Source organism: Rhinatrema bivittatum, chromosome 10, assembly GCF_901001135.1.
Source record: "Rhinatrema bivittatum chromosome 10, aRhiBiv1.1, whole genome shotgun sequence".
In the NCBI taxonomy this organism is placed as follows: domain Eukaryota; kingdom Metazoa; phylum Chordata; class Amphibia; order Gymnophiona; family Rhinatrematidae; genus Rhinatrema; species Rhinatrema bivittatum.
The window spans coordinates 107143623-107215711 of record NC_042624.1 but is presented as its reverse complement, the minus strand read 5'-3'; the positions used below and the strand labels follow the sequence as shown (position 1 = coordinate 107215711).

Below are 72089 nucleotides of genomic sequence, written 5' to 3'. Positions count from 1 at the left end.
ACTCAGAACTCTCTTCAGCCAGCCTGCCGCACTGCTCAGCAATGCACAATGTCAAAATGGTGCCGAGGCTCCACTGTGCTTTTTTTGCATGCACGGTTCTCTCTCTCTCTGTGGATTACGTTTCCGGCGGTTCCCAAGGAAATTAAACGCTTGGGCAAAAGATGTGCTATTTTGAAACTGTACCAGCAAGCTGACTTGCGGGTTTTTTTGTCTGAGTCTTACAAGGGAAATATTCAGGCTGACCATTCTGAGGCAAAGGCCACGTGTGCTTTTTACTCATAGAAGATGCACCAAGTTTCAAAGGAAGTGCGCATTTTCCATTTGAAATTTGCCGCGGATGCTAGGGATGTGCATTCATTTAAAATGAATGGATAATCTGAACAGAAATGGCCCATTTTCATTTTGGTTCATTTTATCCAAAACAAACGCACAGGCCCTAAGAAAACCCCCAAATTTCCGTGTGTTTTTCATTTCAGCAAATAGTACGCTATGGACTGGATTTTAAAAGCTCTATGCGCAAAATCGGCTTACGCGCGCCGGGCCTATTTTATAAAGGCCCGGCGACGAGCGTAAAGCCCCGGGACGCGTGTAAGTCCTGGGGTTTGCAAAAAGGGGCGGGGAGGGGCTGTCCGGGAGGGGGGGCGGGGTCAGAGGCCATTTGCTGCTGAGCCGGGGATTGCGCGCCGGCAGTCGGCCGGCGTGCGCGACTTACTTCAGCACCAGGGCTGAAGTAAGTTTTAGAACGAAAGAAAAAAAAAAAAAGAAAAAGGTAGGGGGGAAAGGGCACCCCCTTGCGCGCGCCGACCCCTGATGCACACGCATGTTATAAAATCGCACGTCCATGTGTGCGCACCAGGTAGTGTGCGCACATGGACGTGCTCGCACGAGTTTGAAAATCTACCCCGATATTAGCAAACAGCATGCACTATTTGCTGAGATTTTTTTTTTTTTTTTATGTGGCCCTGCCATCAAGCTGGGGCTAAGGCCTACCCAGCTGGCCTGAGCCAAGCTCTGCCAGATCCTCTCTGTGCCATGATGATGGGGCCTAGGCCCACCTTGCTGTGCGAAGCCAAACTCAACCTGAGCCCCTCTCATCCCAGAGAAATCATCTGAGGATTTCCCCAGCCTCCACTTACCCCTTCCATGGGATCTTGGAAGGGGTAAGTGGAGCCTGGTGTCAACATGAGTCAAAATGGTGCTAGTCTCAGGGCCAGTGACATATTCTTGCTCAGTGTTATGTTGTATGGTCCTATACAAGAAAATGCAACTGGTGGGCCCCAAGTCTGGCGCCATTTTGACATCACTTTGTTGCCAGTCTCAAGGACGGTCATCATTTTTAAATAGTTGCAATGGGGCAGAAATGTGTGGTAATCACTCCTGCTCTCATCTTCTACCGAGACTCCCATGGAATGGGTAAGTTGGGTTGATGAAGTCCCTGGCTCCAGCTGAATTCTCTGAGGCAGGTGGGGGATCGGAGTGACCCGGGGAAGACCCTGGCTGCATTTGACTCCTCCCAGTCAGGTAGTCCTGCACCACAGCATCTAGTCCAGGGGTGTGAGGTTGTAACAACCTGGGAAGGCCCCAGAAATGCCATGAAAGCTGCAATGGGAGCCTGGGGAGGCTCTGTGTCAGTTTTGTTTTTTGGATTTTTGTTGTGTTTATTTTGATTAGGAAAACATCCAAACAAAAAATAAACATTAAAACAAATTTAAAAAAATAACAAAAGAAAAGAAAAAAAAATTAGGACTGCACCTCACTAGTGGGTACAAAGTTATCAGAGGCTTTTGTACCTGCTTTTAGCGTGGGCAGATTTGGTGAGGAAAATACCGCCCATACGCTTGAAAATACTATCTCCATGCATTGTTTTCCAATCCCAATCAAAACACGTTCCCCTAAATGCAGCTGAAAGCACGAGTGTTGTGGAATGAGAAAGGGCATTTTTCAGACAGGCATGCAGTTTATGCATGTAAGTGCCTTTGAAAATTATCCTCAGAATCTGACCCTATCTTTTCAGCAGAATCCCCCCCTCTGATTGGACTTTGCTCTATGGAAATCCTCACCTGTAGCCCAACCAGCATGTGCTCCAAAATAACTACAGGATACGTTTTTATTTTGCGGTTAAAGCGTGCCAAATCATAGTGGAAGGTGCACATTTTTTATTCCACAAAATCACAAATTGTAAGAAATAGTACACTGTATACTGAGTCAAGAAAAAAGAGATGATAAGAATACAGGAAAGGCAGAAAAACCATCCGAGCAAATAGTACAGTTAAGAAAGAGAAATGCTGATATTTTCAAGAATCTACAGTAACTGCCAATGCTGCTTTACGAACTGCAATATTTATGCTCAAAGCAAAGATTTCTGTGGAGGATAATGAGTGTGCACTAATTGTGCATTATCTGTTCAACTTTATAATGCCTTGGAAATACCTTAAGCAATATATTGGAATATTTTGAGAGTGTTTGTCTTGCCTCTTTATCTCTTTTTTGTGATTAAAAATTATTTTTTACAACATTTTGCTAATATATGATGCTGATTTATAGCATCCATTAGCAAGGCATACTGTGCGATGGAATCTTCTTCTCCTGGGAATAACAATCTGCTGTGCATTTAGTTTTATGATCACTACAAAAGTTAACCAATTTTGAAATGAAAAGATGATTATTTAAGCCACTCAGAGGTACAGTATATAACAGCCTCATTTAGACTTCATTATTGTTAATCAGAGTACATAAAATAGCAGCATCTTGTAGAAATATACAGTGCAATGCCTATAACTTGTGCCTGATTATCATATAAACATGTGTTTTATGTGCAAGTTGATACATAGTTATATGCCCTTACAGTGACCTGGAATAGCAGCAGAACCTTGCATGTCAGGTCCAGCAGATACTTAGTAAGTACTGAGGAGTGATAAGAAATAAGAATTCACAATTTCTCTTTGGGCATTTCTGACCATGATCTGTTTGTTACCTGTTAAACATCAGTCTGCCTTGTATGGCTTTCTTGCTTAACTGTGGAAAACATCATTGATTATTTGGTTGTGACGAAGCTTTTCTATTAAAATAGAATCCAACCAACCAAATCCTTGGGGATGACTAATTACAATTCTCAAAGACATTTTTACACACAACAATACCCTCTCTCAATACAACAGAGGGTTTCTGAAACTTGCATGCTTTTAACTGCATGTAGGGGAAGGATTCCTGAAGGTGTTTTTTGGGCAGGATTGGAAAACAAAGCTTGGCGATTGTGTCTTCAAATCTATGAGTGGGATTTCCCTCACAAAATATAATCACACAAAAAGCAGGTGCCAGAGTCCCATCCCCCCCACACACACCTTTGCCTCACAGCAAGTTTGAAAGGATATCCATAATGAATATGCAAGAGGTATCTTTGCATGCCTTGCCTCTCTCATGCGCAAATCTATCTCATGCATATTCATTGTGGATATCCTGAAAACCAGACAGGTTGGGGGGGGGGGGAGGGAAATTCCCCAAGGACCGAGTTGATGATCACTGCTCTATTAATTCAATTTCTATGTGACTCCTGCAACTCATTGGTTTTTGATGATTCTTCTTGCTGGTATTTTAAACTGCCTGTCAATTCCAGAATGCAGTGATGGATTACAGTAGGAAATGATTCAGGGAAAAGACTGTCACATCTCATCTTAGTCCTTGATGGCTGTGAAACATGCCCTTAGGCAGTGTATGCATAGCAATTGCTCATTATTACCTAAAACCCTCATTTGATGATTGTAAGCCTCCAGGGGACAGGGAAAAATCTACTGTAGCCGAAGACCTTTGACACCATTCCACCATAGGCAATTTATAAACAAACTGAGTGCCCTTGGAATGGGCCCAAAAGTGACTGACAGGGTTAGAAACTGGTTGAGTTGGAGGCAACAAAGGGTAGAGGTGAAAAAAAAAGTTCACTCTGAAAGAGGGGTTACCAATCACAGGTCCCAGGGTTCGGTACTCGATCTGGTTTTGTTTTACGTTTTTGTATGCCTCGTCACGGAAGGGCTACAGGAAAAGTCTGCCATTTTTGCCGATGATATTAAAATCTGCAAAAGGGTCGACAACTTGAAAGGTGTGGAAAACTCGAGGAATGGTCTAGAGTCCAGCAGCTAAGATGTAAAGCCAAAACAAAAGCTGGAAATAAAGTTCTATGCACAAAACAGGAGCGGGATTTGGTGGCCATCATATCTGATGATCTTAAGGTGGCCAAACAAGTAGATAAGGTGATGGAAAAACCAGAAGGATGCTTTGTTGCACTGGGAGGCAGCCAGCAGAAATGGGGAGGTGCCTTTGTATACGTTTTTGGTTGACCTCATTCAGACTGCTGTGTACAATTCTAGAGACCACACCTTCAAAAGGATATAAACTGAACAGAACTGGCCCAACTACTAAAATGGCCAGCGGTCTTCATCATAAAGCATATGTGGACGGAAAGGAGGGAAAAGGGAGATATGATAAAGACATTTACGTACCTAAAGCAGAAGCTTTTTTTTTTTTCTAGAAAAAGTTGTTGATATTCAGATGCAGAGTCATTCATGGGGCGGGGGGCGGAGGGTTTGAATTGGGGTCACTGCCCAAGACCCCACCTCCCGGAGCACCCCACCCGCAGCAACCTGCCTCAAAGCTTAGGAAACGGCAGCATTGAAAATATTACACTGGTCCCTAGAAGAGAAGCAACATACCACATAGGAAAAACAAAGTTAAGTTGGATCCTTGCACAGAAATGATATGCTAGCAGAATACTTCACCTTGATCGCAGACGGAAAGCACAAAACACAGACAGACCCTCATCGAATACAGGAAAATGCCCAATAGAAACATGCAAACAAAAACTGGGAACCCCAGGAAGGCAGAATCTGCAGTATAAAACTGGAAAAATAAAAACCACGACTTCCTAACAGAACTCCAGAGGGCACGGGAGAAGCACAAAGGATCTCTGAGGGAGAGGAAGAGACGGTAAAGCTGAGCAGGAGATGTGGATGGTATTTACCTGCCATCATGTTCTATGTTTTTAGGGTTCTATGAATGTAACTCCCCTTGAGGTACCAATAAAAAGGTGTGAGCTCAAAACCTAAAACCAAATAAGAAATTTAAAACGTGCTACAATACATTAGAAGTAAATAAGGAAACCCGATAGAGATCAGGATAGAACCATAAAGGATTCATTCTCATGGAAGAAATGTTTACAGTTTCAGGTTGAAAATGTCAACAACTCTACCACATTGATTCGCTGCAACAGTCATTTCAAAACCATAGCCTAGTATTACGTTAATGGATAATTTCCTTCTTTTAAATGAATATGGTGCTTACTGCTTGAGATTCAGAAACATTAAAGACTGTGATACAGTAAACTTAAACCATATAAAAATATGGGCTTGAGAATAAAAGAACATAAGAAGTTGCCATACTGGGTCAGACCGAGGGTCCATCAAGCCCAACTTCCTAATTCCAGCAGTGGCCAATCCAGGTTACAAGTACCTGACAAGTACCCAAACATTAAGTAGATCCCATGCTACTGATGCCAGTAATAGCAGAGGCCATTCCCTATTGATTAATAGCAGTTTATGGACTTCTCCTCCAGGAATGAATCAAAACTTTTTTTAAACCCAACTACTCTGCCCTAACCACATCCTCCGACAATGAATTCCAGAGATTAATTGTGCATTGAGTGAAAAAGTTGACATCTGGAAAACCTTAATATTAATTTTGAGGTTGATATCAGCATCACTTTGCCAGATGTTTTAAAATGTAATAGAAAATTTAACGATAGATATTAATGCCTGTCCATGAATACCACCCCTGTAACCAATCTTTGTTTGTTTGTTGAGTTATAACTATGAATGTCACTTTGTAAATCGTTGGAACGACAGTATATAAAATGTGCAAATAAATAAATAAATAAATAAATAAAAATTTTCTCAATTATTTTAAATGTGCCACTTGCTAACTTCATGGAGTGCCACCAGTCTTTCTATTACACTTGAGAACACAATTTTTGTTGAGTTAGATCTGACACTTGTTTTTGACTAACTTTTGACATCTGAATCCAAAAATTACCCCAGTTTTTCTCTATCACGTCAACTTTTTAAGGTACGAGATACCTTCCCTTTGTCCTAAAAATCATACAAAATGTACATACAAAGGAAATAAAAGAAAAACTTACCTGAATAAATATACTGTTTATTTAGAGTTATTTTATTCATACAAAGGCTATATATTGTTACTGTAAGTCAAATTGTATACAAGTAGCAAAGTTCTGCTACCAAACATACATATTAAGGTAAACATTTACGCTTATAGCTTTTCCGGCAGTGTTCAATCTGTGGACAATCTCGCCTGATGCTTCAACAATAGCCAGCCATCATATGTACATCCCATCTACCCTGATACCGTGCTTCCATGACCTTCAAATCTTGGTGGAATCATTCACCTTGCTCATCACTGACTGCATCAAGGTTTTTCGAGAAGTCAGCAAGATGGCTATGCAGAAAATGCACCTTGATGCTCATGTTGCAATGAAGCATTTTGAAGCTTTCCAAGAGTTTCTGGACATTTTTGGTGTAATTTTGGCTCGTGTACTTCCAAGAAAGTCCTTGACAAGAATTTTGAATGACAACCAAGCATTCTTTTGGAGTTCTGACATTGTCCAGATGAAATGTTCATCTTTTATGAGCTGCCGAATATGTGGACCGTCAAACACACCGGCCTTTATCTTTTCAAACGACAGGCTAGGAACTTCATGAGATCCAGTTTTATGTGCAGAGGTGGGAATATAATGTTCTTTCTGTCAACAAGTGGCTCATGTAGAATGTTTGGTTCATCAGGTTTGAGATCAGATCTTGGAGGCCAATTCGACTGCACCCAATGCTTCTTACGAGCTCTGCTGTCCCACATGCACAGAAAACAGGGATACTTGGTGTATCCGCGTTGCTAACCAAGGAAGCAGATCATTTTAAGATCAACACAGATGATCCAACTATGCTTGTGATCCCACTTTGCGATAAACAGCCTATTACCATAAAACACGCCCCTTTTCCTATCGCATGCGATATTTAGTGCATTTTGATAAATCCAGCCCTAAGATAGGCTGTAGAGAAAAAACTTGACATGATAGAAGAAATCTAACTGCAGTTTTGAAATCAGCATGCCTATTTAAGTCTAAAACAGCTGAAAAATCGAACTCAACAGGAATTATGTTAAAAATTGTTCCCCAGTGTTATCTGAAAGAGTGAATAACCGATTCACATTTATCTGTTCTAGTCTTCTCATGATTTTATAGACCTCTATCATATTGCCCCTTAGCCATCTCTTCTCCATGCTGAACAGCCCTAACCTCTTTAGCCTTACTTCATAGGGAAGCTGTTCCATGCCCCTTATCATTTTGGTAGCCCTTCTCTGTACCTTCTCCATTGCAATTATATCTTTTTTTGAGATGCGGTGATCAGAATTGAACACAGTACTCCAGGTGTAGTCTCACCATGGAGTGATACAGAGGCATTATGACATTTTCCGTTTTATTCACCATTCCCTTTCTAATAATTCCTAACATTCTGTTTGCTTATTTGACTGCTGCAGCACACTGAGACAACAATTTCAATGTATTATCCACTATGATGCCTAGATCTCTTTCCTGGGTGGTAGCTCTAGCTCCTAATATGGAGCCTAACATTGTATAACTACAGCAAGGGTTATTTTCCCTATATGCATCACCTTGCATTTGTTCACATTAAATTTTATCTGCCATTGGATGACCAATCTTCCAGTCTCGCAATGTCCTCCTGCGATTTATCACAATCTACATGTGTTTTAACTACTCTGCATAATTTTGTGTCATCTGCAAATTTGATTACCTCACTCGTCATACTCCTTTCCAGATCATTTATAAATATATTGAAAAGCACCAGGCCAAGTACAGATCCCTGAGGCACTTCACTGTTTACCTTTTTCCACTGTGAACATTGACCATTTAATCCTACTCTCTGTTTCCTGTATTTTAACTAATTTGCAATCCACAAAAGGACATTGCCTCCTAATGTTGAATATATGGACTAAATGCCCATGACTTTAGTTTTCTTAGAAGCCTCTCTTGAAGGACTTTGTCAAATGCTTTCTGAAAATCCAAATACACTTGAAATCTTCTGATAGAATTAGAGCCCAGCTGGCCTAAGGAGGCCCCGCGTCTCTATGAGAAGGCAGCTCCTAAAGATATTTCTGACCTAAGACTGGAAGCAATCATGCTGGAGGGAAGCAGTGTCACTAGGAGAAGGCAGCTCCTATACACATTTCTGCCCTGACTAGAAAGTAGCAACTCTACTTTGATTGCTGAGAAGTATGAATAAAGTGTATATTCTGTCTCCAGCCTAAGAAAGTTGCTCAGTCATCCCACAACCTGCTTAAAGCATTAAAGGCTTTAAAATGCAAACGTAGAGTGCTTTTATTTCATAATAAATGATCCCCATGGGTACAAAGTAAGGATATCAGCTGTGCAAGTGTCACAGTTTCACCGGCTCTCAATGCCCTGGTTGAGCCTGTTGTGCAGCCTTCCCTCCACCCGGGGTCCTCAGCGAGCTTCACCTCCAGCCTTGCCAAGCTCCTCCTCACTGCTCACACCATATCCAAGCTCCAGCCCCCACTTAACCCTGCCTTGCCAGAGCCTCAGTACTTCTTCATTTATTTATTGATTGATTGATTGATGTATTTATTTGTTTATTTGCTGTCCGTTATTTCTAACCCACCCAATTACCTGCCATTTGTTCTGGGCGGTTTACAAGTTTACAAACCAATTACAAGACAAGCAGCACATTAAAACCAATAAAACCACAGCACTAAGTCACCTAGCCGCTCTTTCTTTGCTCCATGCCGTGTGGCCTCCAGGCCTGCTGTTACCTTAGATCTTGCTCTGTGGCCTCCAGGGGCCTATGGGCCTTCTGTTCTTCTGCCTTTGATCCATGTTGTCCTTGTCCTTTCCTTTCCTGTCCTTGTCTGGTCTTGTTGTGCCCTGCCCAGTCCAGTCCCCAGTATCCATCCCCTGCTTTGCCTCTGCCTTGCCTTGCCGCAGCCTCTATCTAAGTCCCAGTCCCTGTTCTGTCCCCAAGCCTGTGATCGGATCCAGTCCCAGTCCCTGTTGTTTAGTCCTCTGCCCAGTCTAGACTTTCACAACAGTTTTTGTGCTTTTTGTTATCCCTGCTGTTCTGTTGTGAGATAATCTGCATTCCAAGTCCTGGAGTTCACAAGTCCATGCAAACTTACCACCCCCTTTGCACTGCTCTCCATAAAGCTTCAGTCTTCCAGTTAATGTAGGTTGAATTTGTCAAATTAGCACCAATTTTGCTTCATTTCTTGAACTTTTTTCCTAAATACTGGAATGAATAACCAAAAAACAATACCCACAGGTTCATAAAATTGGAGAAAGGGCCGTGCTCTTTACCAATATCACTAGCAAGGTATGGTTTAATGGGACACAGCCAGCATGGATTTATCCAAGGGAAGTCTTGCCTCACAAATCTCCTACAAATCTCCTACATTTTTTTTTTGAAGGGGTTAATAAACATGTGGATAAAGGTGAACTAATAGATGTGGTGTCTTTGGATTTTCAGAAGGCGTTTGACAAAGACCCGCAGGAGAGGCTTCAAAGGAAACTAAAAAGTCATGGGATAGGAGGCGATGTCCTTTTGAGTACTGCAAACTGGTTAAAAGACAGGAAACAGACAGGCCGATGCAATATCGGTGCGCGTTACATGGACGCTCATGATTGAGCACCCGCTTTCTTAACGCCCGCTGATCCACCCCTCCTGGATGCCTGATTTAATATTTAAATTGGCTGCCATGGTACAAAGGAGGCACTACGGAAAATTTTGCATCCCTAGCGCCTCCGTCCTCAGCAGCGGGCGCCCAGAAGAGGTGGCTGTCAGTGCGGGTTAGGAAAATGGACGCTTGTTTATTGGGGCAGGCGTTCATTTTTGAGAGTATAAATGTGCACGCCAGCTGAACATTTTTTTTTCCATGGGGGGGGGGGGGGGAATAGCTAATAGCCTCATGAACATGAATTTTACATGCGATGAGCGCTATTGGCTTTGCACTGGTTTGGACCTGCGTTTTGGACCTGCTAATACCCTTATTGCATGAGGGATTTTTGCATGCATGTCCAAAACGTGCTTCCAAGCACCTGTAAAGCTGTGCACTCAGCCGAGCGCACTATATTGCATCGGCCTGAGAAAGTAGGATTAAATGATTCATTTTCTCAATGGAAAAAAAAGAGGTAAACAGTGGAGTGCCTCAGGGATCTGTACTTGGACCAGTGCTTTTCAATATATTTATAAATGATCTGGAAAGGGATAAGACAAGTGAGGTAATCAAATTGGCAGATGACACAAAATTATTCAGAGGAGTTAAATCCCATGTGGACTGTGAAAAATTGCAGGAAATCCTTGTGAGACTGGAAGATTGGTCATCCATATGGCAGATGAAATATAATATTGACAAGTGCAAGGTGATGCATATAGGGAAAAATAATCCATGCTGTAATTACATCATGTTAGTTCAATATTAGGAGATACCACCCAGGAAAAAGATCTATGTGGCATAATGGATAATACATTGAAATTGTCGGAACAGTGGGCTACAGAAAAGAAAACAGAATGTTAGGAATTGTTAGGGAGGGAATGGTGAATAAAACAGAGAACGTCATAATGCCTTTGTATCGCTCCATTATGAGATCGCACCTTGAGTACTGTATGCAATTCTGATCGCCGCATCTAAAAAAAATATATAGTTGCATTAGAGAAAGTACAGAGAAGGACGACCAAAATGATAAAGGGGATGCAACAGCTCTCCAATGAGGAAACACTAAAGAGGTTAGGGCTGGAGAAGAGATGGCTGAGAGAGGATATGATAGAGGTCTGCAAAATCATAAAAGGACTTGAACGGATAAAAATGAATTGGTAATTTTATCTTTCGGATACTAGAAGGACTAGGCAGCACTCCATGAAGTTAGCAAGGAGCACCTTTAAAACAAACCGGAGAAAATTATTTTTCATTCAATGCACAATTAAGCTCTGGAATTCACTGCCAGAGGATGTGGTTAGTGCAATTAGTGTAGCTGGGTTTAAAAAAGGTTTGGGTAAGTTCCTGGAGGAGAATTCCATAAACTGCTATTAATAAAGTTGACTTAGGGGTCGATTTTCAATGCATTGTGCAGTCGTCCATATGCACGCGGTTCCTGGAAAGCGCACATAGACGCACGGATTTTATAACATGCACACACATATTATAAAATGTGACGGATGCTCGTACATGCACACCAGATTTTAAAATCCAGACACGCATGTGCGGGCGGCGTGCACTGAGGGGGGGGGGGCCGAATTTTTCATTAATATGTGCGGTGATGCAATTGGACCTCCCCCAGTTCCCTCCCAGTCCGCTCCAATTAAGGACAGCAGCTAATGGCTGCTGACCAGCCGGCCTCTGCCTGCCCCGGCCCGCCCCTTTGGAGAGGCCCAGCACTTCTGCATGTAGCAGGGGTTACACGCGCATCACGCACAAGGCCCGGGCAGTGCCTCAGGGATCTGTACTTGGACCGATGCTTTTCAATATATTTATAAATGATCTGGAAAGGAATAAAACAAGTGAGGTAATCAAATTTGCAGATGACACAACATTTTTCAGAGGAGTTAAATCCCATGCGGACTGTAACAAATTGCAGGAAATCCCTGCGAGACTGAAAGATTGGGTGCCCTTATGGCAGATGAAATAATATTGACAAGTGCAAGGTGATGCATATAGGGAAAATAATTCATGCTGTAATTACGTCATGTTAGTTCAATATTAGGAAATTCCACCCAGGAAAAAGATGTAGATGTCATAATGGATAATACACACACGTAACTCCTGTTTTTATGCACGCGGGCCTTTGAAAATTTGGGATTTAGGGAATAACTGCTATTGCTGGCATTAGTAATATGGGATCTAGTCACTGTTTGGGTACTTGCCAAGTGATTGTATCTGGATTGGTCACTGTTGGAAACAGGATGCTGGGCTTGATGAACCCTTGGTCTAACCCAATATGGCAACTTCTTATGGTCACGTGTAAATAGGATAAAGCTTATTAAAGACCATTTACCGAATGGAAACTGAATAGAAATGAGAAGATCATGATACACAGCTACCATCATTAAATAAAAATAAAGAAGCTAAATGGAATTTTCTGTCCAGTTGAAGCATCTGGGGAGTCCCTAGGAGTAGGAGGTTGATAAATTCCCTTGGAGTCACTTTCAGTTCTTTACTTTTCCTTCCTGCCACTCGTATCATCGTTATTTCCTTCCTGTGATCAATGCAAGCTCCTCCCTGTACTGACCCGTCATCCTTCCATTTCTTATTGCTGTAGACAATCCCAGAATCATCTTCCAGAACTAGGGCCTCGGATGCTGCGGCTTCCTCCCCCTCCTTTATCCCAGCTCTTTCAGCTCCTCCGCAGGCTCTTCAATGCCCTCTGGTGACTGCCCTTCCCAGGATCCTTCTAGTTCCTCCGCTTCCTTGCACTTTGCTCTGACAACATTTCTGTTAGCCCCATGTGTTTCCTCATCTCATCTTTACAAGCAACAGTAAATATCACAAAATAAAATAGTGGGCATAATTCATTTTTGAAATGATTTTCTTCTTTAGCAGTGAGTTACCTCAAAGTAAATATTATTATTATTTACTTGCAAACCACAGGAATACATTTATTTATTTAATTGCAAATTTATAGACCTCCTACTCCACAGTTCTAGGCACATAAAACATTCATGATAAAACACGGACTAATCAAAACAAAACACATAAGTCATATAATAAACTCCAACTTTCTGATCAGCCAAAGATTATATCAGGTCCATTAGTTATTCTCGTTCAGCAAATGCCCGGTGAAATAGAAATGTTTTCAACATTTTCTTAAACCTTTTTTACACTGGTAGTGAGACACAACACATTTGGCAAGCAGTTCCATAGGATTAGTCCAGCCATTGAAAAGACCTTTTCACAGGTTTCAGCTAGACAAGCAGAACGAGCTGAAGGAACATCTAGAAGCCCCCTTTGTGATGATCTCAAGGACGTGTAGGATTATAAATGCAGAGAAGAGAATTCACCTATGGGAATGAATCTGCACTCAGCATTTTATGAACAAACATAGCAATCTTAAATTTCACCTGCTACTCAATAGGTAAACAATGCAAGTCCTTCAGAACAGGGGCAATATGGGCTTTTCCTTAAGCCTTGATATCAGGTATTCAACCGAGTTGTGAAGATTCTGGAGAGCCCCTAGAGCAGATGCGGGTAAACCAATGAACACCAGATTGCAATAGTCTAGGCTCGATAAAATGAATGCCTGTACCATGGATCGAAATTCTGAGAAACCAAGCAAGGGTTTTAAAGGTCGCAATAAATACAAGTGGTAATAGCCAGCTTTAGCTACGCAGCTGCAGGTTCTTATCAAGGATAACCCCTAGACTTTTTGAGTGCATAACTACAGAAATATCCAGATTCTCAAAAAGAGAATTAAATAAACAATGTCTCTTGTTTCTGTAATACAACCACTTCAGTTTTTGTCAGATTTAAAGCCAACCTATTATATGCTATACACCACAGTGGAAAGACAGATGGACACCACGCCAGCTGTTCAGCAATTGCCATGGGTGACCAAAATGATAAAGGGGATGGAACAATTCCCCTATGAGGAAAGCCTAAAGAGGTTAGGACTCTTCAGCTTGGAGAGGAGACGGCTGAGAGAAGTTATGATAGAAGTCTCCCTGGGTGATTATTTGTTTCTCCCCCTTCCTGAAGAATTATGTTACCCCCTTCTCTTAAAAAATGTTGTATTGTCCCGTTCTCTCCTTCTCATTTGTCTGTGTATGTTTATATTGTACCCCACTCTGAATGTAGGAAGGGTGGGTAATAAATGTTTTTAAATAAATAAGTCTATAAAAATAACGAGTGGAATGGAATGAGTAAACCTTAATCAATTGTTTACTCTTTCAAAAAGTGCAAAGACAAGGAATCGCAACGAAGCTACTGGGTAATACATTTAAAACTAAGAGAAAATAATTTTTTTACTCAACACATAATTAAGCTCTGGAATTCTTTGCCAAAGGATGAAGTGAAGTTATTAGTGTAGCTGCATTTAAAAATGGTTTGGACAAGTTCTTGGAGAAAAAGTCCATTAACCATTATTAAGATGGAGTTGCAGAAATCCACAGCTTATTCTTGGGATAAGCAGCTTGGAATCTACCCCTTGGGATCCTGCCAGGTACCTGGGACTAGGATTGGCCCCTGTTGGAAACAGGATACTGAGCTTGATGGACCCTTGGTCTGATCTAGTATGGAAGTCTTATGTTCTTATGTCAAAAGTCACAGACCAGGACAATGAAACAGGAACAAAAGATGTTATGCTGTTTGTGTATAATCTATATCTACCTCACTAGGAACACCAGTAAGCTATGGCCTCTTGAAGCTGATGCTATGACTTGGCAAATTGCCTTGTAGCTTACTGTTCTTACAACAAACATTTGTTTCAATAATGCATATTTTGACATGTTAGCTTCTCAGACATTAATTTCTAACACTATGGAGGTCATTTTCTATCGGTATCGCACGTGAAAAGTCCCTTTTCGCGTGCAATAGCTTGATAGGGGAGGAGTCAGGGCAGAGTCGGGACTGGAAGAGGAGGAGTTGGGGCGGCGTCGGGGCGGACGCGGCGGTAACATCACTGGCGGTGATAAGGTAAGACCCATTATCGCTGCCAGTAGCGCGCCCAATAGCGCCACCTTTTATGGTGGCACTATTGGGTGCAAAAGCCGACAGCGATAACACCACAATGGTGCGATCGCTGCCAGCTTTCGCAGGCCCATCCCCCGCTTCGCCCCCACCCCCCGTTACCACAGGATTCAATCCAGGCCTATGTCTCCTTTGTGATGCTGCTTACCCAATGGATTTCATAAAATGTACAACATAAATACTAGATAAACAAATGATAACGATAATCCCTACCACCCATACCAGGAACCTTGGAGTTACCATCAATGCTGATCTCTCTTTCAAATCCCACATAGTAAATAAAACGAAAGAAGGATACCACAAGCTACTAACCCTAAGACATATAAAGCCATTTCTCAACCCTTCTGACTTCAGAACCGTCCTGCAGCTGCTTATTTTCTCCATCTTCGATTACTGCAACTCATTACTTATTGGAATCCCTTCATCATCCCTCAAACCACTCCAAATACTGCAGAATTCAGCTGCCAGAATCCTTACAGGAAAAAAAAGAAACGAACACATAACACCCATTTTATCCTCTCTTCACTGGCTACCTATTTCTGCACGAATTACCTACAAATCAATGACCATCATTCATAAAATCCTAAATGATGATCTTCATGGACTAAAAGGCTTAAACATAACCCCCCAAAACCCACAAAGAAACCTATGCTCTAACAACGCAGGATTCTTAAACATCCCCACCTTAAGAGACGCTCATCTTTCAACTACACGAGAAAGAGCATTTTCCATTGCCTCCCCCAAAATTTGGAACACCCTACCCAAAGAACTGAGGACCCAGCACATCCTGAAAACATTTTAAAAAGACCTAAAAACATTTTTATTCCGCAAACTCTATTCTAACTATCTGACACCTGATCATCCCAGCCCTCAACAGAACTCGCAAGCATAATCCTCCTCTTCATGCTCTCCTGATGTACCCTCCTTTTTCACCCCTCCCTGCTCTCTCACTTGATTCATTAAGTTCATTGAAAATGTTCTCCTCACTATTCTGTTATTCAACTACTAAGAAAAAATGTTTACTGTTCACAATACTCTATTGTTCCCAACTACCATGTTAACTCCATTTGATTGTATGCTAATTGCATATTTTGTTTGATAATTGCATATTTTGTAAACCATTATAATGGCTCTACCGAATAACGGTATATAAAACTCTACAAATAAATAAATAAATAAATAAAATAAAATTCTGTGCATTTTTTTAAACCAATATCCACCTTACAACATGACTTGTTTCCTTTTCTGCATCCTTCAGCCCTATGAATTGGTCAGGGCAAATTAGCATGCATAGCCAAGTTAATCATGTCGCTCTCTGTAAACAGGAATTTTGGACACCAGTCTTTTATAGAAAGTTATTTGGTTCTGTGCTTATTACACAATGTTGAATATTTGGTTGACACTTCTCTGTTTAGCTCAGGTACTTAAAGGTTGTTGACAATTTCTTCCCTAGAAAATCTTTTTCTTTTACTTCTAATGCTTACTTATATGTCATCATACTTTATATTTGTCTGTAAATCTCTTACCCTAGCCAATAAACATTTGGCCAGCTAAGCTCTGCTTGTCAGTGGTGAGTCTGTTATTACTGTGAAGTACTGTAAGGATTGTTCATGTTCATTTATTTAATTACTTGATTAACTAATTCATTTATTTAAAGTTCTTCTAGGTGGATTACAATTAGCAACTTAACTCCAACATGATATTCATAAGTCTTTGGACCACCTCAGCCAATTAAAAGCGAGTAAGTGGATTAATCAAGGTGTTGCCTGTGAGACAAAATTAAATGATGAAATCAAAGGCTTCATCAAACATCAAAGTCTTTAGCTTTTTGGAAAAAGATTAAAAACTCTGGTTCTTCCCTAATGGATAGTGGCAATTCATTCCACAACTCGGGGCCAGCAACAGAGAACAAATGGCTACAAGTATTTTGCCATCACACTTTAAATTTTTTAGAGGAGGAAACTGCCAACAGCATTTGCTCTGCATTACAAAATGAGGGAGTGGGGACTTAACTTTCCAGACAACGGGATCCTCAAATACTCAGAACTATCCATTCTGGTTGCCGTATAAATCATGGAGGACAGCTTAGATTTTTCCCTGGGGGCAGCCAAGAGCCAATGGAGCTCTTTCAACCTAGATGAGATATGATCGCTTAAGTGGCATCCAGTTCCCAATTGTGCAGCAGCATTGTGAAACTGCTAAAAAACCTGTAATTTGCATTTTGGGAGCCCCTTGTTGACATTAATCAATCAAAATAAAAATCTGTATTTAATTGTGATCATTAACATCAATATTTACTAAAGATTATTGAAAGTGTACTTAAAAAATTATTCCTAATGTAGATTTAACTGTTGATGTAAATCCCCATGATAGTATTAAAGTAATGAAAAACACATATTAGAATGCAAAATACACATTGAAACATCATATCCTTATTAGGGTCGATGCACTCAAGTCTGAGATTTAGAAATAATTTCAGGAGAAAGGTATTTGCCATCTTTGGTGAAAAAAAATGTTTGTATCCTATGTAAAAAAAAATGTAACTCAGAGGCAGGCCCTGTGTATCTTGGAAGACTCTCTGGTAACTACTTGGATTCATGTAATAATACATTAACAGCTTCATTACAATATTCATTATTTTCATTATCCTTGTTCAGATATGCAGAATGGCCATCTTTTATTTGGAGTTTGGGAAAGGAAGCCCACAGAGTTTATTACCACTGTACTTTCAGATAAGTCAGCTTAAGCTAAAGGTAAGAAGTCCACAATGCTTGCTCACACTACAATCACCACACTGCCTCATTCAAAATGTGGTCCAAACCACGTCTGCAGCCTTATTCCATAGGACTGAATGGGAAAAATGAAAAACAAAAATATAAAACTTTATTTTCTGATGCCCAAATACATGTTTATATTTAGCAGGAAGTTACAAAGATATTATTCAGGAGTTTGGAAAGTCACACAGGTACACTTAAGCTTGAAATAAAGAACACAAAAGAGTATGTTTCATATTTGCAGTGACCTCTCTTCCTTAGATTCAGTGCTCATCGAGAAATACCATTCACTCCACAAATACGTCTCAGCATTATTCCACAACTCCACTACAACTATTATTACTTAACATTTTGATACTACTACTAGATTGTGCAGAGCTGTTCAGATACATAAAAGAGACTGTCCCTGTTCCATGGAGCTTATAATCTAGCTGAGATGCACAAATAAGTCAAACAATTTTCTAGCAATCACTTAGCTCTTACAATGGAACATGTTTAATGCGAGAGGGCCCAGATCAGGAAGATTCAAAGATATGCCTTTCATGAGGCCATGAATATGGTTGCAGTGGAAAGAGACATCACTAAACCTGGAAGTGGTAACACCTGGATCCTGAGGCAGGAAGCTTAGTTCTGAACTACCGAATTCCCTAATTATTTGATGACAAGTGAAAGCCAGATATGAGCACCTGAAAAGTTCATATTTGAGAATGTCCCCATTAGCCTGACTTGCAGAAAGTACAAAGCAGGTTCAGCAGGACTGCCACATCTGGGCAAAAGCCAATGAGACTGGAGCTGTCTTTCTTGCGGGTGGAGCTAACCCGCTGTACATATGTCTGCAGACTAAGCAGCAGGCGTGGGAGCCCCTGGGACTGGAGGGCTACACAGAATGACCAAAGCAGTTGGGACACAACTGGGAGTGGAGGAGCAGCCTAGTGTTTAGAGCCGCAGGCTGTGAGCCAGCAAAACCAGGGTTTCTTCTATCCCCACCGGTGTTCCTGGTGACCTTGGGCAAATCACTTTACATTCCATTGCCTCAGGTAGAAATTTAGGATTATAAATCCTCTGGGGGTAGGGAAATACCTGCACATAATCCATTTTGAAGGGTCTGACTAGAAGAACACAGATAGGAGCAGTCTGCCCAAAGAGTGGAGGTCACGAAGAGGGACGCAGGCAGAGATAAAAGAGGAGAGGTAGCATGGAACTGAATGCGGAAGCAGATAGGAAGCCAGTGCAGACAGAGCTGTGAGAAGGTAGGTAACATGCTCATTAGGGATAAGCAATTGTTGCTTCATTTCACTTAGTGCACACTAAAACATTTATTGCAAATTAAAAAGATTAGCCAATGATTCAATAAAGCCAATTTAGCACGTGATAAATTGTTTTAGCATTCAACAGGTAATGTTAGTGTGTACTGAAATGAAATGAAATGGCAAAACAGAAATAAATAAGTAACTAAGGGAAATGTAATGAAAAAAACAATATCTTTCTGCTGGCGCACCCCTAATGAGTATTGGAGGAAAATAAGTCAGACAGCTGGTTTTTTAAGACTATAGCGGAGAAAGACCTGTGAAGAGGAGGTTACAGCAGTCCAAACAGGAGGTGACAAGAGTGTGGGTAAGGGTTTTGGTGGTGGGTTCAGAATGGAAAGGGCGGATTAGGATTTTAGTGATATTATGCAAAAGCAATTTTACAGTATTTTAGAGGAGAGAATGGAATCAAAGACAACACCAAGGCTGCACAACCAATACTAGATCTGACCAGAGGGGGGTCACAAATACAAACATAGCCCCTGTATTGAGTATGGACCCTGTGACTGAAAGTTCATCGAAGTCATGATCATATTGGGAGAAGGAGAACTCTGTCAAACATGTACTAAGATAAAGGAAAGAAGTCTGTTTGCAGATTTCCAGGTACAATGGTATCCACAGAAGGTGCAGGAGTTCCCTTAGCCAAGTCAATAGGAGATCCTTCCACTAAGGGATTAAAGAAACCCTGACTATGTTGGATGAGTAAATGAAGAGCACAGATTTTTTACCACGTAAATGCAATATATGTCAAATTACTTCTTCTGAAAATGTTTTGTTGCAGTAAAGGCTTTATTTGCAGCTCATACTCTACAACTGAAGAGTGTTTTGGAGTTTTGGCCATTAAGGCCTAATGGTTGAAAAGTGAAACTGGCCCTTGTTCAAAAGTAGACCAAATCCAATACCTCCTTATCCAGGACAGATAATAGAAAGGGGGAGGGGGGTGTTCCTGGATTTTCCCATGATTTGTCTTCTAGATGACAAAAAGAAAATGAATTGATCATGTCCTATATCATCTGTGTTGGTTTTGTGTAGCACTTAAGCTGTTGCTAATGTTAACTTCTTCTACATATAATACTATACCACATCATATATTTGAGAACCATAGGATGCTCAGTGTAAAGAACTGCTGCTACGGCCAAATAACCTGTGTTATCTTCTTTGTCTTTTCATATTTCTGTATAGTTATGACTAGAGGGTGAGATCATTGTATAATAGGATTTGACCTTTTAACAGAAGAACAAACTTCAAGGGACTTAAATCTTCAGTTGGTTACATGTGCTAACCCCGACAGACTAGAATCTCACTGAATCTGCATCGTGCTAGGTAGGGAGATGCTTTCGTTTGAAACAAACAGGGGCATTTCAACAAAATTTTCAGTTTCATTTCATATTGCTTTGCTTCGGTTTTGAAATTCAGCATCAAAAAAGCTCCTCCCGGCTTGCCCTCAGTGGCCCACCCCTGACTGCCAGACAATCCCCCCCCCCCCTCCTAAACATTTGCCCCATTTGCAAGAGCAATCCCAGTTGCTCCTGCCCTGCCAGGTTTCTATTTTAAAATGCACAGACCTGCACCATTTTGAAACAGAGACTTAGGAAGACAGAAGCGACTGTGGATCATTCCTACCCTTGGACTTGCAGATGGGGTAAATGGCTAGGGGTGGTCTGGGGATCTGGAGGGCTTCTGTGGGCAATCTGGGAAGAGCTTTTTCAGATGGTGGCAGAGGCAGAGGGGCCAGCCCAGGCCAGGCCCAATATTGTTTCTTTTTTGTTTAAATTTCTTTTTTTTTTTTTTAATTTTAAGTAAATGAAGCAAAGCAAACAACAAACAAAATGAAAAAAAAAACAAAAGAAAGAATGAAACAAATGTTTCAGTGCATACCCTTTATAATAAGAAAGAGCAAAAACATTTGTTATGCAAACATTTTCTGTTCTACAGCAGTTGACATTTTACCGTTTTGATCCATTAACAAGCAACTTCTTTCTTACTCGGACTTAAAATCAGAAATTGTCCATTTGTTAAGAATCGGTTGCCTGGTTGAGTCAAATATTGAGCCAAATGGTCCAGATGTGAAATCTGAGTCCCTGATGTGCTGCTTGACAAATCATTTTTCGAATAGTCACAGATGCGCTCCTGTTCATGGTACAGATGTTGAATGAGAAATTATATCTTGTGTATAGCAAACAAATATGAGTCAATGAACATAAAGCTAGTAGCCATGGAATCAGAACTAATCCCCAACCACGAATGTCCTTCCTGAATATAAAAAGGCTAAGATTTATGGTAGATGCAAAACTGAATTTATTCTGTTGTTCAAGATATGTGAGTTAAAGCAGATGTTGCTTTGTTACTATTCTACATGTTGCAGAGCATTAGAATGGAGAGCACAAAAGTGTTCTGTTTTGCAAAGTATTATTTACAGTCAATCTGTGTAAATTGTTATAGAGAAAACTCTCAAAATAAGAAGTGAGCTCATTGTAGAAGGGAAATTGCAGAATTTAGGATTTTCTATCTTGGTGAGATAAAGGTGCAGATAATGGTGAGATAATGGTGAGATAAAGGTGCAGATAATGCTAACATTTTGATGAAGGGGACTGAAATACTGAAATTCACTATGGACTGTGGGTGCACAATGGACCACTTAAAGAAGAACACCGTGGGCCTTTTCGGGAACCGCTGGGTACAATGTGAGAAATGTCCCCATGTTTAGTGTATCATGCACAGGAATCAGACCTTTTTAAATGCAAAGAAACCTGAGGAGGGTCACACTATGAAGCTGCGGGGAGGGTGACTCAGTAACAACGTCAGGGAATATTTCTTCACAGAAAGGATGGTGGATACCTGGAATGCCCTCCCAGACAAGATGGTGAGAACAAGAACAAGGACAGAATTCAAAGGAGCTTTGGATAAACACAGGAGATTTCTAGTGGCTAGATGAAGGAAATGAAGAATTGAGATAACCGTGGTAATTTTGGTATAACTTTTCTGCATGGGGGGGCAGGAGTAGCAGTTGCAAACTTAAAACACCTTCCTGGGCAGCCTGGATTGACCTTTTGGGTCTCTATCTGCCATCACTTACTATGCTACTGGGTTAGTGGCAAATGTATCTGCAAAGTGAGATTTTAGATTTTGCACATCCTTTCCTTGAGATTTTCTCTGGAGTTTAATTTCTTTCACAAGAATGTTGGATATAAATATTAGGGGTGGTAGGCAAAAAAAAAAAAATGTTCCCTGTTTTTCCTTTCATTTCAAGGGTGGGCCATTTTGGGTCCATCCCTGGATCGTTTTGTTTTTAAAACTTAGAACCTGCCCCAACCCTTGGTATTTATTAAAACATTCAGCCCCATACAAGCTGACCCTCTCATCCCCTCTAGCTCACTTTCCGACCCCCTCCAGGACTTACTAAAATGTCCCTGGTGGTCTAGGGGGGCCTAGGAGTGAGATCACACTCCTGGCCTGGTGGCTGTCATTATTCAAAATGGTGCCGGCAGTCCTTTGCCCCTATCATGTGACAGGGGCTACCGGTGCCATTTTGCAGTCCCTGTCACATGATAGGGGCAATGGGCAGCTCATGCCATTTTGAATATTGGCAGTCAGCGGGCTGGGAGCAGGAGGTCGCTTCCAGGCACCTGCTAGACCACCAGGAACATTTTGGTGAGTCCTGGGGAGGTCAGGAGTGTAGGCTAGGGGGGTAAGCTGCTGGGGGGGGCTGAATATTTTAATTAACGAGAGGGTTTGGGGTGAGTTCTGGGTGGATTTTTTAAAAAATAAAATATTGCAATTTTGTAAACAATGTGAAATTTTGCGGGTTTTTTCTATAGTTTTTTTTTTTAATTCTGAAATGAAACAAAATAGGAAATATCGTTGGCATTTCCTATTTCATTTCAAATGAATGCCCACCCCTGGTAAATATATAACTTCATTACCTAATAGGGGCCAATGTTCAAACTGTGTGCGGGAGTGTAAAGCCTGTAGGTATTTTTTACCCGCAGACTTTATGCCAATTTTCAAAGGCAAAAGTATGCGCCCAGTCCTGCGCCCACTATCAGTACAGGGAGTTTTTCTGGGAAAATCTATCTGCACATACTTTTGAAACTTCGGAGGAGGTACATGATGGCTAGCTCCTTCCTAACCCTGCCCCAGGAATGCCTCTCCAATCTGTGCATAACTTTACGCATAGATAGGGTAGGTCATTCTCAGAGACCCGATTGCTGCAGGGAAAACAGTATTTTATTGCAGAAATGGCTTTGAAAATTGCCCTCTTAAGTATTTCCTGCTGCCATTTTGAGACTGACTGGCTGTGAATTTTTTTTTTTTTACTATGTTGTGATGGTCTAAGTTTATTATCTTCCACAAGCTGCTCCATTTATTTAGTTCTTGATCCTTGAGAACATGAAACTGCCTTTGATTTGAAAAAAAATATGCATAGAAATACATATACATATACATATGTTTCAGTTGCAACAGTAAAGCCATCTGCTTTTGCTCTTCATCATTTCAACAAGCAGTGGCAGGTATAAAAGGAAGCACTTTGTGTTTTAGAGGAATTGTTATACCTTGCTGCACTAACTGGCAGGAGTATTATCACAAGGCCAAGCCCCCACCTGGTTAGCTCCCCACCCTCCCAAAATATGCTCTTCCCACCAGGTGAGTGCGTGTGTCTCTCCGACGGAAAGGATGTGGCTCATCTTTTGGGATGAACACTGGTGGAGGAGAGAGTCCTTGAAGTGGAGGGAGGAGGTGGATTTTGTAGCTGAGGGGATTCCTTGGCCTTCCAGCCCAGAAGAGCTGGCTCTATATTATTTACTATAAATATGCAGATGACGTGCAATTCTTAATTCCAATTAAAGATTCTATAGACAATACCTTGAAGCTGGTAGAGGTCTATATCTCAGCAATCCAGCAATTGTTGATTCACATGAACTGGTTTTAAATCATCATAAAACCAAGATTATACTACTAAACACAAAATTATCATCAAACGTGCCACACCTACTTCAAAACAGATTCCATGCAAACTGAATGAACTAGTCATGCACATGATCTGGGTATAATAATTCATGCTGAACTCAATATGAAGATGCATACTAGTCATAAAATTAGAGATGGCTACAATAAATTACATATTTTAAAGTGCCTAAAACCTCTCCTTAATTATGATAACTTTCGTTCAGGACTTCAAACATTGATTTTCTCCAATCTGGATTATTGTAGTGCTCTTTTATTGGGGCTACCTGCAAGCACAATAAGACCCTTACAATTATTTCAAAATGCTACAGCCAGGGCCCTGACGGGCTGCAGGAAATTTGATCACTTCACCCCAATTTTAATGGCTCCACATGGGTTATCGGTAAAATTCAGAATTTACTTCAAAGTACTGTGCTTACTACATGAATCCACCAATAATGATAAAACGGAATGGTTGAATGCTTCTCTACACCTTTACACCCCTCAACGAAATTTGAGATCTGCCTTTTAACGATTCCTTTGGTATGAACTGCACATCTAATTGAGGCGAGGGAGAGAGCTATTTCGATGGCTGGACCTAAACTATGGAAATCCCTGCCTTATAAATTAAAGCTGCAAACAGACTTTTTGGATTTTAAGAAAAACTTGAAAACCTTGCTCTTCAAACAGGCATACGAAAGCACTGATTTAATTTGAATTAAGCGACATATGTGATTTGGAAGTATGAAAGATTGAGGCCTTTATCGCTTTCTCTTCATCTTGTTTCATCCTCTCTGTTTTTATTTTTTTTATTGGGACTATTGTTTTTATTGTGACCATGTCTGTCTTATTTCAGTTATTTCTTATTTTTAAGGTAGTTTTAGGATTTTATTGATTTTTATTTATTATTTGTTTGTAAACCATTATGATTGGTCACAGAATGTTGGTATAGAAATACAATAAATAATAATAACAATATAATTTCAGAGCTGACTCCAGGGGATTCAGGATTCTACGAGTGATACCACTGTAGGGTAATGGAGCTTACTGGGACTCTAGGATTGCTCAGCTGCATAGTCTCACTGCAGGTTGTGGGGTAAGGATGGAGGTGATCCGCAGGGTATAGTTACCTCATTATAGCTACATCATTACTGACTGGTTGGGTGACTGAGTTTTGCAGTGGACCCTGGTTTTTGGGTTAGTAGCCCTAATGTGACATGGTTTCTGGCTAGTAGCCATACATACATTGCTGATCTTCTAAAGAAAGATACATAGCCAGTCTAGGGGAGGGAGAGAGTTGGTGAGGGATGTTATTGGTTGATTGATGTTCACCGTTATATAGTTAATTACTAAACTTTTAGACTTGTTGTAATGCAGTATATGATGTTAAATAAAGCTGCAACCCTACCTTTGCTACTAGTTTATATGTGCTTATTTTGGGGGTTGGAAGGCCAAGAAGGGAGGGAATGAAGACCCATGTTGTGAAGTAATTTTCTGAAGGTGCTGCAAGAGAAGGATAGAAGATGTCAGCAGATAAAGACCATGTGGCCCACCATATCTGTCCACTTATGCCTGCCTTCTATGCTGGTACAGTTCTTGCTTGGTCTGTAGCCTTTCCTTCCTACCATGTCTGTTCTATGCATGCTTGAATTCATGCTTGAAAAGACAGAGGCACATGTAAAGAAAAAAACAAAAACCAAAAAAAAAAACCCAAACGATACTGCAGGAATTTTGAAGGCGTCGCCGTTTACAGAACAATCTGCTCGTTGAAAATGTTTAGTTCTCGGCAAGGACTTAATGTTCAGCACTGAAAAACAGCTTGGTCCTCTCTTATCATAGCTAATCACAGTACTCAATTTATATTCTCTCTTTCACAAGTCAGAATACTAGAAAACATTTTAAACATTGTGAAAAAAAAATGCAATAAATCCCCAAAACATTTAACCTATGGGTGGCTTGGTTCAAAGTAAAGAGCCTATAACGCAGGTTGCTCTGCTTCCAGCTGTTTGCTAAACAAAGACTCTGGCAAATATGACTCTGAAGCCAAAATCATTTTTCATGAAAGCAAAAAAGATCGATTTTTGCACTTTAGCATCACCAAATTTGGCAGCTGCTTTCTTGACATGCATGATGTCATTGTGTTGGCCTTCTCCCCCATCACAAGCAGTAAATTAGAGAATCTGGAAAAAATCTTTTTATTTAGTAATACACAGAGTGCTGCATCGAAAGGATACAGCACACGTGCCCAGGAATAGATTATTAAAATCATCTGGAAGATCAGGCCGAGTCCCTCGACCTTTTCCGTTCGTGGGGTTTTTTTTTCTCCCATCAGCTGTTTCCTTATTTCAGGTTCTTTCATTTAGTTTACAGATTAACCCGTTTTCCTTTAAGGAAATAGGATAGAAGGATAAGGTACTGGCGAGGAGGATTTCTTTTGCTCCTCTCCTCTGTGCGTTTAAGAGGGCAGAAGATAAATGAAAGAATCTCCTCTGAAATTTGCCACTCTCCTTCCATAATGAACGCACGGTACTCAGGGTGTAGAAGAGTCTGCTGTCCAAGGCTCTCGTGCATTGTGTCGGTAGGTTTCGGACACTTCTCCTTCTATCCCCCTAAGAAGTCTGGTTTTCAGGTTGACCAAAATATCCAAAGTAACCTGGTTCTCAGACTAACCAGAACAATTTCAAAAGCCTATTCAGGACCTACAATGTAAGGTGAATTTTTAAAAGCCCGGCGCACTGCACTCCATAACCGGGAGATATGCGAATATGCCGGGCCGGCGTGCGCCGAGCAGATTTTAAAAGGTGCCCGCGTATGCACGTACTTGCCACTACACGCACAAATGAAAAGTTCCAAAAAAGGGGCGTGGCCTGGGAGGGGCATGAGCGTTCCTGGCTTTCACCTTGAAATTAGCACGTAAATAGTTATGCGCACAGGCGTGAACTCATTGTTAGCTAGTGCAGTATTTAGGTGCGTAATGAGGGGGAAGCACAGCCCCTCCCTTTGATGGAGCTGGGATGGCCATCCTCCTAGGATGTGATAAAAACAGCTCTTTCCTGAGAGACTAGAGGCAGCACTTTGAGCTGTGAGTTAGGTGGCAGGGAAAGAGTATTTTTCTTAATTGGATTTTTGGGCCTACTTAGAGGTTCTAGGCAAGGATCTGAACCAGGTTGGGAGGCTACACTAGCAGTTCACTAACTGGCTGATTGGGTTTACCTCCGGGTGGTTTTCAGGATTTGGACAATTTTCTTGGTAGGAAGCCTTCTGAGACCCCTGCATGTCATCTGGTCATCTGGGTATAGGGCATCCGTGGGGGGGACAACCCAGGATAGGGAAGACCTTGTATCTCTGCAACCTTTTCAGGAATGGTGATGACCCAGGAGGAAGAGTTTTACTGCCGCCTTTCTTCCTAGAGGAGCAACATCAAGAGCTGCATGTTGCTCAAGGAGTTCTTGGCTGGCCACTCGCATAGTACTCCAAGGGGTGAATCGGCATAAGGAGAATTAGGTGCTCCTTCCTACCTATTACCTTTAATAATATATAAAATAATTTTCTTTGTAATTCGCTCATTAGTTTCCCTTGCCCCCCGTTTTCTTATATTTAGGTACAGATATTTCCTCTTTTCATTGATTTGTAGTTTGGAAAAATATATAAATGTTGAATATGTACCGTGTTCTAATTGTATATGTGAATTGTAATTGTGGAAAATCTTGAAAATAAAAAATAATAAAATAAAAAAAAAGAGCTGCATGTTCCCAAGATGATCCCTTCCACCGTGAAATTCGAGAGATTTAGAGCAAGTGAGAGGCTCTGGAAAAGGAAACCATAAGTAAAACCAAATTAATACCTGTTGAGGACACCCACTTGGAAGAGAAAAATGTGGACTCTCTGTGCATAGACTATTTTTGCCATTTGTCCATTTGGAAGGAGGCCCTATCCATCGGGGAACAGTTAATCCATGCCCTGGAGGACGAGTGTTTCTCTGTCCTGGATCCTTGCACACAGACAGAGGAAAAGAGTACTGTATATTGAAGAGACCAGCGGTGGCACTGTTTTGAAGTGTGCCATTTTCTCATCTGATTCACCTTCACTAAAGTATTTTCTTTTGGGCACTCAGAGTCTCTGCTGTGTTATTTGGCACGAGTAGCACTCACAGCAGTTAGCAGGTAATACCTCTCCCACCCTATCTCTCTGGGTCCAGGAAGAGATATTCTTCCCCCACACCAACAAAGAACTCGGGCCCAGGGGAAAAAGCCTGTGCGAGAGCTAACCTGGTGATCCAGCCCCAAGAGACCAGCAACATCTTTTATGGCCCTGTTGGGGTGCAGTCTGCACCTGGAGATGGGGTTACATACATGCATAACCTCATAACAAGCATCAGTTTGGCTGCTTAATAAAGAGGCATTATGGGGGGACATTTCGGAGGCACGCAGTGAATCTAGACACATAAATTACATTTTCAAAAAGTTCACATGCAGTCAGCCTGCTGATAAAATTCAAGACACTATGGTTTTTGAAATGGTGAAGGTTGCTCACACAACAACTTTATATTCAAATACAGCCTTATGCTACTAGTTTATGTTTGAAAATCGGTTTGTTTGCTACATAGCTGAGTGACCAAGAGTAGATGAATGGCCCTAATGGTTTGAACAATTGGCATAGAATGAGAGAAATCAAGGTTCAAATTCCACTTCTCCCATTACCTTTGCTTGCAATCTTGTGTCAATTAGTTTGTCCCCCCATTTCCCAGGAGCCACCACAGACGTAACTTTGAAACGGGCATGCTTTAACGCGTGCAGGTAAGCGGATTTTAAAACAGGCTCGCGTGAAGGACACTCTCTGTTTTACCAATTAGTGCACCAGTTTGCCCAGTTTTTCTCGAGGTTCTTCAGCCTACAGTGTCGTCCCCCCCAGACCCCTCATCCAGTAATTTTAAGCCCGAAAAGAGATTTATACAGACCTGCACCTCATCAAGTGCGGCTGTAAATATGCGTGGCTAACAGCCCACCATGCCCTGCGGCCGCCGTATTTAAAATACAAATTTACACGCGTAAATGCTGGCCCTGCCCCTGACATTCCATGACTCTGCCCCTTTTTTCACACGTTGGGTTGCTCACACATGCACACATACCTAAATAATTGGCCTATTTTAAAATACAAGTTGTACTCCTGGGGGAATTCTGCGCTACTGCGGAGCGCAGAATTTGCACAGAATTCCCCCCCCCGCGCAGAATTGCCAAATTCTGTGCAGAAAATAGCAGAGGAGACCCCAACATGCTGCGAACGGAGGGCATCCCGCTGCACACAGGATGCGCTCCGTTCGCGGCAAAAAGGGAAGGCCCCCGCATGCCGGTGAGAGAGAATGTGTGTCAGAGAGGGGAGGGTGAGAGAAAGCAGGAGGTTGTGAGAGAGAGCATGGTGGGGGGATGCCGTTGAGAGAGAATGTGTGTGTGAGAGAGGGGAGGGTGACAGAGAGCAGGAGGGTATGAGATAGAGCATGGGAGGTAAGAGAGGGGGGCTGGGGGGATGCTTCAGTGTGGGTGCTAGAGAGAGGGAGCCTATATGAGGAGATTGTGAAAGAGTGTGTATGTGTGTGAGAGATTGGGAGCTCGTGTGTATGAAAAAGGGATTGTGTGTATGTGAGGGTGCTAGCCTGTGGGAAGGGATTGTGTATGTGTGAGACAGAGCCTGTGTGAAGGGCTGCGTGAGAGAGAGACATAGGTAGCCTGTGTGAAAGAGAAAGGGAGCTTGAGTGGGTGTGTATGCAAGAGAGAGGGCCCTGTATGATGGGATGTGTGTGTGTGCGAGAGAGTGAGGGAGCCTGTATGAGGGGATGTGTGTGTGTGCAAGAGAGTGAGGGAGCCTGTATGAGGATGTGTGTATGTGGAAGGGACACTCTTACAGTGAATTTCTAGGGAAATTCTGCTCAAAATATTTAAAATTCTGCAACTTTAAGTAATAACTTTTTTCTGCAATAATTTAAAGACTTGAAATTTAGTCTTTAAAGTTTAAAGACTGTTATGTAAATTGTGTTACTTTGACCAATATAAAGTTTGTAGAATTTTCAGTTTTTGTGCACAGAATTTTACATTTTTTTTGCGCAGAGTAAAGTTGCTGGCACTCGGCCCAGATGCATGCGTAACTAGGCCTTTTAACGTGAATGAACCTTTTAAAATTCACCCCTTAGATTGTAAAACCCTCCTTGGGGCAGGGACCTACTTAGTGTACCTGAATTGTAACTCGCTTTTAACATGAATTTGGAATGGCAAGTCACTAAATCCAAAGCTGTATGTTCATTTTTCTGAAAATTTACCCTGAATACAGGCGGGTGTGAATATCTTTGAGACATAGACCTATTTAGTTGAGGAGAAACACTACATTAAATCTGCCAGCCAGGGATGGATTTAGGGTTTTTCCTCCCCAAGGCATTTTTGGTGCTTTTAACTCCCCACCTCCAAGTAAGGGTGTGTTACAGGGAAGCAGATTCAGCAGAGGTGGAAGGCAGCAAACCAGCCTGCTGTCCCTAAACGTTGGCCACCCTAGGCACAGGCATAATAAATGTATGCCTATTGAGAAATCCAGGGCCGCTGCTGCCTGCTTGTACCTCACCAGTCCTAGTGGGCTGAGGACTAATAATCCCGCCTTCTTTAAAGCGGTACTCCGTTTATGTAGAAATTATTATTTGTGATCTTAGACAGCGATGGTTAACTACAGCCTGCAAGCAGGTCTGCCAGGTTTGCGCAGCCTCGCCAATGATAAAGAGGTCCATCTTCCGGAGCATTTAGGCAGATAATGCAGACGTTATCCGGCTAAATGGATATTTGGGAACTTAGCTAGCTAATAAGTTAGCCGGCTAGAATTTAGCTAGCTAAGGCCTGGCGACCTTAGAAAATCCGGCAGTAACGAGGAGGGGGGGGGGGGGGGGGGCAGGGCGGCAAGGCAGGTCTGCGAAAGCCGGCAGCCATCGCACCACTGCGGTGCGCTGGCTGCCGGCTTTCCATAAAAGGTGTAGTTATTCGGCGCGAAGCTGGTGGCGATAAGGGTCCTTACCTGTTATCCGCAGAGTCGGCCCCGTGCCGCCCCGACTCCTCCTCTTCCGAGACTGACTCCACCCCCATGTAGTGATCGCACGCGAAAAGGGACTTTTCGCGTGCGATCGCTTTTGAAAATGACCCCCATAGGGGAGTTCTGGGTGTATAACTGGGAGGATTTGAGTTAGTCAGAGTTAGCCAGATAACGTAGCTGGCTAAGTCTGGTTGACTAACCTTTATACTATCATGTTTGTTCTATATACTAACATATTTTTAAAACCTACACGCCAAGTGGAAATCACCTTTTGTTGTGTTAATAGGGAACAATTTGAAAGTGGAAACATTTTTTTTAAGTAGTGTTGGTAAGGTTTCATATAACCGTGTAGGCAACCCTGCACGGTTCTGATATGGGACTATACTATTATGTGAAGAGTTTATAGTATCAACGAAGAGTATTGCTTATGCAAAAAAAGTGTTAGTTTACATATTCAGTTCACATCGAACAGTGCACATGTGATGTTGTCATGTTATTATATTATTCCTAAAAGCTTTCCCACCTGACACGTAACCTGCCCAAATGCAACACACCACGCCCCCTACACAAGCATCTCGCGTCACCATCTTCCCTCCCTTGCACTACCTTCCTCCCACCTATCCCCCCCTCCTCTCCCCATTCAACCCTCCCTGCTAACATTAACCTTAAATTATCCCCATCAACAAGTCATTTATGTACATGTTATATACTATAATCAAATGTTCCATGTATTCCTGTTATTTCTGTTATAATTCGTTATATTTATTACAATGTTATAATTTATTATATTTATTATCATGTTATAATGTAAAATAGGGCTGTTCCTACCCTATTCGTTTAGTTATCTGGAAACCGATGTGATATCTCGATCGAACGTCGGTATATAAAATAAATAAATAAATAAATAAATATAAAAGATTAAGGAACAAATAGAAGACTTTGGTGGGTCTACACACACTTTTCCTGGATGTCTCAAAAAGTTTTTGAAAGTTTAATGGTAATATCACAAAAAGTTTTTAAATAGCATATACATAAAAAAAATAGGTGGTGGTTGGTTGGTTCATGATTATAATATGCTTGAACAAGGCAGGGTTGCCTACACGGTTATATGAAACCTTACCAACACCACTTAAAAATTTTTTTTCCTGTTTCAAATTTTTCCCTATTAACACAACAAAAGGTGATTTCCACTTGGCATGTAGGTTTTAAAAATATGTTAGTGTATAGAACAAACATGATAGTATAAAGGTTAGTAAATCAGTTTTGGAGAACATTTATGAATATCTAGTTCTACAGTGAGTAAACCATTGGTTCCCTTGGATACTAGTTCATTATATATCACTGTGTAAGTGGCAAGGTTGTTCTTGCTAAGTCTGGTTGAGTCAAAAAGTTGTCCTAAGGTTAGGCAGATAAATGTAGCCAGTTTTATTTAATAGTGCGGCTGCACTATTGAATATACATCCAAGGCTAGCCAGATAAGTTTATCCAGCTAACCTTGCTATCCGGGCAGTGACTGAATATGAACCTCATTAATTATATTATTATTGTCACCACTGAATGTGAATGTTTCTCATGACTGTCCACTCTGGAAACCCTAAACTTTAAGCTTGGGAATGTGGATTATGGAATTTCGTGAAAGCAAATCAAGCGGCTCTCCGTCTGGTTCTTTTCAGGTTAAACATATTCACACATCTTTAGTTCCAGGGTGCCCATATTCCAAGAATTTTGTACTAAGGTAAAAGTCCATTATAATGTCCTTTCTTGGTGAAAAGCCTTCTTTGTTTGTTGTTATATTGAATACAAACTTTGCTTCCCTAGTGATCCAATATGAAATTAGCTAGAATCTTCACATCTGAGACATTTATTTGATTATCATTTCTTCCTTGCAAGACTCTGGAGAGACCTCTTTTGCTGTTAATTCTTATTTGTGTCTCTGAGGTTTCGCATTATTTTGGTTTGGGTCTGGTTCACTAGCAGCTTTTCTTGGAATATATTCCTATTTGCTTTCTTTAGTTTCTTGCTGGGCTATTTTGTGGAACTTTCCCTTGCTACGGATGGGCAGAACAATGTTCTAGAAATGTTTCATAATTTGTTTTCATTTCCTAACTTGTTTTTACAGTGCATGAACACTTACTTCTATGACAGTAAACAGCAGTTTAATATGTTCCGATTGTATTTGTTTCCTTCTGTCTTTGCCAAATTCATGTTTTTTTTAGGATGCATAGTAAAAATAAAATTTAAAAAAAAGCTCTGTGCTGACAAACTTTTTATATGGTGTGGTAAAGAAGTATAGGTTTTTGCATGCTGCACAGTAAGTGACCATTTTAGAGCAAAACTTCCTTATTGAATTGAAAATGTTGCCATGTATTCTTGATATTATCCATTTGTTTCTGTGCCCTCAAAATACCAGCAAATTCTGTAGATTAAGGGAGCAATTTTCCAGTGTCTGCGGGTCGATGCAAAGTTCGTAGCTACTTTTCCCTGTACATTGTGCATCAGTTCTCAGAGAGAAAGTGCAGGTGTACTTTCGATTTGAAAATATGTCAAAGGGAAAAAAATACCTCCAGAAATTTGCATTTGCTTTTTCTGCGGGATACCTTGGCAAAAAATACTCTAAAGTTTTGAAAATCCAAATCCAAGTGTGCTGTTGGCTCTCTAAGCCTAACCCTGCCCTAGGAACACCCCTGGGAAAATGTGAATGAAATTAGGGGGGGGGGGGGTACCCATAGGCTTTGGGCAGAATTTTCAAGGAGGGCTTGCGCGCATAAATCCACTTTTGAAGACTTGCTGGTTGAGCCGCCTTGCACGTGGACTGCGCGCATGTAAATTTCTGCGCGCGGTTTAGAAAATCAAAAGTAAGCCTGGAGATGCGTTCTCTGCCCCCCAGCTCCACCACCTGGAACACGTGTCACAGCTGCAGGTAAAAAGAACATGGAAGGTCGTGTTTTGTGTGGACGTTTACAAGCACAGCTCCCGGCTGTTTTTTCAGAGCACCACTTAACACGCATAAAACAGGGTTTCATGTGCAGAAGTCGCTTTGAAACCCAACTCCCAAAAGGCGGTCAGAATCTGGCACTTAAGGACATGTGATTGTCCCTAGGATAGCCATGAGGTTCCCCATCTTTGTTGCAAATACTTTATAGGGTACATCAGGAGTTGGTGGAATAACTAAAGGATGGCTAAATTGATGAAGCTTGTCAAGCATGTCTAATATCACTTTCACTTTTAGAGAGCAGGAAAGTAAATTATAAGGGCCAAATGCTAGCAAGAGAAATACTGTCTGCAGGACCTCAAGATAAGAGGGTGAAGAAGTAGCTGCATAAGAGTCTGCATTTCATTAAGTTTGTAGGTTACAAAAGTTCAGTCAGGCTGGAAACTGGGTGGCGTTCTTGTGCAGTGGTCCTGAGATCTTTATTTGCTCGACAATGTGGTTTGTACACCAGGCGTCTCGAAACCGATTATAAAGCTTTAGCAATGTTGGTGCCTGGCCATGGTAGCGCTCCTCTACTCTAATCTGGGACTTTTCTGTTGGAAAAAACATTGTCTAGAGAATTATGTTTGGGCAAGGCCTTTATATGGGACTCCTGAGGAAAGAAAGTAACACAATCTCGTTACACACAGGAGCTTAGATGATTTATAGGCAAGAAAACTTCACTTACATTCTACTATTCCTCTTTGAGGAAAGTTAAGTTCTTCCTTTACATGAAAAAAAAAAAGATTATTAAAGGAAGAGAAAAAAGCAAATAGACAGGCACTATTTATTATGGTAACATGGTTCATATTGGAGACCGAGGAGAATAAACTATTAACTCCTCAGAGACATCAGGAAAAGGGATCAGCTCTGTTACAGGAATTTTAAGATTCCTTTGTGCAGCATTCATTGCAGGTAATTAAAGGGAAAGTATCCCCTTTATCTTAGGATTATTTCATCTGGTCTGTGTAGGGTGATTTTAAATATTTTTCAAACAAAATCAAAGAAACAAATGAAATGTTCATTTCCATTTCTTTCATTTTAAAAAAATATGCCACCAAATATCCCACACCCTGTTCTCGTGCCCTCCTTCCAGTTCCCCCACCACGCCAAAGTCTCTTACCATGTTGATGTTCTTCACAAGGCCAGAAGCCTTCCCCATGCGCTCCTGTCCCACCAGTGCTAGGGATTAATAATGACACCGGGGGACCAAGGGTGGTAACATTTTTTTTATTTCTTCTGTACAAAATGGCACCAACCCGTGCCTGGGCCTGGCACCATTCTGTGTGGGAGAATTAACAATGGCACCAGCCTCTGTCTGCTGGCAGCATTGTTCATTTTGAAATGCAAAATGGGGGTGGCCGGGCTCAGGCTGTTGCTCCTTTGAATGGAAGTGGTTAAAAATAGTGCAGGCCTCAATTCCACCGGTGTAAGTTTTTAATTGTAGCACCAGTAGGACAGGAATGACAAGTTCCTGTCCTGTGAAGAACGTCAACGTGGTAAGAGGGTTGAGGGAATGGGAAGCAATCACGAGAAGCGCCTGAAAGTGTTTAGTTTATGTTGAGATGGGGCAAACATTTTGTTTTTGGTTGGGTTTTTTTTTTTGTTTCTTCTTTCATTTCCATTTTTTTTTTCATTTTAAATTTAAAAAAATGAAATGGAATATACAGAAAAAGTTACAAAAACAAAATGAAAAATAAAAAAAAGTCTGGACATGCTATTGGCCATATAGATGGACTTCAACTATATATCTTTGCTCTGAATTCCAGAGGTTGATTAACTTTGAACCCTAGCAGTCCTCAGATGACGACCTCCAAGAAACACAAAATCCAGTACAGTAAGTTTCATTTAATAAAAGGAATATGGAGGGAGCAAGTTTTGGTTTAAGTATGAGAATTTATTTGCGCTCATCTCAACGTGGCAGAGAGAAAGAAAGAGGAGCAGACTGAATTGGCCACTTGGTCCTTACTTGTCATCATCTACTTTTTTAAATTCAGTGGATTAGAGGTGGAAGTTAAATTTAACCCACATCGCTAACCACTGAAGTAAAATAAAAACTGGGGTCTGGTTATCAAACAACAGTTGAGCGACTAAGATAAGTCCACTTTGAAAACTGGCATAACTTCTGTGCATTTTTGCAGACTAAGTTGTGCACAATGTTAAAAATTACCCCCTAAAGGTTTTTTGCTATTTCAGTCTGTGGAAAAAAAATGCTTAGCTCATCTGGTCCAAAGTTTGAAAAGATTGTTAGACTACAAGTGACCACCTGATAGTGCCATGTCTTAAATCACTCCTGGCTTTATCCCATTGTCCCTATGGACGTGTGCATCCAATTTATCTAAGAAACACAGGAATATGATGGGGTACCATGAAGACTGGCTCAGCCTGTCCCTTAGGATATGAAGCCGGCTGATTACCTTTCATTAGACTGGATTGGTGAATAGGCCTTTTTCTTCAGCTTACGGTACCAGCTCTGGAACAATTTACCACACTGATGCAAATTTAAAACATGACTTTGGCTGTTCTTTTTCCCTCTACTTCTCCTGCAGCGAGCAATGTGAGGTCCAATATTAAGTTAAAACAATTCAGTACAAAGGAAAAGAAATCAACCAAATTGTCTTCTGATTTATCTGCCTGCCATGATATATTAGTTCAACATTTCCTTTGAGATGTATTCCATTCAAAACCATTGGCTCCAACTGATAACGCATTACACATTTATTTTGAAAAGCTGCATTAATTAGGACCAGGCTCTGTATGACTCAGCAGGTAGAAAGCTCCCTAAATGTATCAGTATCACTGACAATTAGAAATCTTCAGCCTTGACTTGAAACACCAGGCTTTTTTTTTTTTTTTTTTAACTTATCTAAGGTAAAATATGGTGCCACGTGCGACACAGAGTTTTGCACTATCCTTTTCTAAAGAGATTGTGCTTGATTTTCCAATGTAGAATTAACATGAGCGGTGAGCAAAGTGAAGTCAATGGGACGGCCTATTCCAGGAGCCATTAGCAGGGATGTGAAGAGGCAAAATGTTCATATTCATTTGCTAATTCAATTTATAGGTCGCAAAAATGTGTTTGGCTCGTTCCAAGTTTTAAAAATGTCATTCTTTATTCCAGCAATGGGTGGGGGAGTAATTCATCCCGTTTTAGGCTCCATAATGAGGGTTTTCTATTCAATTCTAATGAAACTTGGGCATAGACATCATCAGAAGGGGGAAGAACTCGCCAAAGCACCAAGCCTGTGTCCGAGTGACTCCAAGAGTGCTGTGAAAAACCCGAGTCACTGTAACGGGTCAGAACCGTGCCAGCAGCAGCAGACGTTCTCCAAGGCACTGTGAGAAGAGCAAAGCATCAGCAAGAGTGGCAAAAACACCCCCCCCCCAGCTTCCAAAAGAGGGGGCAGAGGGCACAACCAACCTTGGCATGAATATCTCAGGGCAAGGTTGGGAGGGGGGGGGGGCAAAACAGCACCAAGAGTGACAGGAAGACCCCCAGAGCAACCTAACAAAATAGCACAGGGGGAAAGGAAAAATGCCAGGGCATCGAGAGAGGGCCAAAGCAGCAGGAAGAGTGGCATGAAGACACCCCCCCCCCCAAAGCCCCAGGAGGGATGCAAATCAGCCATGCACAGTGGCAACACTGGATGTGCAAATTGGACCTTAGACCTGCTTCTGTATAGGGCAAAGGATTCATCAAACCATCTAGAAGCCAGAATATAGGAAACTTACTATCCATGGGCAGGGAGAAGCCAGAGAAAATCCCTGGAGGAGGCCTGATGTAGTTTTCCTACGGCATCATTTGGGGAAGGCACTAGGGATTCAGGCTTGGTGTTAGTCTTTCCTATTGCTGTGGGAAAATCAATTAACGGCTAAATACCGGATGAGATCAATAATCATTCAGTGGGAACCCTAAGGGAAAGGAGTTTGAAGAACAAGAAAGCATGAAACCATTAAAGGTAACTGAATAAGGCCAGTGTAAAACTTTGGATTGACAAGGCAAGAAAAATAGTTGGCAAATACTGTAAGGGAAGAAATTTTGAAAAAAAAACCAAAACCCTTAACAACAGATGGAGCAGAGGCAGAATCAGCGAAAGGTACAAAGAGAGGCTTGGAGCAGCAGCAGTCTTAATGTTTAAAATCACAAATGATAGGTGTAGGTACATAGGAGTGCAGCAGGAAGAGTGGCACCGTTTAGCAAGCAGAATTATAATGCTTGGCAGTGGCACACACTGTCTACTGGCTGGCTAGGTTTATGAAGTGTACTGTGGTGCAATAATGCGCCCAGTACCTCTCACAGTATGTGCAAAAATGTCTCACACGCACAAACTCTGAGACAGAGAAGAAATACAAGACTCAGGCTGGTGTTCACCCCTAGCTGTCTCTGGAGCTAATAGAAGCTGCAGATTAGAAGACTAAACTGCAGTGTAGAGCCTGAGACAGAGAGGCAGATTGGTAGCAAAACCCCTAAAGTGTAGCATCATTGTGGGCTTAGTAGAGGATATATATATATATATATATATATATATATATATATTTCCTTTTTATGTTCTTCTTCTCTTTTAATTATTTCTGCAAGTATTTTCCTGTTTACTGAAAAGTGGTTTGCTTATATATTTCTATTGAAATTCTATAAAAAATTGTTTTAAAAAATGGTTGACCTCGATTGAGCCTCCTTTCTGTCTTTTATCCTGCATCTTCCTGCCCCAGCTCCAGGGAGACTGGGAAACTGTGACATCACTGGTTGGTTGCTAAGCTGACAGGAAAAAAAAAAGCCATGCTGGCTGGCACCTGCAGTTTTACTTTGCCCCTAGACTATAATGGGAAACAAAAACGAATGAAAACTAAATTTGCCATTATTTTCATTATTTCCATTTTTAGGGACCATGAATGTCACATTTTACCCATTTGTTTCAATCGAATGTACATCCATAGCCAATTATATGATTCACATTTCTGAGTAAGGGTGTTGCCATCCATCAGTTCTTTCCTCCCAGGAGCACGCATTTTTGGCATAGTTTTCAGTTCATTCATAAAAGCTTTTGGCATTTTCACTGTTCTGTTGCAAGTTACCATAGTCCCCAGCCAATACTTTTCCTAGGACTTATGCTGTGCATGGAAAGTTAATGCGTGTAAAGAATTTAGCATGAAAACCCCAAACAGCTATTTTGTTTTACAATGCCAACAGCCTCAAATATTTGCTACCTAAAATGTTCACTTGCTGAAACTTTGGACATAAGCACTGCCCAAGTACAATTTTATTATACCAACAGAAAGTTAACAGTTGCCTTTTGTAAGCTGGAGATCCCATCCCATTCTGATATCAGGGAACTACCTCTAGATAACTTGACTTTACAGACATTCAAGCAAATGTCCATGTGGAAACACGCTGCATAATCAAAATCTTCTTTTTATTTGGTTTTTGGTCTCGTTCCAGTTAATAATCCATTACAATTAAGAACAATTCTCACTCTACAAATATAATTTGGGAGACGTGTGGTGAGAAAGCAATTAATTTCGGTGGGGGAGGGGGAGCTATTGCTGGTCAATGGACTTTCTCCAGGGAAAACTGTACTCTCAAAATATACCTAAAGTGACTGTTTGAAAATTATCCTTGACCAGGGTCATTTTCAAATAGCCCAGATAAAAAAAAGTTGGCTACAATGTGCGTAAGTTCCACCAGTTTTCAAAGCAGATAAAACATGCACACGTATTTTTCCTGAAAATGTAGGGGCAGATATTCAGCGCCATGGAGCCAAATGAATTGTGATTTATCTGGTTAAGTGGCAGCTGCTGAATGTCTGCCCAGGATCAGTGGCCGCCAGTTGGCCGGATAGCTACTCATCCAGATTTTTATCCGGGTAAGTGGTGGGTGGGGTGAGGGCGTGTTCCGGGGAGCAGCCGGCCGTGCCACAGACCTGTCCTAAAGTTAGCCAGATAAAAATATCTGGCTTACTTTAGGGCAGAATATGCAGGCTAAGTTAGACAGAAAAGTTGAAATGGACCTCAAACTTTTTAAAATCAAAAAGCATGCACAGAGGTCCAAAATCTCCCTGTTTGGGATCTGCCGAGTACTTCCTAGTGGCCCAGATTAGCAGCGTTGGAGACCGGATGCTGGGCTTGAAGGACCTTTGGTCTTATCCATCATGGCACACCTTATGTTCTATCCCCACTCCAACTGCACCCCCATTCCCAGAATTGCCTCTACTTACTCCGGGTAAACTTTCATACATACATGACACACACTCATAAGTCTACTTGCATATTGGGTGGGCAATTTTGTAAAATACCACTCCTGTGTGTAAGAGACTTTTAACCCACATGTGGAAAGGAAAATTAATCCTGTATTTTATTCTGTTTGAGATTAACTTTTTTTTTTTTTGTCAAAGGAAGATGGCTGTTGTGCTTCATTTAATTATTTTAAGGTCTGCATAGGTGTTTGGCTGGCCCAGATGAGAGAGACAGCGAGAGAGAATTAAAGCAATATCAACACATTTTTTTAAATCACAGAACACATTTGCCATGCATAACTCATGTTATCTATTTATTTATTTATTTATTTGTTGAGTTTTATATACCATCATTCGGTAAAGCCATCATAACGGTTTACAAAATTTGGAGGTAGGATGTTGTTTGTTTCAAGATAGTCATCAAGTTGGGTATGTACGACTTTTTCAATGATTTTGGCTATGAATGATAGGTTTGAGATGGGGCGATAGTTAGCGAGGATTTCAGGACCTAAGGTGTTCTTTTTTAGAATAGGTTTGATAACTGCAGATTTGAGGCATTTGGGATAATTACCTTCAGTCAGGGATAAATTGACGATTTTGGTGATAGTTTTAGATATGGTGGGTTCAATTGTTTTGAGGGTTCTTATAGGGATGTTGTCTATTGGATGGCTGGCGGGGTTCATTTTATTTATAATAGATTGAATTTCGAGAGTGGAGGCGGTATCAAAATTTGACCATGATGAGGTTATCTTAGTGTTCAGTTTGATGTTTTGGTTGTTGTTGGTTATGTTGGTTTGGATTAGATGAGATATTTTGTTGTTGAAGAAGTCAGCAAAGTCATCGCTTCCATGTTTGGTACATGCAGAATCTTGGCTGGTTTTATTAAGTTTCTGAACTATTGAGAATAACATTCTGGGGTTATGATGAAATTTGGAGATTTTGTTGGAGAAAAATTCCTTCTTTGTATTGTTGATGATATTTTTATATTGTGCTAAGTGGCTCCGATAAATATTTAGTGTGGTTGTATTTTTGGTTTTTCTCCATTCTCTTTCTTTTTTCCTGAGTATACGTTTGGCAGTTCTGATGTTATCATTATACCACTGGTTGTTGTGTTTGGATTGTTGTTTTGTCTTTGTAATAATGGGATTGATGCTGTCTGCTGCTAGTTTCGTGATATTTAGCCATGATGTTGTTGCATCCTCAGAGTTAGATAGATTTATGTTGATTAATTTGGCTTGAAGAGTTTTTTGTAGAAGTCCAGTGTTGAACAGAGGACGGTAAGATATTTTGTTTGGAATGATTTGAGGTGCTTTAAGGTTGAAGTTGATAGATAAGTTGGCTTGGATTAGGTGGTGGTCAGACCAAGATATCTCTATGGTTTGAGTAGTATTTGATTGCCAGACTTCAGTGTTGATAAAGATGAGGTTGATGGTGTGACCTGCTTTATGAGTTGGAGATTGGATTATTTGCTTTAGGTTTAGTGTTGATAGTGCATCGATGATAGTTTGGCAGGTTTTTGAGTGGTTGGGTAAGTTGAAGTGTATGTTAAAGTCACCAAGGATGATGATGGGTTTGTTGATTAGACAACTACATTTGACTAAATTTGATTAGACAACTACATTTCTTTGCCATCACATGCTGAGATTGACAGGTCATAGAATAAGACAGATCTAGGCCACAGACCTTGTTGACAGGGGGTGAAAATATTTGCAAAATAGCATTTTACTTTTCACACATTTACTAGAGGGGGGAAACTCAATTTGGCAGAAATCAGATGGGTGTAGAAGGGCAGGGAATTATGGGGAAAGGGCTGCTATTGCCAAATAAACAAAGCTGTCGACACTAAAATCACTGGTTTAGGGTAAAGGGGGGTGGTAACAACGTCAATGATGAAGAAGGCCGGTGATGATGGTGTTCGGGGGAAGAAAGTCAATACCACCGCTGCTGGATCTAGGAGGTGAAGGAAGCCAGTGCTACCGCTGCCAGCCACGCCAGCCTTCGTCCCGTGGCACACTGCTTCCTTCGCCTTTTCCAGATCTTCTTCGGAAAGGGTAACAAAACTTTGCCTGCCTCCCTCCATTGGCCCATCTTCTAAACTGGGCCCAGCTGCTGCCCCTCTGCCCCACCCCGCCCCTTCCCATTTGACAACAATATCGGAGTTAAGGTTTGCATGCGCCCTTCGTTTCAGTTTTTCTGACACTCCAGAATTTGTGTGAACTGACTCCTGCCTTATCATGCCAAATGCTGCCGTCCTCACTTCTTTGTCATTGGGCATTTACGGCAAGTTCAGCTGCATGGAATTAAAATCGTTACGCGCCCTTTCAAAGAACGATGGCATCTAAAGTGGAAGAATGGGATTGCAGGGGGCTTTGTAAAGCAGCATGCGCACAGAGACGTCCATCTAGAGTGCCCCATGGCATTTGCCATGCTGTTCAATTTTTATACATCACGGCTGAGCCAATTGACACCTGGTTTCTTTAATAATGTAATTTGAAGCAAATGAATACCACCGAGTCAGAGCTGTCAGCTGGCCGCAAGCTATATCCCCACAAGGGTTTAAAGCCCAGACTGTTTACTTATCTAAGAGATGTTTGAACAGTCTGGCTGACCACCAGATAAATATTACAGAGAACTGTGAAGTTTAGAAAATCCTTGTTAAAGCAGTTTTTTTGGAAGTTAGTGCCTCTCCAGTCCATGGAGTTTGACCTGGCTGCTGCGCCAGATCAATACGAAGACGGATATGGATGTCATGCAGCCCGTTTACCACACTCAGTTTTCACAAGTGCTGCGTTCTAGAGCCCTGGGACCCACATTTTCTTTCACTGACAGCTCTCAGTGAAGTGAATAGAAGAACAGTAAACGTCGGCGCAGCGCTCATCCGTACAGGTCTTCACTGTTCAGGCCGGTGGGTGCAGGAAGGAGCCTCTCCTTCTCCTGCTGGCTTAGTGAGTAGGAGGGGTGGATTTGGGGGACGACTGGGCTGCAACATTTTTTTTCTTCTAGGGATCAAGGGGAGGGGGGCCCCTCAGCCCACTACATTTTAAATATTCTGGGGTTCAGGAAGGGGAAAACCCTTGACTCACTTCATATTTTTATTGTTCTGGGGATTGGGGGAAAAGGAGTCCTCAGCCAGCTTCAATTTTTTTTCTTTCTTGGGAGGTGAAGAGGAACCCTTGGCTGCTATTTTGGAGGCTGGGTTTCTCCCCGACCAGAGTTAGCCAGATAACTTTATCCACCGCTAGCCGGGCAGATGTAACCTATGCCCCAGAATGCCCAGGCCCTTTCTTATCTGGCTAAATTGTATCCATGTAATGACTCACACTTAGCCATTCAGCTGGGAGGGAAATTAGGGACTCGGGGTTTGTCTGGCTAAGTCCCAAACTTAGCCGGACTAACCCATTTGAACATTGTCTTCTCTGTTTTGCTCATGTAACCCCTGGACTAAGGTTCTTACTGAGACATCCACGAGCCACCCTCAGTTCCAAGGACTTAAGTTTTCCAAACCTACTTAAGTCCAGGATTCCTTTTTGCAGGATGGGGGAGAGGGAACTTCTCTCCAGTGTCCCGAGAGCTGTTAAAAAAAAGTCTTTGCACACGGCAGTAATAATCCCACTGCAAGCTGATTGCGGTTTTCAACTTAACTTTACTGATAAATGATGGTAGAACAGTGACAATGCCTACCTCATATAACCCAATCCATTTACATCTTTGGCTTCCCTTTCAGTCCTGCTCCTTGCCTGGCTCTGTCTGGGCAGGCTCACTTGCAGGCCCTCTCTCTTGGCTGAGGCCCAGCACAGTTGTGAGGGAGGAAGTGGGACCAAGAGGAAGTCCATTGCCACAGGGATTGGTGGAGCCAATGGGAACTGAGGGCAGCACTGTTCCCCGCCTTCTCACCCTATGCCATCCAATCAGAGCACACAGTGAGAGAGGAGGCGGGACCCAGGGATTCGTTACTGTGGAGACCTGCAGAGGAACCGGGAGGTGAGGGCTGTGCTGCCCACCGGGGCTTTGCTGGATTCCCTCGCCTTTCCCTCCACCAAACCTCCCTTCCTTCCCTGTGCGGCTGCTCTCCTCAGGAAGCCATGTTCACCTGCAAGTTTCCTGCACTTCTTCAGAAGGTAAGGGTTGGTTTGGGGGGTTTCCACCTTCTGGAACTGTGCAGGCTGTGGGTGGGACTTGAACCTGGGGGGAGCCACACAAGAAGTTAAGGGGCTTTTTTTTAGGAGCAGGAACCCCTTTCCATAGTTTGTTTGTTTGTTTTCCCCTTCACGGTTTTTTTTTTTAGTTTGTGTGTTAATCCCTTCCCCCACTTTCCTACCTGTTTTAGTTTCTCTAACTTTTTTTCTTTCTCCTTAATTAGAGAGAGCCTAATCCTTCCCTGAGTGTGTGATTTCCTCTCCCTCACCCCCCAAACTGAAGCAAGCTGTTTTTTTCTAATTTTGTTAGGAACCTCTTTCCCCCTTAACTACCCCAATTAAAGCTTGCAAAAGCAACACAAACTTTCTCCAGGAGATCCAGCCTGTGTGAGGTCAACACAGGCCAAAAGTCCTCCTCTCTCCCACCCCTCTCTCCCTTGGTTGATTTTAAAAGCCATATTTCAGGGGGGTTTTTAGGCCCTTTGCCCTTCTCGCACATCTCACCCACGCTTTCATTCCCTCCTTGTTTTTGGACCCCTCATTTCTTTGTTTTCTCAAACCACTTGGCAGACATGCCAAGGAGTGGTCTCAAGAGCAGAACGGGGGGGGGGAGGAAAGGACCCGCCCTACCACTACCACCTCCCCCCAGTAATAGATATCCTAAAGGCTACAGGACACACATCACCAGCCATGCCCAGTTCCAGCCCAGCAATGGCAGGGACCCCTACTCTCACATACGTCCCTCTACTCCTGAGTATTCCACTGCAGGGAGCCTTTTTTCAACCAGTGGTGGGATTAGGAGACATGACAACCACCCCTGCCTCTACAATAGCACAGTCTCTGTGCAACCCACAGCCCCTCAAACATCTGGACCTTTTTTGCTTCCTACCACCACGACAACAGACCTGGTGACCAAGATGCCCGCCAGCAAGCTAATCGCTACCTACATTAGGCCAGGTCACTTTGCTTATTCCACCTTGGGAGGCTCGACACTTAACCTACTGCCCACTAAAGACAGCACCATCATCATCATCCCACAGTGCTATTTTTACACCACTTTTGAGTGCAGCACAGGGAAGGACCGCTGTGGGAGTGACCAGTGCTCCCTTATCAGCGACTACCACCCATGAAGGGATAAATTCAGAGATTACAATAATACCACCTCAATTGGATAGCAATCAAGAGGGGAATCCACCCATCAAGCATGACCAGGGAGGGACCCCCCTCCCCGCCCACACAAGCTATCCCTACCCCCGAAGAATCAATGCAACCCTCGGATCCTTCTACCCCCACTGCCACTATCCCAGTCATTACTGCAGGAGGTAAAAACACCAACGTGCCTGGAGTCCCCTCCGTTGAGGGAGGACACTCAAAAATCGGGGAGAAGAAAAAACAAAAGTATATGCCAGTGAAAAGTTTTGGGAGTGAAACCCCAGTGAAACACCATGCCCCGCACACTAAACCGTCTTATGCGGCAATAGTGGTAGGGAGCAAGTCTAATTTAACCGCTAACTTCCCCCCGGGGACTGCCCCATCACCTAGGGCTGGCATAGGCCGTAAGCATGGGGTCGTGCCCAGTGCTCATGGGAGATGAACCCCAGGACTATGCGTCCACAATGGCGGAGTTGGTAGGTCCTAGAAACATGATCTCCTACAGAAAAATGTAAGGCAAGGCAGTCATCTTTTTGGCGATCCTTGCCGCTACGTACAAGATGCTCGTGGAGGTGCTGGTGATAAAAGGGGTTTTCCACCCGTTGGAGTCGGGATCAAAGTTATTCTATCTATTGGCCCTCCTTTTCTGCCGGATGAGACGCTGGCGACGCACTTCAGCTCCCTCAAGGAGCTGAGGTCTCAAGTCTTGATAATCCTGATGGGACACACTAACCATGCCCTGAAGCACATCGAATCATATAGGAGGGAAGCTGTTGTGAAGCTTAAAAATGTACAAGAAGAGGCTGAGGGGTTTTTCATCATCCCCTATAATGGATTTGCGTACCACGTGTACTATGCGGCAGGGGAGGCGAGTTGCTATTTGTGTAAGGGAGTAGGGCACACCCGCAAGCTGTGCCCCTTGGCCAAAAATACCATCAGGGCTACTCCCTTTGCGGCCCAGCGCTGCGCACCGCAGCCATGATGGCCCGCTCAGCCCTTCAGCAGATTGTCCCATATCTCTCCAGACATGGTCAGGAGACTGGCATCTCACCGGGAAGGAAAGATCCCAACCCGTCCACTACTTGCATGATGCCAGCCCCGGCTTTGACGTCTGAAAACGCCCAACAGCATAAAAGGAGATCAGGGCCCACTGATTCCTCCATCTCTAATGCCAATGTTCAGGAAGACCCTCCCCCTGTCCCAGCAGAATCCTTGAAGAAAGACCCGAGATCCTGGGCCAAGAGCCCCAACGTGCAAGACTCGGGTAGTATAACATTAAAGTCAGCATGGCTTTACCCAAGGCAAGTCTTGCCTCACAAATCTGCTTCACTTTTTTGAAGGCGTTAATAAACATGTGGATAAAGGTGAACCGGAAGATGTAGTATACTTGGATTTTCAGAAGGCGTTTGACACAGTTCCTCTTGAGAGGCTTCTAGGAAAAGTAAAAAGTCATGGGATAGGTGGTGATGTCCTTTCGTGGATTGCAAACTGGCTAAAAGACAGGAAACAGAGAGCAGGATTAAATGGACAATTTTCTCAGTGGAAGGGAGTGGACAGTGGAGTGCCTCAGGGATCTGTATTGGGACCCTTACTTTTCAATATATTTATAAATGATCTGGAAAGAAATACGACAAGTGAGATAATCAGATTTGCAGATGACACAAAATTGTTCAGAGTAGTTAAATCACAAGCAGATTGTGATAAATTGCAGGAAGACCTTGTGAGACTGGAAAATTGGGCATCAAAATGGCAGATGAAATTTAATGTGGATAAGTGCAAGGTTGTCTCTCCTTATACTTATGTCTGGGTGCAGGAGGGGCAAGTCAGCTTCTCTCGGATCGACTGGCTCTAAGTCACAGGCTACTTAATGTCACAGACCCTTTCAAGTGCCATTGAGTTGTCGGCCTTCTTGGACCACCATCTGGTGTACGTGAAGGTGAGGCTCAACTTAGCCGGGCCTCGGACCAACCATTGGCAATTTCAACAACTCCTTATTGGAGGAGGAGGGCCTTGTGGTGGTGATCCGGGAGTTTTAGGTGGAATGGTGGACTTTGCCTCACAGAGCCAGTGGTGGAGTTTGGGGAAAATCCACCTTAAACAGCTCTGTCAGGATTATGCCAGAGGAGTCAACAGGGAGTGGCATGGAGAGATCCAGCGCCTACAGGGGAAGGGGGTTGGGTCTCGAAGTGGCCCTCTCTGATGTTGCGGATCAAGCTCTGCGAAATGAGTACATGGAGAAGAAGTGCACCCTCTGGCACCTTGAGGAGTGGCGGGCCCGGGGAAGCCTTTGTGAGTTCACAAATCTGTTTCCTTCGGGAGATGGATTGCAGCTCGCACTTCTTCCATGGGTTGGAGAAGAGGAGGGGCGCCCAGAAGCAGACCTCTGCCCTGGTGGATGCCGATGGGGCCCCCTTCACAGATCCAGAGAGAATTCAGGTGAAGGTCAGGGACTTTTACTCGACCCTCTTCTCTCTGGAACCCGTCGACCCAAACGCCTGCAGGATCTTGTGGGAGGTGCTTCCCACCATCAGTCAGGGCAGCAGAAACAAGCTAGATATGCCCTTGAGTCTAGCGGAGCTTTCTGAAGCCCTGAGCAAGATGTCCAACAACAAAACGCCGGGCATCAATGGTCTGATGGCAGAATCTTTTCGCCACTTTTTTGACCTGCTGTGACCTGATCTCCTGTAGGTCCTGGCAGATGCCCTGCAGATTGGGGCGTTGCAGCTGTCATCTTACTGTGCAGTACTCGTGTTGCTCCCCAAGAAAGGGGATTCTTGCGACTTGTGGAAATGGCGTCTCATTTTGTTACTGTGCACAAACTATAAAATCCTAGCCAAAGTGCTCTCATGTCAGCTAGGGTCCATGCTAGACCAGGTGATCCACCCAGACCAGTCCTACATTGTTGTTTTTTTGCTTGCATTGTATACTACTTTATTGTGGTGGTTTATCTTGTTGGTGTTTAATAAAAAGTAAATGTTAAAATGTATTTCCAAACATTTTTCTGTGTGTAAATTTTAAAATTATACATTTGGGGGGTGCCAAAGGAAGTATTCGCCCTGGGTGCCAAATCCTTTAGGTACGCCTCTGCTTACCTGGCTAACTTAGGAGGGATATTCAGCAATGCGGCTGTGCCTCTGAATATACCTGGCTATCCTAAAATGTAGCCGGATAGTTATATCTGGCTGACTTTAGACCTGCCTGCAGCACGGCCAGAATTAGCCTGTTAGGTTAACCAGCTGACTCCGCTGCTCCCCCGAATGCCTACTGCCTGCCCCAGGAATGCCCCAACATATCCAATTTATGTGGCCAGAATTTAGCTGGATAAGTCGCTGAATATCGCGGTTAAGCCATTTAGATGGATAATCTTTCAGATAGCTGTCTAAATGGCTTTTGAATATCTACCCTTATATATTTTAAAATAAAATTAAATAGTTCATTGATTTAAAAAAAATGCAAGAAAAGAAGAAAGAAAAGTAGAATACATAGTAGGGAGAAGTGTAAATATTGTAGTTGCCACATAGTAACTGAGATTCAGATCGGCACTTATCCCAGCACCATCTCGGAAACTTCAGGCCCCATTAAACAGAGCATGGGAAGCAATACACGCCTGTCACTTTTTCCATAGGGGTTAGCCCACCATAATTAGAAGCCTGATCTCAAGTATCAGTCTTAATGACTGTTCAAAGATGTGTTAGCCTTATCTCATTAAGCTGTCACTGGGGAAAGCCTCATTCCTAAGCACCAATTCGAATTTCACATGTGCATTCAATATTTTCCCTTCCTTGTCTGCTCTGGGCAGAGGCCGTCTGACTTGCAGATTTATCCACTTTTGGGCTAGGAGAAGGGTCAGCCTCGGCCTCCTTCCAGTGTTTATAAACGTCTTAACATTTCTTGGCTTCTGGGTTTTGTGCCTGGCTATAGGCAGTTTCTGGAGAAGCCTATGGGGGAAGCTCTTTCTGGGGAAAAAATAACTGGATGATGGATGGAAACCAAGCAATCTGGTTTGCTCTGAGAATACCAACAATTATTTCAGGGCTGAGGGAAAAATCCCTGCTAAGCACCAAACCAAATTGTAAAAGAGTAAGGTTAGGCTGTGTGGGAAGCATGGGAACTTAATGAAAGTTAACCGGCCATTTTGCTTTTAAAAGCAGCGCAGGCAGAGCCTAGAAAGTATGCTAAAAGCACTGGTTTAGTGTGAAAAAATACCTTCCTGAGTCCCTCCAACAATCCCTGGCAGCCCCAAGACAGCCACAGGACCAGTGAGTCCCTGGCTGGACTGAGCTGTGCTCAGCTGGCCCTCCTCAGGCCCCTCTGTTCACCCAGAAAAAGAAAATGGTGGGGACCCCCTGAGTTCGTCCCCTAGAAAAATTCATTAATTACACAGATTCTTCAAGCTCCACACCCTAAAAAAAACTGAAACCACTGCTTCACATATCTGATTTCTGTACAGTTCTCCATGCCACTATACTATCCAAGCTTGATTATTGCAATGTGTTGCTCCTTGGCCTTCCCAAATACACCCTACGACCTCTGCAGATACTCCAAAATTCAGCAGCACGCATCCTCACCAATGCCCATCGAGGTGAGCACATCACACCAGTCCTCAAACACCTACACTGGCTGCCCATCAGCGTCCCGGATCATATACAAATCCCTCACTATCATGCACAAAACTATCTACAACCCTGACATGCCCTGGTTCAAAGAACATCTACGAATCCGTACCTCTAACAGACCTATCGGAGCAAAACACTGTGCAACGCTACATACTCCCTCCCCTAAAATCGCAAAGCTGAAGTCTACCAAAGAACGTGCTCTATCTCTAGCTGGTCCCTCCCTCTGGAACAAGATGCCCCCCCCTACCTCCGCCTGGAGCCTTGCCCAAAAGGTTTTAAACAAAATTTGAAGACTTGGCTCTTCAAAGACACCTACACCTAATCCTCCTCAGCCATTCGCCTCCTCCCCCCTCAAAATTGGTAATCTATGGTTAATTTCTTGTATATATTTGCAAATCTCTTGTATATACTTGCACATGTTGCCCCTTTCACTCAGTTCACCTCCCCTTATCCTGTTTCTTGTTAATTCTTTCGACAACTGTTCCCTGTGAAGCTTTTTGCTATGTTGAGTTATCTGTAAACCAAGATGATGTTCCCAACGTATCTCGGTATATAAAATGCTTAAAATAAAAAATAAATGTACATGTAACCCCTGTGCTAATAGTCCTGGATAAAGGCCCCAGGATCCATACCTCAAACACAAGTTTCTTAAGGTTTATCTTTCCAAGCTGTTATGGCTATGATTTCCTGAGTGGCGGGGACAAATTCTCTTCTAGATCCTGTGCATTGCTTCCAGTAAATCCCAGGTTAAATTTAATTGCAAACAGCACTAATGATCACAGCAGCAATAATCACAGTAGAAGAATTGGATGGTTTCCAACAGAGTTTTTCTGATGAATGATGAAATTGGTTAAGGTTTTCTACAGCTTTAGTTCTTTCAGTATGTGATGGTACAAACTAAACTCTTTAAGTAGATTTGTGACCTTCTCTTTTTTCCACACCATGATCCACAAAGGCATATACACTCACAACTCTAACTGGCTTGATGAGCCATTCCACCCCATACGCTCCAACCGCCCCACCAGAGCCTCCAATAACGGGACCCTTCATGTGCCTTCCCTAAAGAAAGCACCCCTCACCTCCACGAGGGACCGAGCCCTTTCCATTGCTGGGCCTACACACTGGAACTCTTTACCTACCAACCTCTGGCTGGAGACATGCACTTCTAAATTCAGAGCTAACGTAAAGACTTGGCTCTTCAAACAAGCTTACCCTCAATAGCCCCTCTGCCCCCACCCTTTTCTCTCCTACCCCCTCTTTTTTTCCTGCCATGCCAGCATTTAACTGAATCCATGTACATAGTTTTGTCACAATTGTTATACAATTATTTTGCTGTTTACGGGTTCTCACTTGTTTTCCAAGCATCCCTACATGTTTGTACTCTTTCATTTCATTGCTACTTCTCTGTTCCTATGTAATCCCTCCCCCGATACCTGTTTATTGTAATTTCCGCCCTGTAGTTCTGCTGTAAACTGACATGTCACCACTAATATCGGTATAGAAAAGTCTATAAATAAATAAATATGAATAGATCACTTTAAATGCCAATGAATAAATTTAAAGTCTCTTCCATCCAATCAATCTAGGTAGTTTGTAAGCTCCTTCCCACTTGATAGGGCATAATTCTTATTGTCCATTTTAGTCAAAGTCCTAATTACTCCTACCCCTTCTCTAATTCTTCCTTCTCCTTACTCATGATACTTGATGAGCATCTTTATACCCCTCTTCTCCTTCAGTCTCCTTGAGATGATGGTGAACCTATTAGATCCAGGCAACTGCTTCTCTCCTGTTATGTTGGGTGGCTTGCAAACCGCTGCTCTCACCTCCCGCCTCCACATATCAAGAAGCCACCAGAGCCCCTCTCCCACGTCCCCATATCTGCAACCTTGACAGCTGTCCTCAGCGCATCAGGAATGCTGCCGGTTCCGACCTCCATGATTGCCATGCCACCAAGACTCTACTTCCCCATACGCGTGTGCATAATATGCGCTCAGTGGCGGGAAACCAGGATCAGTGCTTTCTGATGACATCATCACCTCGTACCTATATAAGCCTCAGTCTTGGTACAATTCTCTGCCTCCGCAATGGGTCTCCTGCATTGTTGTGTGTAGTGTTTGTTGCTGCTTCTGGTTGCTGTGTTCCTGCCTTGTCTCTCCAGCCCATCCTTGCCTCCTCTCTCCAGCTCAGCCCAGACTTGTCTATTCAGTCCTGTTTGCCTCATCCCCCTGCCTTCCCTCGAACTGATTTCTGGATCTGACCATTCTTGTTTGCCGCTTGCCTCTAACCTTTACTTGGCCCTGGATCTACACCTACACCATTGCCACAGAGATCTCGCTTAAGACCTGCTGTCCCCCAGAACCTGGGAGCTCAACCCAAGGGGAAAGGGGTTGGTGTAGCTCAGGTTGAAAATTGGCCCCAGTCAACCCTGTGGGACCCAAGTTGTTTTATGGCCGTTAAAGCAACTTGGCACTGGCCAGGGCCAACATTTTTCAATTGGATTTGGTGAGGCAGGAGCCACCGGGGATAGCACCTCCCCCTTTCTTCATTGGAGACCACATGGAAGAGGTAACAGGTATCACAACTGGTGGCGGAAAGAGAGAGGTTTTTTTTTTTTAATTTGTAGGAAAATAGTGCTTGCTATTTTTCAATAGCTGAAAATGTTCACATATTTTCTGAGTCGATGTTTTTGTTTGGTTGGAACCAAACAAATAAAAAAATTGACTCATTTGTTGTGTTGTACCCATCCCCATATTATACAGTAAGCAGCAGTTCCTGAGGGCTCCAGCAGTGGGATGCAGAGCATCCCTGCTCTGAGACAGTAAATCTCTCACCCTGGGCTGTCTTTCTATAGGGGAAGGGTGATCTTGATCTAAGTTCCAAGCGTGAGCAAAGATCTCCGCGGGAGGAGCAATTAGTGAGGGGTGGGTACCTGTCTAGAAGTACCCAATGGTGTGGAAAGGAGAGAAGGAGATCCAGGAATCCTGAGGGGAGGAAGGGGAGAACTGTAAAAGGAGAATCAGGAAGCCCAGAATCCATCCAAGGAAGCCTTAAACTCCAGGAAAAGGAGGGAGGGGATTTACCTTGTAAAATTTTCAGTACTGAAAGACAGTTACTTGCAATTTTGTAATCTGAACTGTTTAGTAAAGATATTTTATTTTGGGACACCACTACCTTATGTCAAATGTCTCCTTGATGCTAGTCCATCTAAACACCTTGGGCCCTGAAGGAAATCCTTCTCCATGCCAGGGTTTGCGGGACTGAGTCCTGGTATCGAGTGTGCCTCCCAGCTTAGAGGTGTATCAGGAATTGCGAGTGACAGTCACTTGGGGGGGTTGTTTTTACCCATGCCGAATAGAGAAGTTGTTTCTTGCTCAGCTCTCTCATCCAGCATTCTGTCCCAAGCAATCCACAGTAGATGACAGCATGAAGAGCTGAAACCTGGAAACGCGTATCCCTGCAGAAGTCAGATTTTCCATTCAGGCTTGCCATGTGCATGAGCCATGCAGCCCCTTGAAGACTAGCACTGACTCAGCCTTGATGCACCAGTATTACTTATGCTGGCCACCCTATAAATTTACTGCTAAGCCCTGGCCATGATTTCAAGATTATTTCAGCTGTCAGAGTACAGTGGAGTGAAGTGGATTAATGCATAGCCAAATTTAGTTTTAGATTTATTCTTTCAAACACTTGCATTTCATCATTTATTTCCACTTGTGTACAAGAGTTTTATCATTCTGGCAGATTGATTTTTTTTTCAGTGGGGGAGGGGCAGTGAGGGAGGGGTTAAATATTTTGTTTCTTATTGAATCGTTTCCCTTTTTTCAAAATCGTTCCCAAAATCTTGCTAAGGTGAGGGTTTACATTATGAATATTCGCACATGAATTTTGTGCCTCTCTGTTTATGCTACATCTGAGACCTGAAAACGATTTCCAGACACTTCATTCTCCACTTTCGGTATAAAGAAACAAAAAATTATACTTTGCTATATACTACATGTCTATTAATTGAACGTGACTCCTACCTCCTTTCAGCTTTAAGTATCAGTTGCTGGAGCACATCAAAATTAAAGGTGTATGAAAAGGTCGTGGAAAATTTATGACTAGTGAAAAGATCAGTGGAGTATTTATTGCTTTGCCACAAGAAATTCCACTAAATGCACTTTGATGTGCTTATTAAGTCACCTTGGTAAATGGTGCAGATGATATTAAATAAATATTCTTCTGTTTGGAGTTCAGCTGAAGCCTTTAACAAAACACAGCTCCCAGTTTATTTTGCTAGAACTTTACTTGATAGCTAAAGGGGTTTTAATAAATCTCATGGCTGTTTATTTTCACAAAGTGGTGCCTCGTTATAAATTTTAAAGTAATGAAAAGAGAGAACTGAAACATGCTCCCTCCCATAAAGCCATTTCTAATTTATGGAGAATAATGCTGCATGTGAGCTGAGCCATTCCCTCAGAATAAAACTGAACAATACTTTTAGCGCAGTGATTGCCAACCTGGTCCTCGAGGTTGATTTCCACATTAAAGGGGCATGAGATAGATTTGCGGGTGCTGCCTTCATTATGTTCCTCAATTTGGCAGCTTTGCATTGCAGCTAGAGCAAATCTGCCTGATTTTACAGGGTCCGTAGTGGGGCGATGCGTTTCCTTCCTGTGAACTGGCAAATCCGTGGTGGTTCTTCATGGAATCTGTTTGCTATTTCCCCCGTGGAACCTGGGGAAAATTCAAAACTTTAGTTGAATTTTGAGCCAGGCTGAAATTTGCCTGCTTCCAATCTGACCTTGAATTTTCCACATCTCTCCCTGCTGAGGACAATGCGTGAGCAATAGGGGATGTGCATTCTTTTTGAAACGACAAGCATTGTCTATATTTGTTGCTTGTCCTTTTCAAAGTGAAATGATAAGAAAAAAAAAAATAACATGACATTTTGGGGGGGGGGGGTTTCTTCTACAAATTTTACTGAGCTCTCTTTCCAAAATAAAATGGGAAAACATTAACCACAGTGGAAATCAACCCCCAAACGACAGGACATTTTTTGGCCTGCACACCCATAGTGAGCAGTATTTACAGCCACTGTGATGGAGGGTGTTCTCAGCCATTGCTGAAATGGACACAGCACATTTGTAACCTGCAGCGTTTTAAAAGGAACCGCAGACTCTGCCTCGCAGCCAGAGGACTGTCATGGGCAAAAGCGAGACAAGCCAAGAGGAACAGGGAAGGGGTACAAAATGGAGGACAACCCCCAGTTAACTGTGAACGAAGGCTCAAGGGGACAGGTTCTAGTTTGGGCTAGAAATAGGGAAAGGCTATCTAGCAAAAGAAGAAAAAATCATCATGGGGAATCCACTCGTCTAAAATATTATTTCTATATCTTCATGAATAGGTGGTTTGAAAGGTAATTCTACACTTATGGAGATCTAGCCAGGTAAATAAGTAATTGCCTGGTTAGATTCCCCTGGCTGAAAATTGCACCCTTCAGAATGGCTAAAAGTATGCATGGACTTTCACATCACACATACTTCTATAGCCGGATTAAAGAGATGTTTTGATTGAGGGAGTAATCTGCATCCATACATTTGGATTTTCAAAATGGGTGTGCAGAAAGGATGTGCACCAAAAGACTTGCCGAATTGTTTTAATTAAATCTGAATACAAAGAAGTTGCACACTTAGATGTGATTTTGATACGCTGATAAACAGCCCAGAGGTGGAGGTAGGGATTACATAGCTGCATGGTTGAAAATGACCAGAAGCCCGCTGAATGCAAGCAGCTTTCTCTCTCCCTCTCTCTCCAGGGCAATGCACAGAAAGGAAAACAAGCATTGTGCATCTCTAACAAATTCTGCAACAGTGCAATGTAATAGATTCCTTCCTGTCCCTAATAGGGCAATTAACTATGAAGTGCTGGATTAGCACTTTTCCCTAGTGTGTGGCTGTAACACCATACCCATTAATATTTTTTTCCTCTGGGAGTACCAGTCATCACTTCAACAGTGACACCTACAGGTCGTACATTTATTGTGTTCCATACAAAAGCATGGTCTGTGGCTTCTGCCCTAAGGACTGTTGTTCCAATGACTGTGTTACAGAGAGAAGGGGTTTAAGTGGGCTTAACTCATTCTTGATTTCTGCAAAGTTCATCAGGTTGAGACTAGATGCCATCCTGTTTTTCATGAAATACGAAAGTGACCTCTGGAGAGGGCTGTACTTGAATCTTTAAATAATTCCATTTCCGGTTTGATATTCTTAAAGCAGATGACTCTGGGATCAAATCTGACAGGTTCTCACAATTTTTCTCCATAGGGAAAGGAAGAAAAGGGTCTCAGGGTATCTCTGACTGACGTACAGGATGTCGCTACAGCAGTAACACTTGATAACTTCAACTTGTCAGATTATCAGTGGAGCTGATTTATCGGTGCATTACTTTTAGTCAGATATCACGCAAATATTTTATGGAATGTTTATGGCTCCTCCGCGTTATCAAGATGTTTTAACTAAGCTACAGAAAAGTTCCACTAAAGAAATTTGTTCTGCATTAAAATACATTTATTAGTACCTTCTGTCTTTTATAATCACAATGGGGAAATATGGATCGGGACAGGTTTAACCCTGCATGGGTGATAGGATAGTGGTGAAACATTACATCACACTCACTCGCGCGCACACACACACACACACACACTCTTCTAATCCAGTAATAATCTAATCGGAGGAGCCTGTCACAAAGCTGCACCAGCGGATCCGAGGCTTGCACAGCCTCCTGACATCAGAGGAGGGGCCGGGTGAGTGTATTTCAAATACTCACTCCCCCCCGTGGGCCGTGCCTCTTGCGCCAAAGGAGCGCGTCCAAAGGAGCAGGCCCCTTTGCGCACCCCTTCGTGCAGCCCATTCAGCACACCCTCCAGTTTGTTTCCTCCTTCCTAATTTTATTTTTCTCTCTTCCTACCTCTCCCAGCGCTGAAGAAAACAACCCTCATGATATACAACCAATTACTGTCCTCTATCAACTCTACTCATAAATATCACTTGTAATCTCCTTACAAACTAAAGGAAGCTCAAACATAAGATAAGAATGAATATGACTAACAAAATCCCACCTCCAAACAAACAACCCACGCCCTCTAATAACCTTTCAGCACAAAAGAAGCACCCAGCCTCTAAACCTCTCTACAAACTGAAACAACAAATAAACAACAAAAACACACACATCCAATTCTCAAGCTATATGCTACTCTCATTCATACTTGTCAATGCCCGTTCAATAATAAAAAAAATTCCTCTGTTCAATGACCTACTCATTGACTCCAAACCAGATTTCATCGCAATAACGGAAACCTGGCTCAAAAACACAGATTCCGTACTAATTAACCAACTGTCCAACCAGGAATACAACACCTCCTCAATTCCCAGAAAAAAATAAAAAAGGAGGTGGTTTAATGCTTATCTAAAAAAACCAAAACCAAAACCTTCAACTGACCCTTCGTCCTTCAAACATATCTCCACCATTCGAAATTGCTTTATTTGATTCACCAAAACTACAGATCTGCCTCGTTTACTGTCCTCCAGGAGCTCTAAAAAAAAACTGCTTCCCACTAATTGAATATATCATGAATAACATATCTCTCAACAAACCCATCATCATCCTTGGTGACTTTAACATACACTTCAACTTACTCAACCACTCAAAAACCTGCCAAACTATCATCGATGCACTATCAACACTAAACCTAAAGCAAATAATCCAATCTCCAACTCATAAAGCAGGTCACACTATCGACCTCATCTTTATCAACACTGAAGTCTGGCAATCAAATACTACTCAAACCATAGAGATACCTTGGTCTGACCACCACCTAATCCAAGCCAACTTATCTATCAACTTCAACCTTAAAGCACCTCAAATCATTCCAAACAAAATATCTTACCGTCCTCCATTCAACACTGAAAAATATAGATTGGTGGAGGCAACTGGGCTTTTTTTAATGGGTGTGGGTCAGAGACTAAATGATGCCGGGGGGGGGGGGGGGAGAAAGCACAGTAATTGTTTGCATAGGGCAGCAAAAAATGCTAGCACCGTCCCTGGAGGCCTGCAAGGCCACGGTAGAGCCCATCATGCCACGGGCGGAAGATACATGTGCATGAGGGCATAGTTACCCCCATGGGCCAGTTTTGAAAAAATACCCCGGGCTGATCTTTTCCTGCAATCCACCCCTGGTCCCTTGTATCATCCGTGGAAGGGGGGTTGGCGTGGATAATATATGTAAGTTCACAATGATACAGTAATAATATGTTCCAATATAAATAACCATACAATCTGACCTATGATTTTGTGAGGCCAGGAGTGCTTGTGAAACAGTACCTCTGGCTATGTATGAGTGCACCTTGATTTTTGTGCTTGAGTGTTATGGATACCACTGCACACTGTTTGTTTTCTAGCTGTGTGTGGTATTGTTTCATGCTACATAAAGATACTTGATTTCCCCACCCCCAAAGACTTTAATCTTGTGTTTGCTCCCTTTACTGGTTAGAGTGGGTCCTTTTTAATCTTGACAGATGAAAAGACATTCTAGCTGGTAAAAATCAAGCAGGATTTTCTCTCTTTCTTACATCATTACCACCATCACTAATGAAAAACATTCTACAGTCAGAGTTTTGTTAAGCCCTAACCGATGACGGCGTATGAGAAAAGTTTTCATTTGCATTTTCTCTGTAACATTTGAGACTAGCAAAGATATACTTTTTCTGTGTAACAGAGCCAATGCAATGTTATGGTTCATTTTTATAAACCAAATGACATGCTCTAGAGCAGTGGTCCCCCAACCCTGTCCTGGGGGCCCACCAGCTAGTCGGGTTTTCAGGATTTCCACAATGAATATGCATATTCATCGTGGATAGGTTTGGGGACCACTGCGCTAGAGGATACAACTGCAGGCTGTCCAGGTAAGTTAGCTGGATAAATTTATCCTATCCTTATCCTTATCCTATCCCCCTACCTAATCTTCCTCTATTTTCCCCTCTCCTCCCTGACCCCTAGCCCCTACCTAACTAGCCCAGGTTTTTTTTTTTTTTTCATACTTACTGCTGCTCCGGAGCAGAAGTAGCTTCAGTGCGCTGGCTGGCTGCCGGTGCGTGCTTCCCCGAGAGAGGGCGTAATGGCCACTGTCCCGGTCGGCCCCCCAGCCCACCCTTTTTTTGCCAGCGTATCTGGAGATACATGCATGGCCAGGCCATTTCTAAAATGCTCGCAACGTGCGCATGGACCAGCCTTGTGCGTATACCCCGGATTTTATGCATACTGGGCATCGAAAATTCGGGCTTATTTGTATTAGGCTAAGTTGGACAGAGTTCTTATTAAGGGTAGCAATCCCATGCCTTCTGTTATGGGTCGTAACTGCTGCTCCATGCAGGTTACCCCCATGCTTATCAGTTCCCCAGACTGTAAAAATCGGGGCCCTTGTTTGGTTGTTGTCTGAATCCAGATACTCTCTTCCCCTTACCACTGAAGCAGAAAGAAATGTTGCAGTTGTATCAAACAATCAAAGCTTATTGGTTGAGGTAGTAACCGCCACACCAGCAAGGTACCCCCATGCACCCTTTTCTTCTGTTCCATCCTCCAGCCTTTAGGGATCCACAGTGTGAATCCCATGCCCGTTTGCAGGGAACGGGGCTGGCATAGATGAAACTCCAGCTCCTGTCCCAGTAAGGGAATGTCTGTCAGCTGTCATTGTGAGCCTAGTAGGCTGTGTCAACCACACCCATGGCCCTGACAATGAAGAGAAGGAGTGGGAAGGGGCTGGAGGAGAGGGGCAGTAGGAGAGTGAAATGGGGGGGGGGGACTGCAAGGGGGAAGAATATATAAATCCCCCTCATGACACACACCCATGCACAAAGTACCTCCTCCTTCACCCCTCTCCCATACAACCACCCCCATATCTTCTCCCCTCCCACTGTGCCCCCAATTCACACCTAATCTCACTGTCACCTCCCCACAACACACATCCACTGTCTTTCTCCTTCCACGTGGAAGGAGGGTGGATTGGGGGACTCGCATCCCCATATTTGAGGGAGAGTGGGCAGAAAATGGGGGTCGGTTCCCCCCCCCCTTAACGCACACACACACATACACTCCCTCTCATCTCCCAATACCACTCACACTCACACCCACAACACATACACATCATAGCCACACTGATGGGGAGGAGAGGTTTAGGGGAGAGAATGTATCACACACGCACACCCTACTACATACATACACCCCACCTATCACCACACCACCTTATCCCCCACCTCCTGCAACCCCAACTTCACACACCTTCTGCAAGCCTTCTGACCTACACCCTTATCTACACTTTCCCCACTGAATACCCCCCAACACACACATACAGAAACCTACCCCCTTTCCTCCACCCCCAATGGAGCGGGTACAAGATCCAGCTGATGGAGTCATAAAACCTGCTTTCTGACATTGGCGTGCAATTTCCACTTTCTCTTTTTTTTTTTTTGGAGGCTCCCTTAACGTCCACGCGCACTGAGTCACGGGTGGAAAAAATGGAGGGGGGGGGGGGAGTTCTATGGCTCTCTCCCTACCCAGCCATGACCAAGAAGTCTAGCGCGCAGAGTCCACTGGCGGGGTTGACAAGCGAAGCGAGCAGAGGCACAGACAAATTGATAGAATAGAGGATGCATAAATTACTCGCAAATGAGGCTTTTTTTGCAAGTAGAAATGCTGGCGTGCTTCTCGTGTCTGGAGCAGGCTTCTCTTCTTCTTTCTTTCTATAGCTCCTGCCCCCGCCCATGTATATATGTAAATATATAGCTCCTGCCCCCGCCCATGTATATATGTAAATAACCTGTTCCTTCCTAACCCATTCTCTTTCCTTCCTGTTCCAATTTGCTCCCCACCCCCTTCCTTCCTTCCCAGTATTTGCCCTGATGCTAGATTATCCCTGATGCTAGATTATCTTGTGCAATCAAAGGCATTCTTACTCGATTATATCATCTAATATTAACTAAATAAGTTGTTTTTTGATACCATAGTTTACTGTTTTAATGTTTTTTGATACCATATTTTACTGTTTTAATGTATTGTTGAATTCAGATATTATTATACTGTTACATGTACACGCAACCGCGTATTTTTGTTCCATGTACACCGACGTGATATCATTGATGAGCGGCGGTATATAAAAATCAATAAATAAATAAATAAATGTGATCGAGCGAGAGTTGGGGTTTCGGAGGGGGTGGCGAGGGCATCAGAAGAAACCGGTGAAGGATGGGCGGGGGAGCGTTTTATAAAAGGTGGGTGGGAATTTGCTTATTTATTTGAATGCTATTTGCAAGTAGCGTGGACTAAACTGAAACAAAATGAGAAAACATTATAACGCCACAAAAGAAGCCAAAAACATTTTAAAAAGAAAATAAAACTTACAGGCAATTTATAGATTTATTGATTTATTTATTTGCCTTCACGCTGGTAATGCTTCCAGGATATCCGCAATGAATATGCATGAGATTGCACTGTATGCAAATCTTTATCATACACTGTAAATGTCCCGGACACCCGACTGGCTGGGAGCAGGGATGGGGAATCAAGCACAGCTTTGAAAACCTTTGTCACAGGATATTCAGGAACCGGAAGAAAATGTTGGCACTAGGGGCAGATTTTATAAGGTACGCACATGGCGTACATGTGTGCGCGCTACTCGGTGCGCACAAATGTACGCCCAACTTTATAACACGTGCCCTCATGTGTTAAAATCGGGGGTCGGCACGCACAAGGTGCACTAGTGAGGCGTGGCCAAGGACTCCGGCCCAGGGGGGTTGCGTACCGGCAGTTGGCAGGCAGGCGTAACTTGAGATAAATGTACAGGGTGTGTTTTTTTTTGGGCTGGGGGAGGGAACGGAGGAAGGCTGCGCGGCTCAGCGTGCGCAAGTTGCATAATTGTGCACCCCCCTTGCGCGCGCCGACCCTGGATTTTATAACACGCGCGTGGCTGCGCGCGCATGTTATAAAATCGGGCATAGATTTGTGCGCGCCAGGTTGCGAGCACAAAGCTACACCCGCGAGTAGTTTTTAAAATCTGGCCCACAATATTTAGTTATAATACAAAAGGGCACCACCAATAAATAGTGTTTTCAAGAGAAAAATGCAACTAAGCTTGATTTTAAATTAGAACAGCCTTGGTTTGGTCAAAAGTAAGAATTTCTCATATTCACACTGGACTATCGCATGAGTGTACAACATTTCTATGTTTATAATATGCAAAAAAAAAAGAGAACTATTATTAAAAGACAGATCAATACTCAATATGCAGTAGGTGTCCTACTAATGACATGTAGGCTTAGAGAGAGGTTTTACATAGAAATTCTAGATTTTCAATAACATAACTATAACTTGTGTTCATAATTACATCTCATGTTCCCTAAAGCAGCATTAAGGATTTCCTTAATCATATTAGCAAGCTGACCCAAGGAGCATAATAACTTAAAACTGTACTACCTTAGATACTTTGCCAAAAAAGGCTTACTGATTAGCAAATTTAGATTATGTGCAGTATTGAATTTTGAGCCATAAAACTGGCATTCTTGGGTGCAGTCTTATCCAAAAAAAGCTGAAAAAAATTTATAGGAAAAAAAATAAGGTGGAGAAATCAGTGGGCACTTCACATCCCTGCCAATTTTCAGAAGAAATGTAAAAATTATTTTTGTTTGAAAATTAGGCACAAGGTCCGTGATTACAAAATGCCCATGGACTGCATTAGATGGAAGAGTTTGAAAATGGATCCCTTAAGCTGTGCAGTGAATAGAAATGTTCTTGGCTGTCAGGTCTTTGAAGATGGGGCAGTGTCACGCAATAACATGCATCCCACGGGTAAAGCAATCAGCTTTCTGTGAAAAGGCATGAGCTAAATAAATACAATCCAATACTTGATATATGTGAATTATAGATGACCAATATCATTTCTCTACAGGAGAAACTTATTAATGAACTAAGAAGCCTAGTGCAATTTTCACTTTATTTACAGTAGTGGCAGAATTCTGACGAGACTCTGCTTTAAAAATGGAGCATTCACTCACCTGATTCTTATTTTGTTGTTGTCTGCAGCTTTTCTACTATATGTGTCTGTGTAAATAGAAATTGTGCACTTAAAAAAAGAAAATGCTAAAATAGACCAAGATAAGTGTGAGGCTTGGGCAACTGCTTGACCATTTATTTTTCTCACTTTTGCAAAACATTTTCAGAAATAAACTGAGAGCAATTTTCAAAAGCTATTTACCCTGGCTGTCTGAAAATTACCTGCCCTGTATGCTGGGAAAGCATGCACTGCAATCAACAACACACATACTTATACCTGCAGAAAAAGCAGGCAAGCTCAGCGATGGGATTTGCTTGGAGAGGCAACAGCGTGCACAGTTTTGCATTTTTCAAAACTACACAGATTGTGTTACAGGGCAAATGGACCTACAGGAAAAGCAGGTGCAGATCTCTGCAAGTACTTTTTACCTTGGCAGTTTTCAAAGGGATAGAACAGGGAGGATAGCTTTCAAACAACTCTGCATGGTGGCATATGTGCGCTTATATTGCCGCAAGCAGATTTATGATAGCATTTTATAACCTGCACAAATTTTATACATGCAGGTTATAAAATTCACATATCTAAATATTGCTCTGGGTGTGTTGGCACTGAAAAGGTGTGGGAAGCAGAATTGAGTGTAGAATTGGATCATCGTTTCTGGGCTTGGTTCTGGGACAAATCCATTCAGGTTTCTTATTCTGCTTCGTCAATTCAATCTGTAATTTATTTTTTTTATAGCACATAGGGCACTGCTGACGCCTGTTAAACTCGCCAAATTTGTTACTTTAGCTAATAATCAGTGTTGGTCTTGTCATAACGGTGTGGGTTCCTTCTCACATTTGTTATTCTCTTTCCCCAGTCTACGTAATTATTGGGATGCTATTTGGGATTGAATATGTGTGATTTTGCATTTCCAGCAACCGTTATCATTTAAAATTATTATTTCAAAGACCTTGGCATTAAATTCTCGTTTGTGGCAGCATGACCGCCGTCTTCTGGACTTGATGCTTTCGGTTGCAACTAAGCTTATCTTGAATACTTGGAGAGATAACTTGACCTTGGACATGAACCTTTAATAGAATACTTTGTGCCAGTACTCCAAGTTTGAAGCAGCTTCAGAGAAATGTACTTTAGGCCTTACTAGAAGGAAGATATGGGAACTTATCATTTTGTTTTTGTCTTGACTTTGTTTGGGTTCTAGACAACCAGTTAATACTTGACTCCTATGTGCTTGAGATAGTATGATTATGCTGTGTTATTGTTATGGGTTTTGGTTTTATTGTTTCTTTGTTTCTATTTTATAACTAAAAACAAATTGAACAAAAAAAATACACATTTCTGTTACCTACAATATAGGCACATATGTGTTGTTTATGCACACATACATGCCAATGCATTAAAAATGCATACTTTTCCTTTTAAAAATATATGCGTGCATATTTTTATGCCCAAAAATATAATAGGATGAACTTGCATTTATTGGAATTTATATGCAAAAGACAGTGTATTTTAAAACGTGTGCATCAACGAAATTACCAATTTTACTAATTAATTCACCAGTTTGCCCAGTCGTACAGGTCATCGAGAACCTCCTGGTTCTTCAGCCTGATTCACCCAGACCTCCCACCCCACGAATAATACACAATAAACACATTTAATATCACGTTCTCCAGATAATTAGCAGGTATAAAATATGAGTGAGTTGGCAAATTTCGATGTGTACGTTTCTTTTAAAATAGACATTTATGAGTGTAAATGATGGCCCCACTCTAGATCACCTTTAGACTGTCCCTTGTTTATGTGCAGATATGTACTGTAGCCACCCTTATTTTCTTGTATATAAGTTCTATATTATGTATTATTTTATAGAGTGCTCTATATGTGATCCATGGCACCTCCAGTACTTTACTTGTTAAGCTTATAGTGTTAAACCTCTGTCATCTGCTCTCTGTTTCCCAAGTTTCCATAACACCTTGTTTTTTGTAACTTTTTCTTCTCTGTTCCTTGTAAACTGATATGTTTCATGAATGTCAGTATATAAAAGAGTTAAATAAATAAATTTACATATTTTTTACTTTTTAAAATACAGAATACATAAGTGCAGGCTATTTACATGTGTGTATGCTAATTTTAAGCATGCAAAGTTTTGAAAATTCACCCCATACTTTCCCTTTGAAAATTGGTGCAAAGTTGTGGATAAAAGTACCCATGGATTTTGCAATTGCCCATATAGTTTTGAAAATTGCCTCCTATGTTATGCTGTAGGTTCTAAACTGTGAGGCTGTTATGCAAAAGATTTAACTGGCTACCTTACAGACAAGGTCACTCATCAAATCGTGTTAGGGCCCTATCGCGGGTGTTAGTGCAGGCATTAGGACCCTAACGCCATAACCCATGCAGTAAATATAGCATTGCGAGATGCGTATGCAAATTCTAAAAATTTAGTCAAAAGGGAGGAGTTTGGGTGGAGTTTATGAAAATGAGGGGTGTTTAATGTTGCGTGCAATAGCGTAACACACGTTTTTGCCGGAAATAACTACACCTTTTTTCCTGGTGTTATGCTGTGCAATATGCCCAAAATGGGATTTGAGCTAAAAATCACAAATCCCGTTGAGAGAGAGAGAGAGAGAAAGCACCTCTGGGGATGCTCTCATATAAGTAAACTATTTATACCACTTGTAGGAGGGTCAACTAGTAATTCGAGATGAGGTGCTATCAAGCTGGGGCGAGAGTACATTGTAGAAATCTCATCTCTGTGTGCCTTTCCTCACTCCACATCACATTAAATCTTCACTGATGTGTACTGTGCTGTTTGTACAACTCGCTCTGCATGTAAAACTGGCCCCAAAACCCTAGACCACCATCAAAACCTCACCTCAAGTTACTAGTTGACCCTCCTATGGTAGTATAAATAGTTTACTTATATGAGAGCGTTATAAAGAGTCGCTCTCTGGGCATTTCTCAGCTTGCAATGTGAAAATATCATGGGTGTGATGGGTAAAATAGCGCACATTTATTTAATTAAAATTTCTTATACACCCCCTAAACAATTTGTGGTGGATCTAAGCAGTTTATAAACAGATTAAAACATAAATAATAATTTAAAACATCAAAGTAGGTGAAATAACAGTAATCTAAAAAAATGTCCTAACCATGCCCCTTTTTTTTATTGTGGGCGCTATTCATGCAAAATGCATAGCAAATTGATGAATCTAGGTCTGTGTTAGTTGGACAATTCTTCAGGTTTTAAATTACCCCCCATCCTCCACTTTTTCGCTAAACAGGTAAATTTTGTCCAGGTGCCACACAAAATTTACCCGTATAAAAAATGCAGGGCTGGAGGCATTTCTCAGCCGCGGTAAAACATTAGCTGTCCAGTGAAAGTTATGCTGTCTGGTTAGGGAGAAAGGCTGCATTAAGTTATCTGGATATATTTAGCAGCAGATTTATGTGGATAACTTTACCCAGATAACTTACCAGCTTGCAGCACTTGGAATATGGATCTCAATAGGATTGTTTTCCAAATCTGCGCACACAGTTCACTTACGTAATGCCTAGGTCAAAAGCAGCAAAATAAAAGATTTACTGTAAAATAACTATGTTCATTCTGAATTTTATTGCTTCTAAACTATGATAAACTGTGGAGGTATATTGCTGCAAAGCTGGCCATTAAACTGTCTGTTCTTTCCTGTTTCAACAAGGCCTCTCCTGGGTTTCAGTTCTCTGAGCCACTCTGGGTCAAGATCCAAGAAGGAAGACGTTGCTAAGGTAACCAGTGAGGCCTTCTATCAAGGTGAGACTGTGAAAGTAGGGAGCTGGAGAGCTTGACGAAAAGCAGTTCATTGGATACCATGCAGACCTGCAGTCTGTTCTCATAATGAAGGCATTCAAGCACAAAATCACTTTAAATAGGTAGATTGTTTCCCTCATCAGAATTATATTTGCCTGATTCTTCCGTTGCAAATTTGGCCTAAACTTAGCAATATTTAAATAATAAATGATTAGAAAGGTAATACAATGTATGGCATGGTTGGTCACAGACTATATTCTGATTTTTTTTCTTAGAATGGCCGCAAGTTGGGGTTGCAATATACTGAGCATCAAATTTACTGTTATAGCTTGTCATTACGCTGGATGGCAACTGCTCTGGCTAGGAAAAGAAGTGTTAGAGAATTTCACTAAGTACAGGGCCAGTAGAAAACCACACAGTTCACTGTAATCTGCCCTTTGGAACTGAACCGTTCTGCCCTTGGCATAATCAAAATCAGGCTTATACCTCAGCACAGTCTATAATGACCAATGTCATAGTAGCATTTCTGATTTAAATTGTAAACCATAGGCAATATGTTTTCATAATAAATTAAAATGAATGTCAAAGATGTGCTATTTTCAGTCTATTAATAATGTAAAGGACTCTATGGTGCCTTCACTAGGCCTACGCTCCTCTCAGCAGAGGACATATTTATTTATTTAAAGGTTTTTATATTATGTTTATATAAAAATATATGCTAAACGGATCACAAAATTGGCATAACACAATAATTAAAACATCAAGAATAAAATTAACAATATAATAAACACACAAATGCAACATTATATCTCAAATCAAAATTACATATCATAAAATGTCAAATCATAATATTTCAAAAGCCTGAGATTGATAGGATAATGAGTGGGCTAAACCATTTTGTTATGGCACTTCCCTCTAGAAATGGCCACAATGATGCAATCCAGGGTTTGGTCAGAGAATCCCAAGAATGTACTGATCCTAAGGAGGCATAAGGTAGGAGTCAGGAGACTGGAAGGAAACAAGCCTCTTGTCTTTGAAGGAGTCTGGGAAAGGGGGAAGTCTTCCATCCCAGCTCTTGATAGTGAGTAGAGGGCCACACAGACAGTTCCCAGGGTGGTACTTCTGGTACATAGCTAAAAGCACCTGTTCCTGCAGGTTGCATCTTTGGGGTGGAGAGTCTCCTCGCTCTGAGGGAGTAAATCTTGGGTTTTCCTTTCTGTGGGGGAAAGAGAACCCCGATCTGAGTTCTATGTCTGAACAAGGATCTATACAGGATCACTGAGAAGTGAGTGTTAGGTGCCTGTCCAGAGGGAACAAGCAGAGTGGAAAGGTGGGAGAGCTGCACATTGGGAAACAGCTGCACATTGCTTTGATCTAGGAGTCCAGAGGAGAGGAGAGAGGTATGCAGCAGAAAAATTCAAGCATGAGAGAACCAGGTACCAAAAAGAGTCCTTGGGATACAGGGAACCAACCATACATGCAAGAGATCATTAAACCCCAAGAATAGGAATGAGGGGATCCCAGAAGGGTGTAAGCGAAGGATCAGTAGCCACCTTCATATATCTCAATACCTGCTTGTGAATTCTAAATGCTTAAAGCTTTACCACCTGCAACATCTGATTTTGAACTGTTTCAGTAAAGATTTGTAATTTTGGAACATCATATGTTGTGTCTCTTTAGTGATATACCAATGAAATGCCTTGGGCCCTGAAGGTAATTCTTCCTCCCACCACCCGCCCCCACTAAGTTTTTTATTTTTAAAAAAATCAGGTGAGGGACGCAGTAAATAACATAGCAAACAGTATTCATTATTTTATTGTTTTGCAAATTTTCTTTAGAACAAAAGGCGTCGTTCTCGTTACAACAATAAGAGAACAAAAATGTACAGCTATACCCCCCCCCCCCCCCCCCCCACAATACAAACTAATGTTTTGATCATAGCCTGATTAGGCTTCTTTTTGGATCAGATATGAATGTCCCGCCCTGGTAAACATAAACCCTCAAAATGTTAACATGAAGAAATAGAAGACCTCTTGTGGCCTACAAAAATGGTTCCAAAACCACAATTTCCAAGTGCAATGAAAAACAAATACGCAACTCATAAATTAATTTTATAGGATCAAGAAAGTAAATGCGGGGTTTCGAACCCCCAGAGGCTTGCCCTTCCCTTTCCTTGATCATCATTTCCAGAAAAGGCTTCCAAATTTTTAAAACGTCCAAATAAGAGTCTCTAACTTGCTGTATTAAATGCTCATTGTATAAAAGTGCCACCGATTTTGAAACCATGTGGATAGTGAAGGCTTAGAAGGGGAGCCTTGCAGCTACTAAAGTGAATTGCCAAAGAAGGGCTTTCAACAACGCCAACAGTGTAAAAATCGTAAGATTATGATCTAACTGTATTAATGCAGGTTCTGAGGAGGGTTTCACCTTCATGATGCGATAAATCCAAGAAACTATTTCAGACCAGAATAAGGACATAGTGGGATAAGACCACCAAAATGTGAATAGAAGAGCCCTGATCCCTCACAGCCTCCCCAGCAAAATGGATCTTTCTTGCATCCCATTTCAAACAGTCTCACCGGCATAAAATACCATTGATTAAAAAAAAAAATTGTAAACCCATTCTTCTGAGTAAATACACAGTTACTTTTGTTCGTCCTCGGAAAAAATATTTACCCACCCTTCCTTGATTTATCTTAAAGCCGAGATCCTTTTTCCAAATACCCATAATTCTATCCTGTGAGTGAGACTCCCTATCTATCTATCTATCTATATATATATATCTGTATAGAGTTCTGCGAAGTATTTTCAGCATTCAGGAAAAGCAAAGACTTTGTGATTCATGGACTGTGATCTGCCAAACTTCCAGTTTTTCAGCTCTCACAATCCCGATTAGTGGCTCATGGATTGTGCATTGTGCATTACAGGTTGAAGGGAGTTTTGATGAATTTGGAATGATTTGACTCATGTTTAAAACCACTGGTGAAGGAGATCTTCAGTCACGGTTCGTTCATTTTAAATCCCTGCAGTTGGGTGAGGATGGGATAATAAGGAAAGAATGCATTATTCAAATGAACTGAAAAAAAATCAGACATCTGTGGCAATCAGTGTAGAAGCCAGTTTTCTGGAGGATGGGTACCCCCTCTTTCAGCTCCCCCAGTTCTGTACTACAAAGAGTTAAGAAAATGTAAAATCTATGTCCAGTTTATTTGGGGTGTGTGTGTGTGCTGTGGGGGGGGGGGGGTGATCAGAAGTTCTGCACATCTGTGACGAATGATATTCTGTGACAAAGCACTTTTTTTTTAAATTTTGCAGGTTTGATTTCATCCAGAAGACAATTATCTGCCTTGATAGTTGCATGATAATTTGGAAAACATACATCCCTCAATAAGCCTGTGTTGTGTCATTTCAGACAAATTGGTTTCTTTGCATGGACTTATACTGTCAACTACTCTGACATCAGGCATTTTGAGAGGCAAAACAAACGCAAAACTCATGGAATGTGACAATAGGATATAAAACTTTGATTTGTTTTTCTAATTGGCTCTGCATTGTTGGATTCAAATTTCCATGTTGCACTAAAACTATAATTCATTTATTTTTCTTCATGAATACCAGACAGACCCTTGAGACTTGACTATGTATATATAACACAGGCACAAAATTAATTATGTGTATATTTAAATGGAATTAAATCCATTGGATATTTAGAAACCATAACAAACTGTAGTTACCGTTCATCTGAACGTCTCATAATTCTGAAATGTGGAGTCATGGAGGCTTCTGCCTTTGGAGTTAAGTCTCAAGCAGAGGTGGGAAGAAGAAAAATTTAGTTTTGTTTTTCGTTTGGTTTTTTGGGGTGGGTTTTCTCACAAATTTTATTTAGATTAAAAAAAAAAAAAAAAAGGGGGGGGAGGGGGAAACGGGTCCGGGCCCTGGCATCAGGCCTGAGTCCAAGTTGAGGCCTAGGTGTTGGGACCCAGTTTCTGGACTGGGCCAAGGTGCTGGGTCCCATCCTAGGACCGAGGTCCAGGCGACGGCTCCAGGCCGCGAAGCCTCAGCCTTGCGTATGGCCTAGGCCGAGACTGCGGTGACTTACTATGGCTTACACCTCGGCATCAGATCCCCCCCCCCCACACACACACATACACTGGGGTAAATGAGAATCAGGGAAGATCCTGGCCTTGGCATTTGTTCGGGTGGGAAGGATGGGTGGGGGCCCTGTTTATTTTTTATTTTTTCTGTTTCTGGGGGAATTAATGTGTTTTCAAATTTTTTTTAACTAAATGAACAAAATAAATGTTAGACAAAATGAAATTCATGGGAAAACGCACCCCCAAAAACAAAATGAACATTTTTTTTCTTCTTCCCAACACTAGTATTTTCTTCACAAAAACCTAGAGAGGGTTACTGGCTTGCCAAAATTTGTTAACTTGGTTAAAAGAAATTGGTTAAATGAAAACTAAAAAAAATACGCTTTTGAAAAAGACATATATCCTGTAAGATTTCTGTGGACTTTTTTAGTTACTAGTTATTAGAAATAAAATAAAATAAAATAAAAACCAATGACCTTTCTTAGGATACTGTTTGTTATAACATGAAATATTACAGAACCAGTCCTTTCCTGACCTCAGGGGACTTTAGTAACCCCAAAACTTGGCCACCCTGAAATTTTTATTGCCTATTAAAGATATCACCTCTACTCAAACACCATGTTGGTTTTATTTTAACAGATTAAGGGCCTGACTTTCATAAGCATTTACTTCTTTACAACACTGTTTTTGCCTGCATGAGATGGGGGTATTTTGCATGGAAAAGTACACACAGAGGTGCTTTCAGGTGTACTTTTTACACTGGGGAGGTGGGGGTCGGGGCAGGGAAACCATTTACAGGCAATGCTTTAGATTTTCAAAAGCGTGCGAGTCAATGTACCGTAGGCATACGCATCAGCCCCCTCTCCCAAGCCTGAAGGCCACACAGGGCTCTATGTACACCTGTCAAAATGTTCACAGTGGGCCGGCACACTTCGAAAACTTTCGACTGAAGTCCGCGAGCGCTTTCCGCACATGCGGACTTCAGCCCTGTAGAGCTGTTTGTAAAATAACCCTCCTTAGGCTCAATGGAAAAGTTGCTTTTAGAACGCAGCTTTCAAAGGCTATAAGCATGCGAATGCCATGTGCAGTTCACTGCGATTCGCTCG

The 72089-nt window shown here is 42.1% G+C and overlaps 1 long non-coding RNA gene across 1 annotated transcript; it reads left to right on the top strand.

Moving 5' to 3' along the window:
- Positions 1–44052: 44052 nt before the first annotated feature.
- On the top strand, positions 44053–70456 carry LOC115100465. Its single transcript, XR_003859078.1, has 4 exons — positions 44053–44232; positions 66801–66892; positions 69817–69893; positions 70205–70456. It is a non-coding gene; the product is annotated as an uncharacterized LOC115100465 (long non-coding RNA).
- Positions 70457–72089: the final 1633 nt, after the last annotated feature.